The sequence below is a fragment of the Lycium barbarum genome, chromosome 5 (genome assembly GCF_019175385.1).
Source record: "Lycium barbarum isolate Lr01 chromosome 5, ASM1917538v2, whole genome shotgun sequence".
Lineage (NCBI taxonomy): Eukaryota > Viridiplantae > Streptophyta > Magnoliopsida > Solanales > Solanaceae > Lycium > Lycium barbarum.
In genome coordinates, this window is record NC_083341.1 from 7,068,434 (window position 1) to 7,140,522 (window position 72,089).

General features: G+C 33.9%; 4 protein-coding genes and 1 pseudogene across 5 annotated transcripts; 1 reads left to right on the forward strand and 4 right to left on the reverse strand.

Annotated features, from left to right (window-relative positions):
• Positions 1-10,835: 10,835 nt before the first annotated feature.
• LOC132640293 (uncharacterized) lies at positions 10,836-14,447 on the reverse strand. Its single transcript, XM_060356816.1, has 2 exons — positions 14,260-14,447; positions 10,836-11,241 (listed from the first exon to the last, which is right to left on the reverse strand). The coding sequence occupies exons 1-2, from the start codon at positions 14,396-14,398 to the stop codon at positions 11,048-11,050; spliced, it is 333 nt and encodes a 110-aa protein (XP_060212799.1). The 5' UTR covers positions 14,399-14,447; the 3' UTR covers positions 10,836-11,047.
• Positions 14,448-16,812: 2,365 nt separating this feature from the next.
• On the forward strand, positions 16,813-19,589 carry LOC132642247 (S-adenosyl-L-methionine:benzoic acid/salicylic acid carboxyl methyltransferase 2-like). Its single transcript, XM_060359498.1, has 4 exons — positions 16,813-16,986; positions 17,168-17,584; positions 18,275-18,529; positions 19,121-19,589. Exons 1-4 carry the CDS (start codon positions 16,867-16,869, stop codon positions 19,454-19,456), a joined length of 1,128 nt encoding a protein of 375 aa, XP_060215481.1. The 5' UTR covers positions 16,813-16,866; the 3' UTR covers positions 19,457-19,589.
• A 3,375-nt stretch (positions 19,590-22,964) lies between these two features.
• Positions 22,965-34,933, reverse strand: LOC132639145 (beta-amyrin 28-monooxygenase-like; annotated as a pseudogene).
• Positions 34,934-35,702: 769 nt separating this feature from the next.
• Positions 35,703-37,744, reverse strand: LOC132642248 (uncharacterized). 2 transcript variants are annotated; one of them, XM_060359500.1, is made up of 3 exons: positions 37,557-37,744; positions 36,863-36,943; positions 35,703-36,058 (listed from the first exon to the last, which is right to left on the reverse strand). In XM_060359500.1, exons 1-3 carry the CDS (start codon positions 37,671-37,673, stop codon positions 35,951-35,953), a joined length of 306 nt encoding a protein of 101 aa, XP_060215483.1. In that variant the 5' UTR covers positions 37,674-37,744; the 3' UTR covers positions 35,703-35,950. The 2 variants fall into 2 exon arrangements, with proteins under 2 accessions (XP_060215483.1, XP_060215482.1); XM_060359499.1 differs by having other exon boundaries at positions 36,818-36,943; positions 37,557-37,740.
• Positions 37,745-43,116: 5,372 nt separating this feature from the next.
• LOC132640294 (acetyltransferase At1g77540) lies at positions 43,117-46,598 on the reverse strand. The gene is made up of 3 exons (XM_060356817.1): positions 46,439-46,598; positions 45,682-45,921; positions 43,117-43,436 (listed from the first exon to the last, which is right to left on the reverse strand). The coding sequence occupies exons 2-3, from the start codon at positions 45,919-45,921 to the stop codon at positions 43,365-43,367; spliced, it is 312 nt and encodes a 103-aa protein (XP_060212800.1). The 5' UTR covers positions 46,439-46,598; the 3' UTR covers positions 43,117-43,364.
• Between the last annotated feature and the right edge of the window lie 25,491 nt (positions 46,599-72,089).

Consider the following 72,089-nt stretch of genomic DNA (forward strand, 5'->3'; position numbering starts at 1 on the left):
GCCATGGGCCTTCTCTTCTGCTTCATCGGGGGAAACTTCCTGTCTAAGCTGAGCTTGTGAGTTGCTACTTCCGGTGATATACCTGTCATATCTATATGGGACCATGCGAAGCAATCTGTGTTAGCTCGAAGAAATTCGATTAACTTGTTCCTGAGCTCCGAGGTTAACCCCGTGCCCAGGTATACCTTTTTGTCTGGTAGGTATTCGAACAGGATGATCTGTTCCAGCTCCTCTACTGTCGACTTGGTTGCATCCGAGTCATCCGGCATGACAAATGATCTGCGTACATCGAAATTATACTCTTCGCACCCCGGGTCCAACTCGATGTGCTTTGATTTCTATTTTGTGTCCTCTCCTCCGGTTAGATCTTCTTCCTGCTGAACCGATTCTTTGGGCTGAGGCATTGTTTCCTCGACCGCGAACATCTCCCTTGTAGCGGGTTGTTCACCTCAGATGGTTTTTATCCCTTCCGGGGTTGGGAATTTTAGCAGCTGATGCAATGTTGAGGGCACGACCCTCATGCTATGTATCCAAGGTCTACCCAGCAATGCATTATACTTCACGTCCCCTTCAATTACATAGAACACCGTTTGCTGGATAGTGCCACCGATGCTCACAGGCAATGAGATCTCCCCCTTTGTTGTTTCGCTCGCCATGTTGAACCCGCTGAGTACCCGGGCTACCGGTACGATCTGGTCGAGCAGCCCTAGCTGTTCGACCACTCTCCACAAGATGATGTTGGCCGAACTACTTGAGTCAATCAAAATACTTTTAACCCGAGTTTTGAAGATAAGTACAGAAATTACCAATGCATCATTGTGCGGTTGAATGATGCCCTCTGTGTCGGTCAGTTTTCGGCCTCCGGCTGCGCTTTTCGCGAACAACAGAAACCTTGGCCCGTTTCATCACCGGCCCTCGTGGGGCATCGGTACCCCCAACTATCATGTTAATTATATGCTGGGGTTCTATTGGCTCGGCCTTCGATGAGCCTCCCTTTCCTTGTAGTGACTTTTGGCTCGTTCACTCAACAGTTCTCGGAGATGACCATTCTTCAGTAACCGAGCTACCTCCTCTCTTAGCTAGCGACAATCCTCGGTCTTGTGACCATGGGTTCCGTGGTATTCGCACACCATGCTTGGGTCGGATCCAACTTTAGAGGTCTTTGCCATCATACATCCGGGACCCGACCAATAGCCGAGATGAGGCCCGGGGTACTGACGTTGAAGTTATACTCCGATATCTTTAGTACGTCCTTGTTTCCGGCAGAGCTTCCGGCATCGCTCCTGAATGAGAGACCCGACTGTTCGACGGGCGCTCGACCCGTTTATTACCCCGACCAGAGAAACGGCTTGGGCTAACCCTTGATTTCTCCGACCTAAAGCTTGGCTTCTCCGAATTGGAGTGTGTCCGACCTTCGTTTCGTAACCTTTCTTTGGTCTCTCAAAACTCTTATTCACATTTACTGGCCCTGGGGGAAGCTCGAATTGATCATCCTCCACCCGAATCTTCGACTCGTATCGGTTATGGACATCAACCCATGTCACAGCCTCATACTCCATCAAGATTTCCTTTAATTTGAACGAAGTTGTTGAGCTCTAAACATTGAGTCCCTTTGTGAAAGCTTGTGCAACCCATTCTTCTGGAACCGGGGGGAATTCCATCCGTTCCCTTTGGAATCGGTTGACGAATTCACGCAGTAACTCGTCATCTCTTTGGGTTATACGGAAAATATCAGCCTTACGAGCCTGCACCTTTTTGGCACCGGCATGAGCTTTGATGAAGACATCGGCGAGCATTTCGAAAGAGGTGATCGAATGGTCGGGTAGATGGTCGTACCATGTCAATGCTCTTTTTGACAAAGTTTTCCCAAACTTTTTCAGCAATACCGATTCAATTTCGTCCTCCTCCATATCATTGCCTTTTATGGCGCATGTGTATGAGGTCACGTATTCGTGTGGGTCCGTTGTGCCGTTATATTTCTGGTTATCCGGCATTTTAAACCTCTTCGGGATTAATTTCGAGGCTACACTCGAAGGAAAAGGCCTTTGGATGTACCTCTTCGAATCTGGCCCCTTCAGTAAAGGCGGAGCCCCCGGGATTTGATCCACCCGAGAGTTGTATGTTTCGACCCTCTTTTCGGTCAAGTCTAACCGCTTTGCCAAAGTTTCGAGCATTTTTAGAACCTCGGTGGAGGAGCCAGCTCCGGATCCATTGCTCTCAATAACCCGTGCCTCATCCCTTCTGGGTTCAGAAACACCGCTCGTCTTCTCCGGGGTCGTTATATCCCCTCGGGTTTGCAACTGGGCAATTGCGATCTTTTGCTCGGCAATTGCTGCTCTCTGCTTTTGCAACATTTCAAAGATTAAACGTAAGTCGATATTGTGATTAGGTGTACTCGGTTCTTTCTGGCCTTGTACCTGGGACAAAGTAACAGAATTGTAGGTATTTAGAGGATCAGTGGCCGGTAAGGTGGCATTCTCCTGGTCCACGGTGTTTTGACGGTTGAGGCTCTCCCTCGAATTAATGGGGTTTGGGTCAGCAGGGTTTGGCAATCCTCGTGGCCCGCTGCCTTCATTTTCGGCCACGATCTCGTTGTTGTTGATGTGACCAGATTGCCCATTGTCAGCCATTTACTCTGTTTTTTCAGAGACGAACAGAAGGTGTTTTTGATTTTGATGGGTAAGGTAGAGATCAAGATAAAAGACCACTATTATCCTAGCCCCACGGTGGGCGCCAAACTGTTTACCCCGGATTTGGATAATCAATTAAATTTGTTGATGAGGTATAGGATATGTGGTTATATCTTGAATTTATTTGATAGAGAAAAGAAATGTATGAGTATGCTATAAAGAAGCGACTGATAACCAATGGTTTGCTATAGACTCGTATATTTACTAATATATGAGCGTTATTTGATTTATGAAATGTGAGAGATGAACGCAGCAACTGAGGATCAAAACCAGCTATTGGAGAGAAATTTTATATAGTTTTTGCTATTACAAGAGTTCTTGAAAATGAAGAAGTCAACCTCCTAAAAGGAGGACAAGGCCCCCTATTTATAGTATTGCCCTATGGGCTTCATACAAAAAGGAAAATAAAATAATAAAGAAAAAGCTCTGAGTTGGGTTAGGTTGGGTTAGGTTGACCATACGACCCGACACCCGTACAATTAGCAGTTGAACATGGCAGGACGTTATCGACGTGTGGCAACCGCACAACAGATCTCCCGGACCACCGGCCACGATAAGACGGACTAACGGCCTCGACCAAACGGACCGATGGCAACGACCAACTCGGCCATGAAGAGAACCGGACCAAATGATGCCCTCCCCTGGCCTTGGTCAGAGCGTTCCTCCGGTTCAGAATGGAAGCCTTCGTGCACGTTCTGATTAATTGTTTCCTTCGGTCCTTGGTCTCACCGGTTTAACATACATCCGATTTTTACCGTATACAAGAAGCCCAGCTTGACTTGATTCCCTCGCATGCATCCAACAGCAACTTGAACAAATGTCTCCCTCCTCTTACAATTTAATGCACCATAATTTCAACAATATACATTGACATGTTAAAAAAACATGTAATCTTTACTGACTTCATCATAAATTGATTGATTTTATGTTGGACATACCTAAAGTAAATCTTCTTCTTCTTTTTTTTTTTCCTTCGCGTCTTGTATCAACATGTGAGCTCACATAGGAAATATTTTCTGATTAATTGGTTTATACAAAAAATTGATGTTCCGAGTTCAATTAAGCAACAACTTAATAGTCTAAGCTCTTTTGACAAATTCCAACAACTTAATATTACTTTCGTTATGCATTTGTTAGTTGACAATATATGCAACCAATCTTCTTAAGGAAAAATTACCTAAGAAAGTATCATATCACTTCTCATTATACATTCGTTAGTTGATGACAAGATGTGCACCTCTTAAGCCAAAATTACCGGAAATACAGTCCCATATTACTTTCATTTTATATTCATTAGTTGACAAGATGTGTAACCAATTTTCTTAATTAGGCAAAAAACCTAAGAGAGTGCCGTTATTACTTTAATTGTACACTTATTAGTTGATAAGATGTGCAACCAATCTTGTTCAGACAAAAATACCTAAACATTGCCATATCAATTTAATTTTTATGCATTTGTTAGTTAACTAGATTCTTAATGCAAAATTACTGAAGAGAGTGCAATCAAGGGCGGAGCTACCTGGTCCCGAGGGGTGTCAAGCGACACCCCTTCGCCGGAAAATTACGTTGTATAGGTATGTAAAATTCTGATTTTATACATATATGTATTACTATTGACACATCTTGTAACAAGTTGAGGGCTTAGCCGAGTGGTTGAGGGGTGTCAAAAGTTTAGGCTAACAAGGTTGCGTGTTCGATCGCTGTTGGCGACATGTTTATTTTTTTTGACTTCAGTCATTAGCCTTTTTTTAAAAAAAAAAAAAAATTGACACCCCTTAATAAAATTTCTGGCTCCGCCACTAAGTGCAATGTTACTTTCATTATACCTTCTTTAGTTGATAAAATATGTATAGCCAATATCTTAAGACAAAGTTACGTAAGAGAGTTTCATATTACTTTTATTCGGTATTTGACGAGATGTTTAACCAATTAAGGCAAATTACTTAGAAAATTGTCATATTACTTTCATTGTTCCTTTGCTAGTTGATAGTTAGTGTAACCAAGCTTAAGGCAAAATTACCTGAGAGAGTGCCATATTACTTTCATTGTACATTTGCTAGTTGACAAGATGGGTAACCAATCTAGGGCATATGAATATTCACAAATTTTCAGAATTATTATGCGTTCCATTTTCATTACACATGTATTATGTTAAACTTATATTATTACTTCATACGGAGGTAATATTCTAAAAATAGTCCAAATATAACTTTTTTCCTACATAAAGGGACCAAAATTTATCGAAAGTTAAATGTGTTGAGCCATGTAACACAAGCTAAAGGACAAATATCACAATTTAGTAATATAGCTTATTTTTTTCTTTTTCAGTAATATCTTATTCTAATTGCTAATTGGTCGCGTAAGATATTTAAACGAAAAACAGTTTCTTTGCATCCAACTATCTATAAAATGACATAAGAAAATATCATCTCCACCAATCCCTGTTCTTGTTTCAGTAATGTGTACCACCTGACATTGTGGTTGACATTTTGAGTGTTTTAGGTATCATTTCCTCATAGATGTCGGGTAAACCCATTTCACTTTTTCCTATTACATAGCAAAAGAGTGAATTTTCCCACCATAGTACTTCTAGTGTCCACTTCTTGTTTAATTTATTTGTTTATATACACCAATCTTTGGGCCGGTAGCTCTCTATTTGCTTATGACGAGATAACTCTTTTTAAACCTTTTATTTGGTGTTCGATTCCCACTTTAACACTTGACTGATTTAAAATCACTTTGTGTAAAATTTATTAAATACTAAAGCATTCTCTAAAAAGAAAAAAAATCATTACCAAAATTCGATCTCAAAACCTCTAATTACAACCTTTATTAGTATGACATGACAACTACAATTAAAGACGGTCGGCAATTAATTTGAATGGACAATAGTGTATTTGCCCAACATAGTACGTCTAGTGCCCAACATATACCTTTCTTTTGGCTGAGAGCTCTCTCCATTTGTTTGGACTAAGCATTTATGATTTGACAACTACGATTAAAGAGAGCCCACCTATTAATTGGAAGGGACAAGATTTTTATTCAATTTAATAATGATTATTGTACGTGTTAATTTTTAAAGGTCAGTTCCCCTTTTTTTTAATTTTTTTCTTTTTTTTTTTAGTTATTACTTTCTGTTGTCAACAAGCATTACTCCTTTTTAGGCAAGGATAGTCGTCCGTCCTTGCTACAACATTGGGTCTCACCTCAATGTCCTATGCAAGCTTTTTGAACTAACCAGTTTGCTTTTATAATATTGTGGGTCAGTTGAATTTATTTAAGTATTAATATGTCAGGATTTTACTTTTTTATTCAATTTATTATTAATAGTATTTATTTAATTGAGTGAGAAATTTGATAAAAAGAAGGATAAAGCATACAAATATAGTGACATATTTACAATTGCAAGTTCTAAAAATATTCAAAAATCACACACTCAAAATTTATACTTCTTACTAAATAAGAACTATTTATATTATCAATTCAAAATTAGTTAAAAACTTAATCATTGATTTATCAATATTATTACATGTGTTTGGGCCCGTGCATAACACGAGATTTTATTATAACTAGAAACATGAGTTTCAGAAGTGGATCGTCGACATGCTACTTGCACAGAGGGGCAATTTTGATAGTTCATATTATTTTTTTTAGAGATATTATACTCAATTGTTTTATGTATGTACTTTTTCTATCTTGGACAATTAAGTGCCTACTAGGTGACTTTAGTGAAAGTGTGGGTCCACCTTGGATTTCGAAGCCACACGCTTTATTTGCACACTTCTCAAATGACTCCTATGCACCATTTAAATATTTAATTGACAATCTGAATTTGCATCTTTTACTTCTTTCTTTCTGCGTAGCTTTTTCAGTGAGTATATATCCTACCTATAGTTAATATGTTAAATAGGTAGAAGAACACCGATTAGAATTATTTTATAAAATTAGTTTTTAGTTTGAAATAAATATTTTATTAACAGACTTAATTTTTAAAAGTTACAACTGGTTAAAAGTTGTGATGGATAAGGAATAATATCTGAAGAAACAAGTATAATTAGATAACAGGACTAACTGTAATATTGTAGTAAAACTAATTAAATATGTTTACGAAATAAATTACTCTGTTCTTATTGCAATGTTTAATATTCTGAAAATAAACTAATATAAGTAGGCATTTTCCAATGTATTAAGTTTCTAATTATAAAACTTCAAAATAGCCAATATAATTTATTAGTAAATACATAATTATGATAGTTCGTGTAAAAATAGAGATACAAAGAGTATCTTATACCACACATATAATTATATGTCCATGTTATATCATACAATAGAGACATATAATTACCATACATATATGTGAAGTTTTAAAGATTATACTACTCCAGAAACATTTTCGGAGTTCCTACATTCCAAGTACATAGATGTGAAGTTTTAAAGATTATCACGTTTTAGTCTAGGGGTACGGTCGTTAAAATGATGTTTACTGATTTTAAAAAGTAATTAAAATTCAATCAGTTTTGAAATGGTGGTTAAGGTTAAAATGACAGTTTAAAATGATTATTAGCACATATCTTCAAAAAAAAAAAAAATAAGGTCACATAACTTGAAACAAAGAAAATATACTATAACACAAATTATTGAACTCTTGCTCCTAAACCTTTTATTTTTCCACATATAACTTTCCAAAAACATCATAAAATATGTTAAAGAAGTCTTATTATGGCATAAAAATAAAAATAAAATAATTAACATATATCGCGCCCGTGCTTGCACGAGCTCCAGTATCTAGTACTATTATAAATGGTAGCATCTTGTGAAACAAAATCACAAATAATTTGTAATCAGACGATTAACATGGCAAAATTTAGGTGTATTTTTATCAAAAATGCATTTCAAAAAAGTATTTTATCATAGTAATTTTTGTTTGATTAATCAATCTGAAAAGTATTTTTACAAATAGTAGAGTTTCAATTTGTGCTTGACAAAGATTTTAAAGGTGCTTTTATAGAAAAGTTACCTTTTACAGTTGAAAAATAGCTTTTAGTATTACTAATATAAAGCATAATCTTTTCCCTAAATGTTTAGCCAACACCTCAATTTTTTAAAACAAGCACTTTTAATTTTTCAAAAGCTTAGCCAAATAGACTATTAAACTAACATTTGGTTAAAGTAGATGCTAATTAAGAAGGTTGACTTTCAAGTTGATTCAACCACAATGAAAAATAATATGCACCTTTATGATTCATGTTAATTATGATGGGCTCCAAAATAGGTGGGAGGCTGAATACCAGTAATCCTCAAAAGCTAAACAGATCTCAATAGTTGACTTCAAGAGAAGAAGAAGAAGAAAGAAGAAAAGGAGTCCACAGTTCATTTAGTGGCTTCACTCATTCAGTCACGCGATAAATTATCATTAATTTTCAGACTGGATAAACTTTGTTCTATATAAAGGTTGTGTCCCAGAGAAAATACTCAAAATACCCTCAACGTTTGTCTAAAATCCTAACTACACACCTAATTTTTGCGGGGGTCCTATTACCCCACTGGATAAATTTTTTCAGTATCAAAATGCCTTTTTTGCTGATGTGGCAGTTCAATCTGCCAGCCCCCAAATATTAAATGGCGGTTTTCCACAGGCGCCTGGCCCACGTGCCACGTGTTTAATTTTTCTCCATTTTTTTATTAATTTCCCCCCTTCCTCCATCCATATACTCTTCTTCTTCTTAAAAAAAATCTCTCAATTTTCCATACTCCATTTTTATTAAGGATTTGAAAACCCATACCCGATTTTCCTTCATCTTCATCAACATTATTATCATCATCATCATCATCATCATCATCATCTTCATTAGGAGTTAAAAAAAAAAAATCACACCAACTTCCTCAAATCTAATCCAAACAAACCCAAATGTGAAAGGAAGCTTCCTAACACCAAATAGAACAAATTTCATCCATTAATTTAATCAAACAATCAAGAATTTAAAGAAACCCATTTGGTGTTCTTCATAGCTTTCTCCAAATTCCTAGTAATGGAGTTTAATTTTCTCCCCAAATCAACTCAAAGAATTAGTGCTTAAACAACTCCAACCAAGCAGCAAGTAGCAACTCCAAACAAGCAACTTCCAATAAGATTTTCTTTAACAAGATTAGATTTTTCAACCTTGTTTTTTTTTCTTCAGATTTTTTGTTTTTTTTTCTTCAGATTTTTGTTTATGGTGGAAAGTTGTTCAGAATCATATGTGGATTTTCTTCAGTTCAGATTTTCGTTTATAATGGATATTATTTTGACAAAAAAAAATAGAGATGGATATTAAATAGGGTGAAAAAGCAGATCAAGTAGCCTAAAAATGGAGAGTTCAAATTTTATCTACATGGCATCATATGTGGCAGATTAGTTAGCGTTCAAAACACGTCAGATGCAGATCTTTGAAGGCTGTCACGCGTCACCGGGCGGTGTATTCACGCTCTCTGCCACATCAGAAAAAAGGGTCATTTTTGCTACTGAAAAAATTTATCCACGGGGGGGGGGGGGGGGGGGGGGGGGGGAGATAATAGGACACCCGCAAAGGTTAGGTGTGTAGTTGGGATCTCTTGTGTCCCACTTGAAGAGTGAAGCACTTTGAACGATTAAGCTTTGGAAGGCCATGTAATGTTTTGAGTGTTCTAACACCAAAGAACAATTGTAAACAAATGTATTTAAATAGAAGAGTTATACCTCAATTGGGCAATCTAAGCTTAGGTTACATCAGAACTGTTTCGTAATCTATAGAATGAAAGAGTGTACAACATAGCACCAGTAGGAAAAATATAATTTGTATTTAATGTTACTTAATGTCGGCTTTTTATAGTAATGAAGTTCGGACCAATTTGAGCATGTACCTTAGCTATTCCACCAGTTCCATGCTACCTTCCACCAACACGTATATCAACTAACTCTGTCCATCAAAACTTAAGTAGACGGAAAAAAAAGAATCTACTGTTTTGTGTGTCTCAAATTGGGATTTGAATCTTGGTCTCCAAAGCTTGCACCAACATCATTAACAATTGGGTTACACCCTTGGCTGCAATGTTACTTCAACATCTATAAAACATTATAGATATCTTTATACAATACAAGTCGTGCTGTGCTAAGTCAAGCCGTGAATATCCTTCATACAGATACAATCCACATACTTTTACAGGGTCCTTTTATGTAAAGTTCAATCAATTAGAGCCAATTTTTCACTTCCCCACCTTATGCATGAACAGGCTTAAAGACCACCCCTATAAGGCAAATTTCTCATAAATCTAAGAAACAAAATAAGCAAACAGTGTCATTTTAAGGGTAAAAGGTACACCTAAATTGGGATAAAGAGCACACTCAAATAAAATAAAATAAAAAGGTGCCGCTTCTTAGCAAGAAAAAAGAACGTCAAACACCAGACCCATCCTCAACCTTTCATCAAATGAGTTGATGAATTGTAAGACAATATGGAAGACCAAAGCACAATGTAGATTATATGAAACCTTTCTTTATAAGTTGCATAAATGGTTCAAGATTAATAATACAACCATTGCAGAGCAAAGCACAACCTAGAAGCCATGATACTTTTTGTTTACAAGTTGCATAAATGTGACATTCTACTTCTTAATACACAGTATCCCTTTTTCAACAAGATTCAAGCAACTTCCAACATTTTTTATGCTAAACTCTTTTTCTTCCGAAAGTATTGCATATACTCAGGCATGAATTGAATGGCTATGAAGCAAAACAGGTGTGTTTGGCAAAACAACCCCGCAAACCATCTAGTGCCATCCTGTAGCTAAAAGAAATCGATATCTATGTAGCATTGGATTAGCCAAAAATATCAACAATAGAACATAAGATCATAATGAGTGAGAAAAACAGCCAAGCATGTTATCTATATGAAATGGGAACATATTGGGTGACAAAAGGAGGTAATCGTGTTAAATGGGCCTTCAGAGACATTGTCATACTGCATTTTCTGAACTGCAAATACAATCCACACTTTGCCAAGCGTAGGAGAGCACTTCTTCAATGCGGGTAGAGTTGATTGTCTTTGTATTTCTACATCACTTAAGATGTAATTGTGGTATGCAAGAAAAATTATTTTTTGTTATGAACTTTGGAAAATACACAACTCAGATGAAAATATCTAATAATATGCATAAAAACTTTCAGCAGCAAATTCGTCAAACACAAGACAAAACAAACTTCAAAAAGACTTACATTAGGAATAGTAGTGAACTAAACATCTACCATACAGCTAGATGCTGTAACTTAATTACCTGGAACATGAACCACCCACCGGAAAGCTAAGTACTACAAGAGCTACTGGATGATAACCTAAACAAAGTTAAACACGTCCACCCCACAGGCATTCATTGCGAACCTTGCTAGACCTCAAGAGGGGCTCCACATCTCTAGGAGGGTTTAAACCAAGACTCTTAGCACGCTCCCATCTGTCAAGTCTGCTCAATCCAAGACATGGCCCATAAGCCATATTCAGGTCAAATTGCGTTAATATTTCCTCGTTCCCATCATAATCATCTGCAAAATTGCAAACCCTTGATATATTAAAAGGTATTTCAAGAAGAAAACTATAGAGTAGCACATATAACAATCAGAACCAAAGGTCGCTATGATCTTTTGCATACTCAGTTCTAGAAGAAGCGAAAAAGTTGTAAGTAAAGTCCAAAGATTGTAAGCATTCCCTTATTTTCTCTGTAAGTAAAATTACTAAGATACAAATAGCAACCAGTAAAACAAAAATATCCTCAAGCTATATTCTGATAACACCATACAAACTCACCAATTACACCAGTTATCCAAAGTTTTCTGAGGTTGCATTTTAGTGATCATTCACCAGTACAATCCAGAATTGTAGAGTAGCATTTTTACTTGGCTGCCAAAAACTTCATTCCTGCTATATTGAAGATTTTTGTTGAGAATTTGAGTTCTTTAATTTGAATAGCAACAATTTTGTCTATTATCATTCCATAAAGACAACTCATCGAAAAGCCAATTTCAGCAGCCTTGTTTGCAACTCATTTATATCATTAATCAGGAGGAGAAGAAAAAGTAAATACCGGGTTCTCTTACTCCATTCTCGCAATTTTTAACCCTTTATCTGATGTACTCCATTGTCTTTATTTGGATCTAAGTATCTTTTAATAGCCTAAAAAAATTTAAACGATTTTACTTGGAAGTTCTTATAATCAAAGCACTGAAATATTTATAAAATATGTATCACATAGGGTCCGCGACAATTTCACTATTCCAGTGGTAGCAATGGAATAAATCAATAAAACAACATTATCTCCACAAAAATGCGCATTTATCATTTATTAGACATTGCCAAATATGTAGATAGTCTTTTGGTGAATGTATGGTTCATTGGATTTAGCAGGATCCGAAAGTATTAGGATAAGTCATCTGCACAGCATGATGTGATCACAGTGATACCAAAAGGGTATGGTCTTATTACTTATCCATGAGTCCACTATGTTGAGAAATATCAATGAAGGAATTGGAATAAACACGGTCACAAAAAGAGAACTCCAATGGATAAGAATTAAAAACAATTGATCTTTTCATGATTTTTCCGGTCAGACTCACAAATAGACATTAAAACCTCTTTAATGTGTCTTCTGCTTTTTAATTTCAGAATGCTTCATCTAAAGTTGTTCAAATATAGTATAATACATGCTAGTAACTGTTATTTCCAAATCCAAAATCATAACTATATATGCATGTCGATTATTGTTTAATCGATGCTGTTTATAAATTGATCATGCCATATGCATTAGTATTAAGTTGAAAGTATCTTGTGCTTTACCGGCAGTGAAGACAAGATTGATGTTGTGCAAATTCTTGGTTGAGGATGAAAGTGTTTCTGAGTATACTAGGTAGTTAATCTTTCCATTGTAATAGTTGATACCTAGGTTGTTGCTATGTAAGGGGTGATCCCATCAGACTAAGCAAGCTGTGATAGCTTGGCTGCTTTGTAAATATTTACTTAGTAATTAACAAAAGTTAATAGTTACCAAAAAAAGAAAGTATCTTCTCTTAATCTCTTCTTAATGCAATATGGAATAACTTGATTAGAACTTTATGCAGTAATTCTGTCTATATTTGTTTTAGCATAAACAAAACTAACTCGCACATGTACAAAATTACACATCAAGTGCATCCATGGGCTAGTGACCTTTCAAGATTATGATTAACCAGTCTCTATTCCCCCCTTAAATTGAATGACACTCTAAATACTTTACTGCAATTGGAGAAAGGCTACCAACACAACACACAACACAACATACCCAGTGGAATCTCACAATGTGGGGTCTGGGGAGGGTAGAGTGTACGTAGACCTTACCCCCACCTTGAAAAGTAGGTAGGCTGTTTCCGAAAGACCCTCGGCTCAAGAGAAAACAAGACAACAAGGTCAGATAAGGACAAGCATATCAAAGCACTATGAAAATGAGAAACAACAAAAACGAGAAAGTCATGATAGAATAGTTTGGAAAGAAAGGAGCAGTAGCTACCATAGACAAATAAAATAGTCGAAGTACAAGGCCCAACAAATATAAGCAGATGTCAAAGGGCACTAAACGAATAAGTAGAACTATGACTACTAGTATGAAGGAAAAAGCGAGACGACCTACTAGCCTTCTATCCTAATCTGAGTCCTCCACAACCTCCTATCTGAGGTCATATCCTCGGTAAGCTGAAATAACGTCATGTCTTGCTGAAATAACAACCAGAGTACAAAATAGTAAAACTTCTCTTGAAATCAACAGTTGCTGACAGAATGCCATTACTAGCTAACGAATTGATAGTGCAGATAGCCAATCTTCATTGTGAACAAAACCATACTACACCAAGTCATTCAATGAATCACAAATTCAGCCATTTAACCTAGTAGTAAATTATTACTTAATTAGAGAACAAGGTAAAAGTTACTAGGATTTGCTTCATACTGTAAGACTGTAACTAATACTCCACCTTATCATTTCAAATGCCATCAACAATGAAATAATAAACCCCAAAACGACGTGTCAAAAGAAGAATGAATTATGTATAGACCAAACATAACCAATATCAGGTCTTCCAATCTTAACCATAAACAAACAGAGGAAAATAACCACTAAAGCAAAAAACATACAGTGTTTCTATCAAACACAATTTATCATTTTTTTTCTGAAAAAAAAAATATCCTCATACTCTATCTTACAGCTTGTATTGTATGATTATCATATGGAACTCACTTTACGCCCAATTCAAATCGGGAGAAATGGTACAAAATTTAATTTTATGACCCTTTCACAAGAGATGTTCATTTTTTACACATAAGAGATGTTAAACAAAAGATGAACTGAACCTTTCTACTGAAAACATATGTGACAAAAATTACAGCAGAGATGAAAATGATATAATCTGTTATTGACTCCAACCTATCCAAAAAATATAAAAACAAACAACACCTTGACCTGTTAAAAACTAAATGACAACAAAGAAAGCAGTATATGTATAATTTGTACTAAAAGAAACCTTATAGGAAATGCTTACCAGCTTGCAAATCGGGAGAGATGGGTTTTGGTGTTACGGATTTCTTAGTAGCAAATGGTGATTTTGAAAGTGTTGGCTTTGTGATACTATTATTCTTCATTTGCTTATAGAAACCCTTCATATCTGCTTTTGACCCCATTCTCAATTTCTGATTTCAAAATTCAAATTTTGAATTCTTCCCCAACAAGCTGCTTTGGTTTGCCTTTTATATTGCAAATTTGGGCTTTACTAAAGGGCTTTTTGAGCTGGGTTTGGCCCGTATTGTTTTGGGCTTTTAGCCTACTAAATAGAATTACCATGACATTGGATATTGCTCATTCCTAGTACTTATGTTAACTATAATTAAAAATATTGCTAACTTACAGAATATGGTATATGACCTATATCAATAATAGGTAAAAGTAATACCGATATTGTACATATCTCGAGTAAAAAAGGTGAAATCTAGATGCTAGTGATGAAACAAAGTTTCTTGTTATACAATTCACGAGGGTTGAACACTAATGTAGATGCAAGTGATGAAACAAAGTTTCTTGTTATACAATTCATGAGGGTTGAACACTAATGTAGATGCAAGTGATGAAACAAAGTTTCTTGTGTGTAGAATGTACTCCAATATATCTGCATAAATTTTTAGAGCACATCGATCAGCTTAAGTTGACCTACAAGTAGAAGTAACTTTTTATTTCAATTCAAATACGATAAATCTAATATCATAATTCAAGCTCATAACGCATATTATCAGCATTGAACTTAGGCCCCCAATAAGTTTATCTTTTGGGCGCTACGCCAGTATGTGATGCTCATGATGGAGGGCGGGTAAAAAAGAAGGACGATTGACAGGCTTTTAGTTAGGTTGACAACAGGGACGGCTCAACATAATTGGAGGCCTAAAGTGAAACTTTAATTAGAGGTCTAAAACCTAAATAAACTTCATATACTTATATTTCATTCAAAATTTATTTTTATAACTTTTTTAGATGCTAAATTATTATTTATAAGTAAATTTTTTATAGTCGGTTTCTTCGAATAATTTTCTTTTTCAATTATTAATTCTAGGTAAAATTTTATAAAGTTGAATGTTGAAAAACATCCTTCTACTGAGGCAATCATTACAGAAATTGTTAACATAATTCTATAAGAGTTGACAAATTTTAGACAAAAATAATAGAGACAGAACAATAGAATCTGATTCAAGAAATTGATAACTTCGTATACCCCCACTTTAATATGCTTGTTGCCATGCCTGAAAACCTAAGAAGAAACAAAAAAAAGAGTTTGCAATTCACTTTGTTCAACACTTTCGACTATTGACTCTTATTTTTGGCAGAGAATTATTCTAACTTGTTAGAGATTTTAAGAAAGAGAGTACAAAAGGAGTTACAGATATCATAAAATAATGTGAGTGTTAACTAACAAAATGTATGAAGGCAAAACAACGTTTTATTGATTTATGTATGAAGGCAAAACAACGTATTGTTGATTTCATCTATTTGAAAAAGATTAAAGCGAATAAATGGAGTATAAATTTTACCAAAAAAAGTTACTATTTTTTATCATAAATAATCAATTTTCTTTAAAGCAAAATTAACACATAATTTACTCTTGCTAAAATTAGGGGCCTATGGCATATGCTTTAGTTGCCTCGTTATAGAGCCGGACAAAACAAACTTTTGGGGTCTAGGTTCAGGATGTCATATTTTATTTCTTTCAAATTGATGAAGTTTTTCTTGCACAACAACGATCCTATCAATGCTAAGAAGAGCCTCTTTTATATTTTTAGGCTCAATTGTCGGCAGAAAAAGATAGACAAGTTTATCATCAATCTCAATCATATCTCCCTCACTGTAGCTTCAATATCCCTGGAATACACTGTGATCGAACAGTACTTTGCAAGATAACGTTAAAAGTTTCCCACAACTAAGTTGTCAATATGATCTTGCTCATCGTGGAAGCTTGAGATCCTTTTATTTTTTGGGAAGGTCTTTAATGTTAGCTGCGTCTTATCTTGGTTGGTAAACAAACGTCCTTTTGTTGTTTGTTGGTACACAAACAATATGATTTGTTTAAATCATTAATATGACAAATTTAGTAAGTTTGAGAAGGTCTTTATTGTTAGTTCCTCAGTGTCTCTAGTAAGTTTTTTAATTATAATATTTTACATGACAAAATTTACGACTACAAGATTTAAAGGACTACACATCTCTTAAATTTAAGATCACAAAAATTCAGAAGTCTCCTTTTATTTTTTAAATTCCGTGTCCAGCCAAACTACACTTAAATTAAGACGGAGAGAATAGAATGAAATTTAAATTGTTCAATTGCTTGCTCTTCATTTAATTGCTTATTTTAATTATGATAGTTCAGATAAAAAACGCAGACGCCTTACTCCCGCCTTTTAAACAAGGCAATATCCGCACTTGTCATATCGTCTTTTCTTGAATTTTCATAGAATTTTAAGCCTAGCCGGTAACATCGGAAACTCATCACTTTCTTTAATTTGAAGTAATCAAAATTATTGCTTTTACAACAAACAAATTCTTGTGGGACCATATCTTAACCACACTATAATCTGATAAGTAGGATATTGAATTCTACCTGCTATAAATGACTCATTACCTATGCACAGAAAGACTCACAAGATCTCAAAAGATGGAAGTGGCTAAAGTTCTTCACATGAATGGAGGTATTGGAGACACTAGCTATGCAAACAATTCTCTGCTTCAGGTATCATCACATACAGCATTTTTTATTCCCTTAGGGAGTTATAAACTTGCATGAATTATAAATTAAAGCTCCTTATGAATACTTCTCGTAAATAATATATTACTATTACAAACTTCAACTAAAATAAGAACACTAACTTTTTGCGTACTTGAATTACGTACGTATGTTGCATTATATACAGCAAAAGGCTATTCTCATGACAAAGCCAATAACAGATGAAGCCATATCAGCATTGTACCACAGCCTTTCCCCGAAAACTATATGCATTGCGGACTTAGGTTGTTCCACTGGACCCAACACTTTATTGGCAGTCTCCGAACTTATCAAAACAATTCATGATGAATGCAAAAGCAATGGCCAACAGTCACCGGAATTTCATGTTTTCTTGAATGATCTTCCCAGCAATGATTTCAATACCATTTTCCGATCGTTGTCGGCATTCCACGAAGATTTGAGGAATCAGAATATGGGAGGAGATGGATTTGGTCCTCCTAATTGCTTTGTCGCAGGAGTTGCTGGTTCATTCTATACTAGACTTTTTCCTTTCAAGAGTCTGCACTTTGTCCACTCCTCTTACAGTCTCCACTGGCTTTCTCAAGTACGTTTCCTATATATATATATATATATCATCAATGTCTATTACTATTAGTATAAATTTATTTCACTTGAAACCAGTGTTTTCAGAGGCGTTTTCTGGGGGAAGCGCACCAAAAACGCTCCGGGGCGCAAATGAAAGGCGTAGATCCATATGGCGTAAGCCCTAGAATTGGGGCGTAAGCCCCGGGTGCAAACGTGTAAGCCCCGGGCTTAAAGGCGTACGGCCCGGGCGTTAATTTAATTTTTATTGCTTTAAAAGTATTTTTGCTATAAATTATGATTTTTATTATTGTTGTAATGATATTTATACTTTATATTATCATGTTTTCATATTGTAGTGATATTTCTTAAAATATATTATAAAGAAAACAATTCTCATAGAAAATAACACTGTCATAAATAGTTTTTTTAGATGATTATGTCTGACATTGATATGATAGAGATTTCATAGCACAATGTTCCTGAAGATCCATGAGACTTATGCACCGTGTCTCGGGGCTTATGAGACTTATGCACCGTGTCTCGGGGCTTATGCCTCGCCCCGTGCTGCGTAAAACGCCTCGCCTTTTAAAATACTGTTTGGAACACTTGCTCATGTATTTTTTCAAATATTTTTCGGTTGACGGGAAGAGGTTTTACATGTAATATATTATATGTTCCAATGTTTATTAATTATTAATTAATTGTATAGGTGCCTGATGGAACAGAGAATAACAAGGGAAATATTTACTTGACAAGTACAAGCCCAGCAAGTGTTCTTAAAGGGTATTATAAGCAATATGAGAGAGATTTTGCAACATTTTTAAAGTACCGCTCGGAGGAATTGGTGAAAGGTGGGCGTATGGTATTGACCATGTTGGGAAGAAAGAATCAAGATAACTATAGCAAAGGGTGTTCCTACGAGTGGGAACTTCTTGCCACAACCCTCAAACTTCTAGTTACACAAGTAAACCTCCTCTTCTGAAAAAGAAAGATTTAATGGTCAAAAACACATCTGAATTATATTTTTTCTTCACAACCCAATTATCACTAGTTTTCTTTTTATACCTGAACAATCACAATATATGTATTAATATACACCTCGAAACTAACTAAGCCAACTATCGATTGTTCCCTTGTGATAGTTGAGGTGTGAAAACTCGCAAAAATAATGATAATTCAGGTATTTTATTTTGACCGTTATCTCAAAACCAAACTTTTACTTATGTATCGTAAGTCAGCGCCAATTATATGATATTATTATGTGTACATTCAAATGAAACGGGTCAATCTACCCATTAAAACATGAAAAGTATTGAAAGTGAAAAATAAAAGAAGAAAAGTTAAATACTAAGTAATTCTATTTATTATAGACGGTTATTATATTTTTAGGTGATCTATAGTGTAAATTTCTTTTACTTTATTAGTATATACATATAGAATTTAACATCACACCCCTCGGGGTGCGGCTCTTATCCAGACCTGCTGACACAGGATGCTTTGTGGCTGCTCTTTTTTTATATAGAATTTAAAATCGTAAATAAAATAATGGATGCAGGGATCAATAGAAGAAGAGAGAGTGAATTTGTTCAATATTCCCTTATACAACCCATCTCCTACAGAAGTGAAATATATAGTTGAGAAAGAGGGATCTTTTACCATTAATTGCTTGGAAACTTCAGAAGTCCAAAGGAATTCATTTGATGATGAGAAGTACAATATGGCACGAAGCTTTAGATCTGTGGCTGAACCTTTGCTTGTTAGCCATTTTGGTGATGAATTGAATATGGATCAATTGTTCCACAAATACAATGAAATTATTGCTAACGCTTGCATGGGTAAAGAGAAAATTATGTTCGTAAATGTCATTGTGTCCTTGACCAAAACAAACTAGCCGTGGCATGCAATTCATGCCAGGAACCCTTTGCTATTTCGCACTTTTTAAGTTACAGATCAGTTGCCATGTAATATTCTTATACTGTATCTTCTTAGATACCGATGATAATGTAATATTCTCATTGAGGATTGATTCTATTCTATTTTATGCTTTTCTTTTCAATTGAAAGAGTTTCTATAGTCGAAGCATTGAAAAGTGTGACAAATCTAACATTCAAAAACGGTTTTCACTTCTAATGGAATATTTTTTTATATCAATTTTCCATCCCTACACCCTACACCTTAGGGCATGGACATTTTATTGAATAAGAAAGAGGATTTACAAAAGTTGACTCCCAAATATAATCTTTCTAATCCTGCTGAGAATGGGAAAGAACCCATTCTTTACAAGAGTTAGATCAGCAATGTAAGCTTTCAAAAATAAATTTAAGGATGAGAGAGATATGTTCCATTAAGGAACTTTCTTCTATACAATTAATAAGCAGCAATGATGATTTTGAATTTGTTGGCTTTGTGATGGCCTACTGCTCGTCTTCATTTGCCTATAGAAACCATTCATATCTGACTAGCTAGTACTATTTTTGTGATGCAAATTTAACTATTTTGGTCTATTTTATGGTGTCTAGTATTATTTTTTGTGATTCAATTTTTAGGATTTGATGAGACTTTCCTAGTGTTTTTGATTAATTTTTTTTCCCACGGTTCGCGTCAGATCTAATAGATAAAGTTCATTACATATTTGATGGAAACCAAAAGTGATAATCTTCGACAAACTTAAAGGATCAAAATTGTTTAGAGCATACTTTATGGATTATTTTAAACCTACTCTCAAATATGAGGGACCATTTTTGTCATTTTCCCTCATTTATATCATCAACTTTGAGCCCAGAGGCTTTTGAGCTGAGGCTGGATTATGTAAATTTGGTGAGATGCAAATGGCACGTATCATATACATCATCAACTTTGGGCCAGAGGGGTTTAACCTGGATTTGGATTTTGTAAGATGGTATGATCTTTTAACCTATTGGACATTTTACAGTCTTGCTGCAAATGGCTAGTTTCTTTTTGGGGTTTTAGCCTCCTGAACAGAATTGTATCAAATTTGACGGGCAAAATTCACAAGTAGCCACTTTCCAGTACTTATAGCTGAAAAATAGTTATTATTATGGAATTTTAAATTTTAAATTTTACCGGTGAAACTCAACGAATTGTGTCGCTTTATGGTGATGTGGGCTTTAATAAAAAACCGAGTATTGGAATGATAAACTTGAAAGCTAATGGTGACATACTTCAAACCTATGATATATAGACCAATGCATTTTGTCTGAAAAGCCTGTATTAGCTGAAGCATCGGCAACTAAAAACCAATTCAAACAATAGTTGAAAAATACTGGTATCTTGTTAAATTCGTCACAATAGTTCAAATGCTTAATGGAAGAATAGATCCTTCGTGAGTTCTGAAGATGTTTTTAGTATCTCAAGCAGTATTTGAATGATGTGTATTTCACGTATATTAGTAGACATTTGAATACTTGTTATTGCCCAATGTTTGTTAATTAATCATGGTTAAGTAATGATTGTAAATTTATATAAATATATAAAAGCGGGACATAGGTCTGGCTGGTCTGCTGACGTGCATCCTAAACGCAGGAAATACATTTATCTTTTGCCACATTTTTTTGGCAATTTCCTCTGAAAAAAAGAAGTCCAGCAATCATGAAACACCACTTCGGCAACCCAGTAATCTTAAAACTCTCTATTCCCTACCTTTTCGCTCTCTTTGTAACGTTTCCGGTTTGCCTCCTCGATCATTGCCCTGCACTCTCTGTCTGTATTCTTCCTCCACTGAACTAAATTGTCCACAAATAAGAAATCCCCTACAACGAAGTTCAAGGATCGATCAGAACCACTCCCGTAAGATCTCACTTACTCTGGTATTAACACGGATGTATATAGTGTTCTTTAAATCATGATTTTTCATCTTTTACATATCGTTGATCCAAGATACAATTCTTCAATCTCTGTATTCCCTCTTTCAGGTTTCAATTTAAAGAACAAACTAAGTGATGGCTTCTTGACGGGAAGATTCGAACATCGATGGTACATAAAACTTAATTTACGCACTGAGTTCTTCAATTTTACAAAAGAAAGATTGATCCCTCGTAACATGGACCAGTTTGATTCTACTGCACATTCTCCCCCAGTGTCTTCATGTGGAAGTGGCTTCAAAGACTTAGTAGTCCTTGGAGGTGTATCTGAGGTTTGATGATTCTAAGTCCAGTTTCTTAGTAATTTATTGTTGTGTAGACAATGGCCTCTCTTTATCCATTTCCTATTTGCTATTTTGAGTTGTGTCATTGTACCTTCTTGTGTTTAATGTTATGCACCAAATCAGTAAAGATTGTTTTTTATACTCACAAGGAATTTACGGTTAGCATAAAGACTTTGATGAATGAAATGGTGCACTTTAGTCTTCCCTATATCTTTATCTTTCTTCATGAGCGTATTATCTTCAAATGAAAATCATGTTAATGCACAACAGTATCATAAGTCTATTCTGAGAAAAGAGCAAAACAATTGAACATGCTTATTTTGACACCCGTAAGTGTTCGGAAAAAAGGCAACCTTACCTCTTTTACATTGGCTAAAGCTTAAATGGAGTTAAACTCCTTAACTATCTAGTCAAAGACTTAAGGAAGTAGTACATGAAGTGCTAAGTAAAAGAAGAGAAACAACCCAAGAACAAAAAGACCAGCTCAAACCAGTAGCATCACAAAAAAGTTACCTGGCAGCCGGCCAAGAAAATTTTCAAGGTGGATTGTAGCACCAAGATGAGTGTTTTTTTGCTCTTCTCCTAAAGGAGGGGAGTTGCATTTTATCCATCCGTAGGTACCCAATTGCTTCTCGAGGAAGGTCATTTTCTTGAAGGAAAACTTTGTCTTCTTCGATGGTGGTAGCATATTTCGCAAGAGCATCCGCCACCCCATTACTTTCCCTGTAGCAGCGATTTATGTGGATGTTCCTATCATGAATTTTCTGTTGAATATCTTCAATATAGCTTTGTAGTCTCCAAGGAGGTCTATTGATACCTTTGATCATGTTGACTATGATTTGGGAATCCAGCTCCACTGTTAAGTCTTGATTCTTGAATATTATTGTCACAACACAATGATATACCAATTAAAGCAGCATGAGCTTCACTGAAGTTGTTAGTGAAAAACTGGATTGGATAGGCAAAAGCCATAACCATATCCCCATTTCTGTTCCTAACAATTCCTCCAGCCCCTGCCTTGTTTTGGCCTACCATGTAGCTGTCAGTGGCGGATCCAGGATTTTCATTTAGGGTGTTCGGAAAAAAAAAAACTAAATAACACTGTCATTTTTTACCGAGGGTGTTCAAAAGTTAATATATGCACATAAACACAGAACATTTATCATATATATACACTGTAATTTTTTGCCGAGGGTGTTCGGGTGAACACCCTGGCCTCCAAGTAGATCCGCCCCTAGTAGCTTCCATCAGTATTCAATTTCCATGTTCCTTCAGAAGGTTTTTGCCAGGTAACTATAATGCTAGTAATAGGGCATTTGTAACTTTCTGCAACATGACATACTTTCCTCCAATTCCAACTTGGATCCATCTTGCTAAACTTCTTCTCAATGCAAGTCTTGATCTGAAAGAGAGCTTGGTGACATATGCTACTGGTACTTATTTGCTTGTGGTCATACTTGATAGTGCATCTGGCCCTCCAAATTCCCAACATACCATACTGGGAGTAATGAGAAGAAGGAATTTGTGTACAATATTTTTCGGGGGAAAGGTCCACCACTGGTCAAGCAATCCTTTCACATTATTGGCAGTCAAATTTAGTCACACGGGACCTGTCATCTGATGCCTTACCCTCTTTGCAAGCTCACTGGCTATGAACACATGATTGACAGTCTCATCCATTGCTACCCTGCAACAACAATAGCTAAGACCCAAATCAATACGAAATCTAGAAACATGAGCATCAAGAGGTAATTTTTTTTTAAGAAGCTTCCACGTAAAAAAGATATTTTAAAAGGAATTTCATCTATCCAAATATTAATAGTAGAAAGGTTAGGAATACTTCTCTGTCTGAGAACTTCAAAGGCAGAAGAGCTTGTGAAATGACCATTAGGAGTGAGCCTCCATATAGCTTTATCTTCTTTATCTCTATTGCCAATGTGAATATCCTTCACAATATTCACTATGTCTCCTGGAAGAAAATTGCTCAAAATTTCAAGATCCCACTCCTGATCTTGAATGTAGTTGCTAATTTTATTGTTACCAGGCTTTGAAGGCTGACCAGTCAATGAGTATAAGGAGCCTTGGAAGGTCCAATCATCCCACCAAAGATAGCATTTTCCTGAGTGAATATTCCAACTAATATGTTCTTCAAAAAATTCCCTCATAGAGATCAATTCCTTCCAGTTTCTTGAATCCTTAGGGATGCTAGCTTTTGACACAGGATTACTTCTCTGACAGTATTTAGCTTTCAAGAAATCAACCCAGAGAGATTTTTCAGTTCTAAGTCTCCACCACCTTTTAGCTAAGGAGGAGAGACATGACCAAAAGAAACTAGCACTATATTTCCTTTTAAGTTGTTATTTCACAATTTTTAAGTTTGAATTTAGAGACAATAATTTTGTAATATTTGTTCGTTAGGCATTGATTTTTTTTTCTTTTCTACTTTATGTTTTTCTTTTGCTATGGAAAGAGTTTCTATCTTCAAAGCGACAAAAAAAGTATTGTGAATTTGATCAGAAATATCATTCAAAAATGAAAAATTTAATAAATCATAAATTATGAGTAATTTCTTTAAATTAAGATACCATTAGAATTCTATGTGCAAAAAGAACCATAAAATTTTCACTTAACTAACAACCCAAATCTATAGATATCGTCGAACAATTTAATTAACTAAGATAATGTAAGAATAGAAAGCATTTTTCTCATTTGATATGTTAAATTTTACTGTACTACATTGGTAATTGCTAAATGAAACGTTGACATGTCCTAAATGGATAATTTAGTGGCTGTTGTATCTTGATCTCCTATACACAATGAAATTGGACTATGCTTTTGCAATTGATCGTTCCTACTCATGTTAACTATATTAATTATGTATAATCTAAATTGGTAACCTACAAAATGTGAGCCTATATTATTATTGGCCACACTAAATGTGCCTTACATTAACAATAAGAAGATGTATACAAATCAAATAAATCAAGGGAACACAAGAAATAGAAGAAGAGAACAATAGTAAAGAAACATGAAGGGATAAGCAATATAATCATTAATATGGATAGTTACAAATTTATTTTTGGGTAATAAAGACTTATCTTTTATTAATAACAGAAGATTATTGCAATCTATGAATTGTCTGGGGTAATACGTGATACCTAGACTATCCTTTTCAAAAGCGAAAATTACATACATAGGTGACATTATAAAGCACAAAGCTTTCAGAAACATCAAGATTGCTTTCAAATTTAGCAAGGTCATCCGCCACTTTTCCCTTCCCAATAGATACGCTTTAAACGTTTCTGCTTCATGCATAAAAAACCTGCAATCATTAATAATATGGAAGAAAAGATTGTTATCGTTAATAAACTAGGAAATACTAATTTCTTTGCAATCAAGGTATGTTTGGAATTATACAATTTTCAGAAAATATTTTTCAAAGTTTTTCATGTTTGATTAGTCGATTTTTTGTTTTTTTAAAAAAAATCCTCTCGAGGAAAACAAGTTCCTTAAAAATGAGAAAATTCGACTTCCCAAGTGAAAGTAGGAAAATAAGTTTTATAAGTGACCCCCACCCTCCAACACACCCCATCTTCACTCCCACCACACCACACTGCCTCCCACCCTCACCTATTAGTGTTTGCCTCTATATTATCTAAATAAATGCTTTTGGAATAATATTTTCTAATTACTTACCAAGCCTTAACAATCTTCCTCATGCCTGCAAGTCGTGACGGTAGAGTCGGACGGGGAGTCCCTTCGCCGGAATCGGCATCGGATTGACAACAATTTTCTCATCTGGAATAATTTTCTCCCACTTGAACCTTTTAACAAGATGGTGCATGAATACAAGAATTTCTAAACGAGCATACTCTTTTCCTGGGCACATCCTAGGTCCTCCACCAAAAGGTACAAATGTGTTTGGAAGAGGTCCACTTCCTTCAAATCTTGAAGGGTCAAACTTTTCAGGCTCAGGGAAGAAGTCTGGACTCTTGTGTGTAGAATTTGTACTCCAGTATATCTGCATAAATTTTTATTAGTTCACATCGATCGGGTTAAGTTGACGACCTACAACCAGAAGTAACTTTTATTTGCAATTCATTGGATATGATAAATTTAATGTCACAATTATATCCAAGTCCATGGAACGTATTGTCTGTTTTGAGCCTAGGCTTAGCTTGCACAGGTTTGTTTTTTGGACTATATATGTCACATCGAGCCCCTAATGGGAGTGTATATGATATTGATGACAGAGGGCGAGCCGATGAGAGTAGGTCAAAGAGAAAGGACTAACAGTTTCTAACTAGGTTGACAAGATTCTGAAGAAGGGTGCACATGATATATATTTTAGGTGAATCCCACATCAGAATGAGATAGGAAAGTGAACAGCTTTATAAGACATAACTCAATTTCACATGGTACGTGCTCTTTAGGGCTCGATGCGGCGTCATCCGAAAGACAAATATGTACGGGTCTAGGCCCAAAGTAGATAATATGTGTCGTGAACTTGAATTGTGATACTTAAAAATAGAATAATTATCGGCTATATGCCCGGTTGTATCACATCGATTGATAGAATATAATTATTTACTTCTATATAAGTTTAATCCAATTTAGTTTTTTGAATAGTTTTTCGTGAATTTAACATTTTCAGGAGAAAGAATAAGATACAATTTATACCTTCCATCCTTTTGGAATGGAGAAACCATTGAAGATGAAATCAGAAAGGGCTTCCCTAAAAGCACCTTGGAGGGGTGGGGTAAGTCTTAAAACTTCACAGGCCACATTCCATGAATATTTCATCTTTTTAATGTCTTCCCAGTTCAGTAATTCGCCTGGAGCCTTTGATTTTGCAATCTCCATTTGCTCTATATATTTTTATAACAAAAAAACAAATTGTCAGAAGCAACAGATGAAAAAATAAAAGGAAAATTGATCCAAGTTAAATGCACTTTATATTCAAGTAGTATGGGTATTTGATCAAACAAATGATTAGATGGTTGTGCATCAAGAAAAGACCGGCCAGAACATGACGATATATATAGTATCGCGCAACTATATCTATGGAAAATGTCTGAGTTGATAACCTGAAAAATAAAAGAAATTTTATTGATTCACAAATACATAATGTCATAATCAGATGGTAAACTAAAAATTATATTGCACTGGGAGAAGATACAAATTCAACTGTTCAAACTAAAGTTTATAGGATTCTCCATTATGAGCTTTAATATTCGAGATGAAAATAAGGGTTATATGATGGTCTAGAGAATCTTTTGCATATCAAATTATTTAAAAGACAGTTATATTATTCAATCGTCTATAATAAACATTGGATGGCAACGGGTAACCAACTTGCTACAATTGGTTAAACTAAACACATGCTATAAATAATCCTTAAAGTGTGAGTGTACACAACTCAAATTCAAAAATGATAACTATTCTTAAACTACGGTATGAGGATACATTTGTGCAACCTAATGAGTTGAATCTTTTATACACATATAATGTAAATAATTTCTACACTTATAGTGTAAATAATTTCTACACTCTTAAATTATTAATGGAAGGGTATTATATACGACTTATTATAGGTTTGAATGTACCTATAAAAAATAATACGTTGCCATATATATACAGTCAGGGGCTAATTTATGCATAAATTTTGGGTCACGTGAACACATGCTCACTCGACTATACTCGACATATTATGTGTATAATTCTGAATATATATATGTAATATTAACTAAAGAAACACATGGTCAAAATAGGTTGAGTAGAGCACTGGGTAGAGGCTATGTTTACATCTTCTAGGTCATGGGTTCAATCCCCAGCTCCTGCACGTTTGTGCTATTATTTTCTAAAGCTACCTTTTGACCTTTCTTTTTATATTATTAACCAAGTGAAAAACGTGTTTTTATTTTATATTGCATCAGATGACTTTTCTTTCCTTTATTTCTAATGATACCAGGTCCCAAAAAGCAAAAAAAAACGAGAAGTCGATGTCACTATAAAATTTTATATCTTAAAGCAATGGTGAACCATCCTCATGAAATCCTAGATTCGCGTCTGTATACAATAAAACCTCCCTATAACAACGTTGTTTGTCAGAATGGTTTTTGGCTGCTATAGTGAAACGTTGTTATAGAAAATATATGATGTAACATAACATGAAAAATTGTTTCCAAAGAAAACTTGATCTTTATAATGCAATGTTATTATAGAGGATGACTATAATAGAGAGAGGCGTGACCGTAGGGGACAACATATTATAAAATAAATGAGTGTTGTGAGTGAAAGTAAGAACTAGGTTACCTTGGTAAACTCCTTCATAGATCTCAGGAAGCTCAGCAAGATACTTAACTATGAAAGCACAAGCAGAGCTAACAGTATCATGTCCACCAATCAACAACCCTAATATCTTATCAGCAATATCCAACTCATGCATGAATTTCCCATTTTCATCACAGGTCAAGAGCATGTATGACAATATATCTTGTGTTGGTGATGCTTTTCGCTCACCCAAATCAATCTTTCTTTGTTTAATAATTTCCACTAGCTCTTTCTGAAGGACATTTGAAGCATTTTAATATTATTTAATTGATATGTTAAAGTGTCTCTTTTTCTTCCTTTGACCATGTCATTCACGTTGGCAGCATTAAGAAGCATTGAATAGTACATTATGTTGCCGCATTCACTATTCAATCTTTTTTTGTTTGTGGCCATTAAGAAGCAGTGAATGGTCTGTTTCTTACCCTCACGTTATGGTGAAAGAATAAGGCCATAAGTTTATTTGTAACTCATTTCTCCATTATCACATTAACTTACCCACATTCTTCTTGTGTAACCTCTAAATAATAATTCTTCCATTTATCTACCTACTTTACTACCCTATTCATATCAAATTAATTCAAGGATGATTTTCCTAGCTATAAATAGTTAGTCATCCTTAACTTGTAGACATAGAAAAAATATATACTTTAGAGAGTTCTTGAATAGTGAGCAAACTAAAAGAGAGTTTATTAGTTGAAGGAAGGTGTTCTTCTTTTTGGTGGAGCTTTGGACTCAACATCTTGTCAAGAGTTTGTTGAGTTATACGACGTGATCGGGCTGTTGTATCCTGGAGGGGACAAGTCAGAAAGACTTACTGCTGGACCGGTAGATTTGCTGCGGTGGGCTTGAATCTCCTTAAAGAGAGCGAGATATTCGCGCCTCAGCCGAAGATATTTTTATTTCTTCATTTTATTTTTCAATTGTATTTATAATTTCATTGTATTATCACCAACAATTTTAAGGAGATTCATATGGCTACAATTGAAAAATCGGCGGATGTCAAAGTAGGAGATCTTAACAAGCCATTTCGGTTCAACAGTACTCATTTTAAGAGATGGAAGGGTAAAGTACTTTTCTACTTAAGTCTTCTCAAAGTTTCTTATGTGTTAACTGAGAAGAATCCAAATAAAGTAGACAATTCTTCCATGAATGATGAAGAACTTATTTCTCTTCAAGAAAAAACTGAAAAGTACGATGAAGACTCATACAAGTGTCGGTATTATTTACTTAATTGTCTATCAGATAATTTTTATGATTATTATGATAGAACTTACTCTACTGCAAAGAAAAATTGGAAAGCGTTGCAGAGTAAATATGATACCGAGGAGGCTGGAGCGAAAAAATATGCTGCTAGTAGATTTTTTCGTTTTCAAATGGTGGACAACAAATCAGTGGTAGATCAAGCTCAAGACTTTATAATGATTGTTGGAGAGCTTAGGTCCGAGGAGATCAAAATTGGAGATAACCTTGTTGTTTGTGGCATAATAGATAAACTTCCACCTTTATGGAAGGAATTTCAAAAAACTATGCGACACAAACAAAAGGAAACCTCTCTTGAGACGTTGATTATGCGAATCCGCATGGAGGAAGAGGCAAGGGGCCAGGATGCACTTTTGCAAACAGAAGAGAGCAACTTACAACCCGTCACAAACAAGGTAAATTTAATTACTTCAAATAATGCTGCTCCTAATGCTAACAAAAATACCTCTATGAAGCCTAAGAAGAAAATATTCAAGAAAAATAATGGTAGACCTCCCAAGAAAAATAATGGTGGTAACAACCAAGCACAAAATCAACAAGCACAAAATGGAGGACCATGCTTTGTCTGTGGCAAGAGTGGGCATATTGCTCGATTTGGCAAGTTTCGAAAACATGGTCTTACACCTCAGGCGAACGGTACCGAAGAGCCACTTGTGGCGGTGATAACAGACATAAATATGGTTGAAAATGTTGATGGATGGTGGGCTGATTCTGGTGCAAACCGTCATGTCTGCTATGACAAAGATTGGTTCAAAGTATATACTCCATTTGAAGAGCCCAAAACCATCATGCTTGGTGATTCTCACACTACTCAAGTGCTTGGAAAGGGAGATGTCGAGTTGAGCTTTACCTCAGGAAGGGTGTTAACATTAAAAGATGTACTTTTTACTCCTTCCATGAGAAAAAATTTGATATCTAGTTTTCTTCTTAATAAAGCAGGCTTCAAACAAATTATTGAGTCTGATCAATATGTAATAGTGAAAAAAGGTATTTTTGTGGGAAAGGGGTATGCTTGTGATGGGATGTTTAAGTTGAATGTTGAGATGAATAAAGTTACTAATTCTGTTTACATGCTTTCTTCCACTAATTTTTGGCATGCTCGTTTGTGTCATATTAATAATCGTTATGTGGGAATCATGAGTAGTTTAGGATTAATCCCAATGATTAAAAAGGATTTTGAAAAATGTGAGGCTTGTAGTAAAGCCAAAATCACAAAAAGGCCTCATTTCCAAGTTGAAAGAAAAACTGAATTATTAGAGTTAATTCATACTGATATTTGTGAACTTGGAGGAATTTTAACTCGTGGAGAAAATAGATATTTTATCACTTTTATTGATGACTTTTCTAAGTATACATATGTTTTCTTGATGAAAAATAAAAGTGATGCTTTTGAAAATTTTAAAATTTATCTCCATGAAGTTGAAAATCAGTTTGGAAGAAAAATAAAAAGAATTAGAAGTGATAGAGGCCGTGAATATGAGTTTAATTCTTTTGTTAGATCGTTGGGAATAATTCATGAAACTACTCCACCTTATTCTCCTGCATCTAATGGTGTAGCGGAGAGAAAAAATAGAACTTTAGTTGAGTTGACAAATGCCATGCTTATTGAGTCTAGTGCACCTCTAAATTTTTGGGGTGAAGCTATTTTAACTGCTTGTTATGTGTTGAATCGTGTGTCTCATAAAAAGACTAAATTAACACCATTTGAGTTGTGGAAAGGTCACAAAGCAAATTTGGGATATCTAAGAGTTTGGGATTGTCTAGCTTATGTAAGGCTAATGGATCCCAAAATAAGTAAATTGGATAAAAAAGTTACTACTTGTGCTTTTCTTGGTTATGCTTCAAATAGTACAGCTTATAGATTTTTTAGTCTTGAAGATAATATAATAATAGAATCAGGAGATGCTATTTTTCATGAAAATAAATTTCCATTTGATTCTAAAAATAGTGGGGGTCATAGGACTAGCGAAAATATTTTGTCACTACCTAGTTCTTCTACTTCTGTTTTGAAAAATAAAGAAAGTGATGATTTTGAGTTAAGAAGAAGTAAAACAGCTAGAGTAGAAAAAGATTTTGGTCCTGATTTTTATGTTTTTAATATTGGAGATGACCCTCTCAATTTACAAAAAGCTTTATCTTCACATGATGCTATTTTTTGGAAAAAAGCTGTAAATGATGAAATGGAATCACTTATTTCCAATAAAACTTGGAAGTTAGTTGATTTACCACCGGGTTGTAAAACAATTGGGTGTAAATGGGTCCTTAGAAAAAATTTAAAATCGGATGGCTCTGTTGATAAATATAAGGCTAGACTAGTTGCTAAAGGTTTTAAACAGCTAGAAGGCCTAGAATTTTTTAATACTTTTTCTCCGATAACTAGAATTACATCCATAAGGCTTTTAATAGCTATTGCTGCAATTTTTGATTTGCATATTCACCAAATGGATGTAAAAACTGTTTTTTTAAATGGGGACCTAAATGAGGAAATTTATATGGAACAACCCGAAGGTTTTATTGAAGCAGGCCAAGAAAGCAAAGTGTGTAAACTTATTAGATCCCTATATGGCTTGAAACAGACACCAAAGCAATGGCATGATAAATTTGATTCCTGCATGATTGAAAATGGTTTTAAAACAAACGAGTGTGATAAGTGTATCTATCATAAGTCTTGGAATAATTTACATGTTATTGTTTGCCTCTATGTTGATGATTTATTGATCTTTGGCTCAAACATGAATGTTATTGGTGAAACTAAAAATATTCTTAAAAGCCATTTTGACATGAAAGATCTTGGTGAGGCAAATTTAATTCTTGGAATAAAAATTTCTAAAACATGTGATGGAATTCCTTGACCAGTCACATTATGTTGAGAAAATTTTGAAAAAATATAATTTTCTTGATTGCAAGCATGTTGTAACTCCTTTTGATTCGAGTGTTCACTTGTTTCCTGTTCAAAGTGAAAATGATGTGATAAATCAAAAGGAATATGCTAGCTTAATTGGAAGTTTGAGATATGTGACTGATTGCACCAGGCCTGATATTGCGTATGCAGTTGGAGTACTTAGCAGGTTTACAAGCAAGCCAAGTTGTGAACATTGGCATGCCATAACGAGAGTTATGAAATATTTAGTTGGTACAAAAACCTATGGCTTGTTTTATAAAAAATATCCTGCTGTACTTGAAGGCTTTTCTGATGCAGATTGGAACACTTTATCGGGTGATTCTTGTTCTACCACTGGTTATATTACGTTGGCAGGTGGTGCTATTTGTTGGAAATCAAAAAAGCAAACTATTATTGTTAACTCTACCATGGAGGCTAAATTAATTGCTTTAGCTTCAGCTAGTGAAGAAGCGAATTGGTTAAGAGATTTATTATTTCAAATTCCTTATTTTGAAAAACCAATTCCTCCTATTTTAATTCATTGTGATAGCACCGCGACAATTGGTAGAGTTCAAAATCGTTATTATAATGGTAAATCCAGACTTATAAGGAGAAAACACAGTACTGTGAGATCATATTTGACAAGCGATACCATTAACGTTGATTATGTCAAATCTTGTGATAATCTTGCAGATCCACTAACCAAGGCCTTGGCAAGAGAAAAGGTCTGGATCACATCGAGGGGGATGGATTGATGCCCATAAATTCATGAGTCGTATATGAGGAAACCCAACCTGGGGACTAGAGATCCTATAACTCGGTTCAATGGGAAAAACGAATCGTATGATGACTTGTTGAGAAAAAAATGCACTATTTTATTTATTCCCTCCCTATGGTGTGAGTGCATTATTCTGTAATAGTTTGTGGAGGTTGAGTTTATAATCTCTTAATGAAATTCTGTAGCTCGTATGAGTGGGGTGTTAAGTTACAGAAGCACCCTTAACAGATTTCACCTATGTGAGTGTGGAAGTAGGCCGTTTCCTATGAGAATTAGGCTCGTTCTCAAAAGCACTCATGAAACCGGGATAGCACAAGGCCGTAATGTGTTGGCTATGAAAGCTCATGTCAACACCTTGATTATCATGTGTGAGCAATAATTCTTTATTTCCCTTAAGCAGTCATAGTTCAAGTCTGAGACTACTACGGCTCTGGAGTAAAGATTATTGTTTTACTAAGTGGAGGTTCAATGCAGAGCACACCTTCATTACGCATAATAATCTACCTTCAGCTGGTAAACTCTCTTATATTAATATTAAAATGAGTGGGGGATTGAAGGACATTTGAAGCATTTTAATATTATTTAATTGATATGTTAAAGTGTCTCTTTTTCTTCCTTTGACCATGTCATTCACGTTGGCAGCATTAAGAAGCATTGAATAGTACATTCATTCACTATTCAATCCTTTTTTGTTTGTGGCCATTAAGAAGCAGTGAATGGTCTGTTTCTTCCCCTCACGTTATGGTGAAAGAATAAGGCCATAAGTTTATTTGTAACTCATTTCTCCATTATCACATTAACTTACCCACATTCTTCTTGTGTAACCTCTAAATAATAATTCTTCCATTTATCTACCTACTTTACTACCCTATTCATATCAAATTAATTCAAGGATGATTTTCCTAGCTATAAATAGTTAGTCATCCTTAACTTGTAGACAGAGAAAAAATATATACTTTAGAGAGTTCTTGAATAGTGAGCAAACTAAAAGAGAGTTTATTAGTTGAAGGAAGGTGTTCTTCTTTTTGGTGTCAAGAGTTTGTTGAGTTATACGACGTGATCGGGTTGTTGTATCCTGGAGGGGACAAGTCAGAAAGACTTACTGCTGGACCGGTAGATTTGCTGCGGTGGGCTTGAATCTCCTTAAAGAGAGCGAGATATCCGCGCCTCAGCCGAAGATATTTTTATTTCTTCATTTTATTTTTCAATTGTATTTATAATTTCATTGTATTATCACCAACACTTTCCTAATAAAATTGGAAGCCTTAATCGCGCGATTAAATGGTGTTCCAGGCAAGTCTATAGGGATAGAAATCAAACCAGAAGCCAAAACATCAAAAGGATCGGCAAATTTTAGCCACATGGTTAGGATCTTCCACACTCACAAACAATCGACAGGCTAGCCTAAAAGTGTAACGTTTTGTTAATGGAAAAACAACAACTCGGTCATGATTTTCCCAATCTGAAGCAAAGTGACGTTGGGCCATGTCGTCCATGATCCCAACGTAACGTTGCAAGACTTCGTATTTGAGGAAATTTGGTAGCATTTTTCTCAATTTAACAGCTTCAGCTTCTTTGGTAGATATTTGTATTGTAGATGGGAAGACTTTGTTCACTGAATTCGGCCACCATACTTGTACCAACTTGTTTTCGTTCGAAAACAAAAATTTATTGCCCGTGGCACCACAAAAAACAGTGGCTTCTTCACCTAGAAGGTGAGTTTTGAAGACAATGGAGGAGTATTTAGCTATACGATCGAAAATGAATTTTTCAGGGTGGCCTTCCCAACCAGTGGAAAGAAACTCCAGGCTCTCTCCGAACACAGGCCACCCTATTTTTCCCGGAGGAAGGAGGCCGGAGAAGGCGGATTTCTTCTTGTCGAAGACGAAGTGAAGGGAGAGGGAAACCAAAAAACAAATAGGCAAAGAAGAGAGACATAGAAGAACTCCATATCTTTGTTTATAACAAAAGTTATCACACTTTCTTAATTAGAAGCAATGCTAGCTCTCTCTGAGTATCGATATATTGATTGTGGAAAATTTAGGGAGTATATATAGGCACGTATACTATGTAATGTAGATTTCGTTTCGGCCTTATTCGGTATTGGTGGTGTTGGTCTGTTGGAGGAGTCATTGAGTAAATATGCCAATTTTTTGGTAAAGGTAAACAAATATATAAGGTATAATCTAACGCCACTTTCTAAAATACTTTCCATCAACTTTTCAAAAATCTAATTCAATATTGAAGAAATAGATATGAAGGGAGGGGGAAGAAAATTTCCAATCAATGAAAATGAGGCAAGGTAACAAAGAGGGGGTGTGAAGAAACATCCCTCACGTAAAAAGACTACTTTTGCATCTACTCTCTCTCGTGTTAGGTAATATAAACGAGGCGAAATCAGCTTTTTCGAAAGTCAGTTTCCTTGCCATCTTGATGGAACGAATGTAATATAAAATGTGTACTCATATGGGCCAGTAGGTTGGATTTTAGGAGAATATATTGTCAATAGTGTATACTAGTATAGCTTAAATCCTAATTATTAGGAGAATAAAGAACAACATTATACCCAAAGGCATAGAGATAGAACTGATTATCGGGTTCCTCCTAATCCAGTAATTTTGACAATATAAGTGAAATATCAACAAATTTTTCAACAAAAAATAAATCCAAAGATTACATTCATCATATCTAAATTCCGAATCTCGTAAATGAGAAATAACTGAAAAGGCTAATTAAGGTTTATCTCACTGCAGCAATCGTGGTACAAAGTACAAACTACATTCAAATACTCCTATATGTTTGGAAATTCATGGAATTTACCATTCACAACACACAATATAGGAAAAAAGTTCCAACCTTGACCACACAAAATCTGATAAAATAAACAGGTAAAGGATTTTGATAAAATGGATCTCAAGACATTAATCAATCGTGAAAAACCAAGTGCTAATTATTTTGGCATATATAATCACTTGCCAGCGACTTTTTCCTTGATAGTTTCCCATGTACCCTTTTCTTCATCATCTTCATTCTCTGTTGCCTTGTCTAACACCTTTTTCGACATCTCTGATATTACCTAATCAAAATTAATTGAAAATCATAATAAGTTGTCATATAACAAGATGATAAAATGGTGGTATGAAAGATTTGCCTTAGCCACAAAAACAATGACCATCTAGTAGTACAAGACAATTTCAATCAAATCATGTCACAACTAGTCTAGTACGTGTACAATTTATTTATAAGGCATATAACTAAAAGAGTTTAAATTCAATACATTGACACTATATTATGTCATTCTTAAATATTTAAGATAAATCTCCTTAAAATTTAAAATTACAACTTTAAAAGTAAAACAAGTCAAGATATTATGACATCATACGTTATAATCTATTTATAAGGTATGTTTTGCAGAATTTAATGGATGCCTTTCCAGAAAATAAAGTGTTTTCTTTCAATTAAAATACAAAAGAGAACATCCTTGAAAAATATGTCACGTTAAACGGAAGAAGGGACATTTGAAGAAGTTCCTAACTTATGTTTTATGAGTAAGTATTTTAAAAACAATTTAGGTAGTATTGAATGGGAAGATAAGATTTCTCCCGAAAAACTTTTTCAAGAAAATATTTTCCTTCCGACCAAACACACCTATAGCTAAATTACATTCCTCTAAATACTTGTATATATAATAGATCAGAAACTCCAAGTGGAATCAATCAATTTTGCTTACTAGCATATTTTACTTGGATTATAAAATGAAGTTGTAAATTAAAAAAAAAAAGTTAATACTTAGAACAATAAAGACTCTCTTTTCCAGGAAGAAGAGAGAAATTACATTTCCAGCACTAGAAGAGACAGTATCTTTGACAGAATCACCCACACTTTTTACTTCTTGAGCACCTTCTTTCACTGCTACTGCTGCTTCTTTTATTTTTTGGGCAGTCTCTTTATCAACTTTTGCCTGTTAATTAAATTTATTTCCCAAATTAGAGAAAGGAAACAAGAACATGTTAGGAAAATAAAACATATTCAAGAAGAAAATTGAATTCTGAGCATCCAAGAGTGTGATCTATCGATCAATAAAATAGGTGAAGAAAATTCTAGACAAAAACACTAGATCTTATATTCTCTAACTAAACCTTGTAACTAAACCTTGTTGGATAGAGCTATTCGATGAAATTGAAGACATAACACTATATATCATTCCTTCTCTGTCCTATGATTTGGTGGACAAAGTAACTCGACAAAATTCAAGACAGAAATAGTAGACTTTTTCTTATTTGTTCTAAATTTTGGTGAACAGATTTATCGAATGAAATTTAGGACAAAACTCTAGGTTTTCTTGTCAATCTAATCTAAACCTTGGTGGAAAAAATTACGGAAAAAAAAATCTAAATCATAATATCAATTTTCTTCTCATCTAACATAAATAATAGAATTACTCGACATTCCTGATAAGAATACCGAAATAAATACTCACCAAAAACAATTTAAATGCTAAAAAACTGCTCCGAACACTACAGTTACTGGGAAAACAATTGAATTATAAGATAAAATTAGAAAATAGAACTTACTATTTCAGAAGGTTTAGTAGCACTAACAAAGCCTCTAGAAATACAAACACTAGAAGGCACCATAAGTTTAGCAGTAATAGAATTGGACATGGTGGCTGCAAATTTCAAGTTAGCCATTTTTTTCCACTTCTTAATTGTTTTCAATTTGGCTTTTCTTTGCTTTTGAGAGTGATTTTTTTCGTAGTGAATCCCCCCCCCCCCCCCCCCCTCCCCTTTTGGTGATGTGTTGTTGCATGAACTTCTGTGTGGAAGCCAAATAGATTGACACGTGTCTGGTTTTTGCTAGTTTATTGCTAAATGAAGAAAAATTCTCTTATGGCTATTAATTTGTCTGGACTTTTTCAAGTCGGTTTGAGGACATGGCCAAGTCACTTTATTTACTCCGTTTTATTTCTTATTTTCTTGGTTACTGTCAAAATTAATTTGTTTTAAAAAATGCTCTGTATGACAAGTATTATTTTGCAAAGGTATTTAGGTACAATACCAATTTGTATTTGGATAAATCTATTAAAAAATTGCATTTGATTTTTTCTTTCGGCGAATATGTTTAAAAAGTACTAGTTTTAATGTGTCAAATTGCAAAAAGTAAAAGTATAACTAATTCTAATTTGAAAACATGGACTTTTGATATTGGTAATTTGTCCCAAAAAGAACCTAAAAATATTTATTCACAAAAAGTTTGGTCAAATACCTTTTTTTTCCCCCTATATTGAGTCTTTTTTTATCAAGCATTTTTTATCTTTTAAATGCTTGGCCAAACGAGCTATAAAACAAGCCAATGTATTTAGGGAAAATTTCAGTAATGTACAATTTAGCACACAAAATTACATTTGGGTAGCCATATTTTTAAATTACAAACCTATGACCCAACAAATTATGGCTGCAACTTGTATATACAGCATTATACAACAATGTACAACTTTATACAACAATGTACAACTTTATACACCTACTGTAGACAATGTATATGCCTTGTATAAAAATGTATAATAACGTATAAGAGGTGTATATACACACTTCTACAGTGTTATGCAGTGTTATACAATGTTTATACAGTGTTATATAGTGTTTATACAGTGTTAAAAGTGTAATATAGTGTATGTGTTTTATACACACTTTACCCTTAAAAAAACACCAACATTAGAAAGAGATTTGGAAGGAAAAAATAGCATTTTGGAGTTTGATATGGGGGGAAGGGGGGGTGGCTATCTCGGGTAATAACTTTTTTTAAAAAATGGGATGAAGGCTTAAAAATGTAAGAAAAAAAATTATGGCCATTTGGGATAAATACTTTACCCAAAATGCCATAGAGCGTTATTTTCTCATGTATTATGTGGTTATAAGTCATTCTGTCAAAAAAAAAAAAAAAAAAAAATATATATATATATATCATTCTTTATAAGACAAACTATAAAAGAAATGAATCACACAAAAAAGTGTTTGACTAAAAACGTTGCATAATTTTGAATTCCAAAGGATTCTTGTAATAAACTTCTAAATTTATAGATGTCAGGTTCTTAGAATTTTTAACTCTATCATGTCCAAATATTAAAGTAGAGTTATCAACTTTTTATCAAGGGATGATTGCACTTTTGATCTATTAACTATTGGTAATTTTTATTTTTTGTTATTGGGAAAGATATCCAATAATTAGTCATATCTTTCCCATTAAAATGATATTCTTGAATGGTACATATAAATAGACATCAAATTAACTTAACTTTCTACAACAACAGACATCATTTGCAAAATAGCAATATTCAATGGCTTTTGGCTGCTTTGTCCTTCACTTTTTGCTCTCTTCTTCTTATAACTTTGAATTCAGTTTTTGTCACCTCTTTGTGTCATATAATGTTCGTATTCAAAATCGAGCAAATCAACCTTTGATTATCAAATGTTTATCAGATGAAAATTTGTATGGCCAGCAAACAATTAATCCATCAGCTATTTGGCCATTCAGTGTTACAATAAGTGAAGAAACTGAGGGTGGTGATTTTTGTCAAATGGCTTTAGGAAAGAAAACATGGTTTATTTCAAGTGTTCTAATATTCAAGAGATGATAAAGCTTTTTGCAATGGATAAACTTGCTCTTGGTATGCAACACAAGATGGACTTTATTTTGATTTTGGAAATAAGTGTGTTATATTCTTTAAACTAGTGAACTTTTTCGCGCTTCACGCGAGTGTTCATTTTATAAATTTATTATTATATAAAAAGTCAAACATAATTAATTATTTTAAGCATTCTTTAACTATTTTAAACTATAAAGTATATTGCTACCTATTTTATTTTTCATGCATCTCCTAAATATACGTAAATATATTTTTTTTTTAAAAAGAGATCAATGATGAAACTTTAATATGCTAGATTATACATAAATTGCGGCTTGCAATGATCTGGTATTGAAAAAAGCTGTAGGTATTTGGATGAGTTAAGAACATAAAGAAATGTGGATAATAGAGATTTATGAAGCCTTCCCTTTAATTCATATGTTAAATCTTTTCAAATGCTTTATGCTCTTCAAGTTCACTATCTTCCTCCCTCTAAAGTAGGGTAACTATAATATAATATAAAAAAAATAAACAAAGTAATAACATGCTCGCATCTCTTTTTTTTTTTCTGGTTAACCATCAGAAATTGGGTAAAAAAAGAAAAATAAAATAGAAAACATATATATATACACACATATATATATAGAGAGAGAGACATATATTTATATATATGCACATTTTGGCTGCTACTCTTTCTTCAACTTGTTTTTATTTTTCCTTTTTATTTCTATAGTTAACACACTAAATTATTAATATCAATTCTTATTGAAAATCACTACAATGTAGACGTGTTATAACATCACAAAAGTTTTTTTTTTTTTTTTTGGATTTTTTAAATTCATTATCGAAAGTGCTAAAATTGCATCCACGTTGTTATTTTTGAATCAAATGATTATATCAAAGTAATATTTGTATTAGCATACTATGTGCAAAAATTAAAATATATCTTGATTAGCATGAAGTTTCTATGCACTTACAGTTTTTAAATTATTTATTACTATAAAACTAAATTATCAAAAGTGAATTACCTTTCAGCGAAGAAACAAATTAAACTTGGATAAGGGAGAAAGGACTTGTCCGAGCCTCAATACATGGTATTGCCTTTTCCTTTTTTTTTTTGGGTCTCGAACAACATACAAACTATTGCTAAAGTACCAGATTAAGGGATTGTGATCCATAAAAATATAGCTAAACAATGTCAAAATATTAATCTGAATCTCAAAAAACAAAAAACAAAAATTTACCCAAAAAAATCAAAAAAGTGCCAATAATGAACTCATCTTTATCCTGCAAATTCTTATGCAATTTAAGCAATATCTCACAAGAAAATGAAAACAAAAAGAAAATAAAACCAAAAAAGAGCAAGAAAAGAAGCAAAAGAGGTATGAAATTGATCATCTACCTGTCTTCATTGTCACATAGGCATCCAAAAAAGCAAAGCTTGTTCCGAAGTGGGAATTGGACGTGTGAGTGATGCTATCTTTAAAGGTTGTTAAATACTTTAGCAAAATAATAATAATAATAATGAGATAAACAAAATTAACAAAGAATATATTGACACAAAATAAGTCCCAGCAGCCTGTGATTTTGAGCTACATTCCATTCCAGCAACAGGGAAATATGTGAATGAGAGACTCTCATCTTACCGACTTCATCCCAAGCAAGTATTTAACCCCAAATAAGTTAGCACTATAGGTGCATAATCCACTTCAAAATTCCGTACAATAAACATAAAAGAAAGATTAATTTAGGTGGAAGAAAATGTATACAGTATAAAAATAAAAATAAAAAGGTATAGCAACTCAAGAGACCAACCTTCAAGCAGCAATTCTCATACCTCAAATTTCTCGTAAGACGGTTTAATTCTTCACTAATTGATTGGTATCTGCTTGTTTAATTTTTGTACCATTTATTCAATCTAGTCCAAAAAATGAAACCAACAACAACAAGAAGCCCAAGCCCAGTATAATCCCACCATGTGGGGTCTGGGGAGGGTAGAGTGTACGCAGACCTAACCCCCACCTTGAAAGGTAGGGCGGCTATTTCCGAAAGACCCTCGGCTCAAGAGAGGAGAACAAGAGAGGAAAAACAAGACAAAAGGTTAGATAGGATCAAGCATATCGGAAACCAATATGAAATCAAGGAATAACAAAAGCGAAAAAATCATGTTAGAACAGTCCGAAAGAAAGAAGCATTACTACTATAGATAACTAAGGCCACCAAAGTACAACGGCCCAACAAATATAAGCAGCAATCAAATGCAAAAATCAAATGGCAATAATCAAATGAGCAAAACTATCCAAAAAATAAAACCGGATTTGAAAACCAAACTCTTCCTTTTTCGAAAATCAAATCTTCAATTACTACCCTGAAACGTTTCACCATCCTCTACTGCCAATTAACCCCATAACAACCACAAAATTGGAGGGAAAAAAATTAGAAGAAGAAGAAGAAGAAATATGAACAGAACCAAAAAAAAGCACAAAAAGAAGAAGAAAAAAAGGTGAAGAGAAAAGATAAGATCCGGTAAAAATCGAAAAAAGAGCTGTAAAAGTGAACGGAAGAAGATGAAGGAATAACTCCAAGTTCTAGATCAGAGAATCAAACAGCAAGAGTATTTTGGCCACGAACAAAATCACAGTTGATAGCAAGAGCACAGAGAGAGAAACCTGTAAAAGCCGAAGAAACACAGAGATATACAGACGCTATGTATGCTATGTTTTGGAGCCAGATGGAAACCCATATGAATACATAGCTGTTCACTTTCAACGATACAGACACGTAGCATAAGTACTTAAATTACTTAAATGCCCTTGAATTCAACTTTTTTGACGTTAAAGCAATCATGTCGAAACAAGGATCTTCTAATATATATAGAGAAAAGATACTTTAAAATTTAGAATCTCCTTATTATGGCAGAATCATCTACATTATGCTAACAGTTCATACATAGAAGGAGCAGAATAGAATAGCAAACCTGAGCATGGCCGTTCCATGGATTACTCAGAAATCAGTCACACTTTTTGTTACACTACCCCTTTTTGTTTGTGCAGCACTTGATAACGGTCAAGCAGGTACCTATTTTATCAAACATGCAACTGTCCTACCTAGTTCTGCAGCACCCTCCCTTTTGTACTTCCCCTCCGTTAGGTTGTTCAAACCTTTTCTTTTTGCAATGACACAACTACAGGTCGCACTGCTAGCTTTAGGGATCCTGGTAACTCCCTCAGTTTAGACTTAGATCAATGTACAAGCCAGTCCAGCGCTGTATCTACCAATGCTGCTCCTTGTTTGTACACGACTTAAAATAGTAGTACAGTAATAGCTTTTCTTCTGGACCAAAAAGAAATAATTTCTCTCCAAAGCAAACCCAGATGCCTAGATTGATGTGGCGAGGAGCCTATTTACCACACAGAAACATACTTGGAAGTCAAATGAGAATCGAAGGATTAAAAATCTATCAATTCTAAGAGTGGAAAATAGAGTTGTTGTACTTAAAAAGAAGGGAAGACAGTAAAATCTTTGCCATTGCTTCATCGAAAACGGAAATAGATCCAATTTCTAGGAAACTTGTCATATTACAGATAGCAATACACTCTCCACTTTACATATACGAAAAGGAAACAGATTAGAACAGAATCCAGAGTGAGTTTGCTTGACTGGACTTCTTGCTCCTAACATCAACCATTTCGCACATACTAGGACACCCCATAAGGCAAAGCAAGAGGTAATAGTTCATAAAGAACCACATGCTGCTTCAAATGTGAGATTTCAGGTCTTCTTTGTGCAAAATGGAATTCCAAGATGGGTTCCGTGGAAGGAATGTATCCTGCATGATGAACAATATGATAGTTCAGCACTACAGCAAATGACACACCAGGGGGAGACCCCTTGATTTTGTTTATACTAATCTAATCTATGATAAAACCCTGAAGGTAGGATCGGAAAAGATAAATATAACTGGGAAAACCGAAAAACCATTGTTAAGAGCAACTTGGATCACTAACATGGAGCAATGCCCATATATATAAGGTTTGAACTTGAAAGGATGCCATATTTTCTAGTTAATCAAAAATCATACATGAGATAAGTAATCCTAGTTACTTAGGATATTACAGTGATGACTATAATAATAATATTGCCATCTATAGTAAGAGCAAGTCCATATCATGCAACTGGTCCTTAACTTGGAACTGAAGAGAATTAAGCCCAAAAAGGTTACAACTAGGATGCAACATAAAGAGATCATAGCAGAGTTCACGTTTGAAATATATATATATATATTATAACCAAGAAACTCCGAGGGCCAGCTGGCGTACTCCACAAGGTTCGATTCAAAACTTGGCGCATAATGTGTCAGCTTAAGTGCTAGGCTTTCTTATAAAGCAGGGTTCGAACTCAATGTGTGCCTTACCCAAAACATCACATTGCGTTCTTACCGCTAGAACAAAGCCCTGGGGGCAAATCTAGGATTGACATCTGATAGCTATAAATGATCAATCTGTCCCTATTGCACCTATAGAATGGAAACGAACGGACAACTAATTCTTCAAGCTTGTACTCTATTGTGGTGAGTCATCCTTTATTTTGTCCATGAAAAGAGGGAAGGAAGTGGCGAGCTGCACAATTTCTTAGACAATTTACTCACTGCAATTCGTTGGTATTTGTTAGTGGATAAGAAAAAGGAAGAAGTTTAATGAAATCAAAAGCAGGTTGGAGCTCAGATGCTGCTTCGTTGCAGATCTTTTCACCAGGAGGGACAAGAGATAAGCTTGTAAATAAGTTCACAATGCCAAATTCAGATGCGCCTGAAAAGAGTTGCAAGCATGTATGTTAGTTCTTTCCCTCAGGAACATGCTGACGAAAAACCTTCATGATTCGAGATAGACCGTCCATCTAGAGCTCTTAGTTTTTTGTGTTAGTTGTATGCTAAATAGTTGATAACTTTGCAGGATATGACATAAAATAGAATCAGTTTTAGCTCGAATGTTGACTAGCACAAGAAGATGAGAGGACTCTCATGACTTTTTACCAGGATAATAGGACTATCTTTTTACTATAGGTTCCCCCCCAATTAATACACAATCTTCTGTATCTTTAATTCATAAGGACATAAGGTCATCGAGACAACCATTAAAAAAGATCCTGTCCCGCCTTTTATTGTGCAAGTGCAGTAAAGTTGTCAGTCACGTGTAGTTGTATCGCAAACTAATATCAGCTGGTGCATATAACTATAGAAGGAGGAAATTTACTTGAAATATTGCGGGTGGTCTTTGTTAGATACTTAGAAGCTAGAAGAAGAGTGAGAAACAAAGTTATTTGGTTGCTTTTGACTAGAACTAACAGTCTATGTTGCTCGGCCCTCCACTTTTGCTGCCGTACCCGTGTCCGACACGACACGGACACCGACACCGAATTCGTGTCGGATCTGGTCAAACGACATTGGATACTTTGACCAAATCCATGGACCAATCTGAGAAAAAATTTGAGGCTAAATTGAAAGAAACGGAGAGCTCTTGAAGAGTGGACACTTATTGTATCTAGAAGAGTTTCAAGTTAATTAAAAATTAAAATTTAATTATAAATGAAACATAACTATAAAAAATTATTTTTGTTTTTTATTTCTAGGCATAGATTTAGTTATTTTTCTTTAATTTTGGATTATTTTAGCCGAATCCCCGCACCCGTATCCGCACCTAGATCCGTACCTCCGAATCTTAAAATTTAGATTATGCCGAATCCGACCTCTAGATCCGTACCGGTATCCGACACTCGACACCGAGTCCAAGCAACATAGCTAACAGTCAAAAGCAATATTATGGATATAAGGAACTCCTCAAGTAAAAAGCTAGAACAAAACTGCAAGACATAATATTGGACATTAAATCAAAGAACAATTGAAGAAAGAATATATAAGGGCTACAGTTTAAAGAGAAATAAGGGAACACGACACTGCCCCCTGCCAACATTAATTTGTACCTAGCAATATGCTATTAGCTCCCCTTTCCCCCTCGTCTCCTTATGAATACAACAACAACATAACTTTAGCAAATTCGGGAGAGAGAGAGACGTACAGAGACGTAAGAGCAGGTAGGAATGACATAAAGGGGATGGGATTGGGCGTGTGAAAAGGCAGCAATACAGAGATGAGAAGCGAGCCCTAATCCACGCTTGGAAGGAGGGACATATGTGTGGAGAATGTCCATTACTCTTCCTCCATGTCGCATCTCATACTCCAAATACGCTTCCTTGTCCTCTGTTTCGAACCTTAATACTCTCTCACTCCATACTATTTTCGGTGCCTCCCTTCTCATCTGCAAACAACAAAATTGAATCCCATTCCCAAGTTTTAACTCAAACAAACAAAATTTGGGGAATAAATTCTTAAAAAGAGAAAAAGGACAGTAAAAAGGCAATATACCCGTCAACTTTACCCATATTTGCTCTAAAATGCCCACGAACTAGCTTAAAAGCACCCTTCTTACTAATTATTGCTCCAAAACAACAAGAAAAAGACCAAACTTGCAGTTACACTATTCGAAATGAGATAATTTTACACTCTTTAAGATTCAGGATATGTAGCTCTTTATTGTAAAGATTTGAGCAACAACTTATATTGGAGATTACAAGACTACTTTGCCAATTTTTGAATTACAACTTTTATACATGTTGACACCTAAGTTTTGCCATCCAATAATTTTATTTAATTATTCGGAGTTGTTGAGTCACAAACGGAGTAAAATAAATCAAAATGATTTTACGAAATTATTTCGGTGACATTTTCTTGAGATGCAAAAAGGAAGTTGTATTCAATCGCAAAAGAAAGGGTACCTGCAAGATTCAAGCTTTGGTTATACCCTACAATGGCGTGTGGACGAGAAGCAGATGATCACCAAACCCGACCCAACTTCTCTCTCAACAATTGGTTTCCAAATTAGGGGTTTTGGCCCTAGAGCCCGTTTGGTTTAAGCCCAAAAAGAGTGACTTTCAACCACTCTGGGATGATGCTTCATTTTGTACCGTGTTTGATATGAGTTGTGATAAATTTATACCTCCTATGAAATATGATATAAAAAATTAGTGTTGAGATATTTCAGCCTATATCATGCACCAAACGACAGTGCCTAGAATAATTTTTAAGTGCTGAAAGTTATTTTATAAATAAACAGTTATGTATTTGGATAAAAGTACTTGAACGATTTTTAGAGGTAAGAAGTAAGGGTAGTAGTGAAATTGACAGAAAATATAAAGGATAAAAGGGTAAAGTTGTTGGTCAAACTAAAATGGCTTTTAAGGCAAAAAAAAATAAGTTGGGTTGATTAATTTCTTGGTTTTGACTTATTTTAAGCATTTTATAACTTAATTTAAACTGTTTTCCATTTTACCAAACACCTAAATAAATTAAAAAATGGCTTATAAGCTAGTTTGACCAACTTATAAGTCAATCCAAACGGACTCCTAATTGAGTTAATTCCTTGGATGGTCACTCAAGTTTAGAAAATTTCTTATAAAAATTATTATTTTAATATTTTAATTTTAATTTTGAAACTTATCTATAGAGTTAAAAAAAATTCATCTTTTAATTCTACTTCATTTAGATTACATGATAGTTTGTTCCTTTGTCACTTTTTAACCGGGTCATATTTAATTGGATATAAAATATGAATTTGATGAGTTAAATAAGTCTATTATTTCAAAAATATGGGGCTCTAATGATGTGGCATGCCAACTAGGAGAGAAGGAGACTTTTGAGGTGCTCAGGTACTTTTTAAAGAAAATAGTGATATACTTGAGTGACTTTATTATCTTAAATGAAACAAAAGTTACTTTTGTAGGAAATTTTCTAAACTTAGGTGACCATCTAGAGAATTAACTCCTCCTAATTTGGTGCGGACACAAATATGAGCAGCCATTTTTTTTCACCTTTATTGCATTTACTTTATTATGTGAAGACTTTAAGTTATTATTAAATGAATAAAAGGGAGCTGCTATGTGTTCACCTAGTAGTGGGCTTAAAAAAATGTAGTGGAAACAATTATTAAATTAGTTTTTTTAATTATTAGTGGGCTGATAAATATGTTACTCCGTTAAATCAAGAAAATTGATTAATTGAATGAATAATCAAATACACCTCAATTTTACATATTGTTTAATTTTAATTGCGATTACTTTAAAAAACTATTAAAATTGAAATTGTCAAACTATTTATTTGGTCACTTTTGAAACTAGTATTTAATTGTTACATTTTAAATATGGCTACAATTGAAATGTTTATCTTGTAAGTTGAAACTGCAATTATAACCATCTTTGCACAATTAACCCATTTTTCTTTAATTTTCGTTGAAGCAACACGATTCGGGCTACAAGCCTACTTCAAAACATCAGCGACCCAGCCCATATTGGTTATATCTTATGTGCTCGTTTGGTTGGGAAACAACTTATCCTGGGATAACTAATCTTGGGATAAGTTATTCCGAGATTAGTTATTCCACCCTCAAGGTGGGATAAAATAAGGCTACAATTCCGGGAAAACTAATCCCGAGATTAGTTATCCCGGATTTTTATTTCAACCAAACATGAGATAAGGAGGCACTAAAATTTTATTTCAGGACTATTTTTGCTTATCCTTCACACCAAACGACTCCTAACAGATATACCAAACGCCTCTTTATTTTGTATGTTATAAGGTTTCCAAGGACACCCTAGAGCCGCCCCTTCATTCATTCTCTCTTTATGCGTCATGGTGCCGAAAATGGCAAAGTTTCAAAGATTCAGCCTTGTACTAGGCCTTGACCGTCCGAAATGGGTAAGAGCATTAATTGCTCTTACCCTCTCTCTGTAACACCTAATGTATTCAGGCTAGAGTTCGACTCATAAGGCGGGGGTATAATGAAACCAATATGAGGAGTATAGGAAGGGTTTTGAAAACTAATCAAGTCATAAGAAAAGTCTTTGGACAAAGCAAAGTTGGAAGCCACTCTACGGAGCATGTTTTAAAGCGAGTTTGCATAAGGTCTTACTTCAAGCGAGTATAACCCCTTTATAAATTGGGAATTTGGGAAAACTTCCTAGATGAAAGTTGTAGCCCTTTGAAATACCTTTCAACGGTATATTATGGAGGTCAAACGCACATCTGTACAAAAAGTTATGGTCGTTTTACTGAAGGATAGCAGAACTATCTAATGAAATATGGCCTGTAAATGCGGTCCGTATTTTGAGATACGGTCCGTATTTTGTGAAAAAATTAACCTTGACATTCTATTTTGACGATGGGATTTCTGTTATTATAGCACAAAATGTGGGCATTCTAATAAACATCAACTGATGTTTCCAAAAATCTTACGTTTTTTATTTTTGTAAATGGTAAGATATTCACAGTGTTTAGGCATGTAGCATTTTGTGTTCTCGATGTGAAGTGGAAACGAGATTATATTACTAAGCTTAGATTTTTTATTGGTTAGATTGAAGTGTTTGATACAACTTATTTAGGCTTTATAATATATTTTTTTGTTTAGACAATATAAAATATGCTAATCTCTTTTGATTGGCAGTATTGTCACACCCTAACAATGGTAGGGCATAACGGGCACCCTATTCTCATCAGAGTCGAGCGAACCCTTAGACATTCACTCTATCAAAACCTGTCATTTCAAAAACTTTTAAAAATAAGAAACTTTTCCAAATAGAAATCATTATCGTTATAACAATTATGAAAACTTTCAATCAAATAAGTACTTTAAACCAATTGAAATCATCTAAAATACATACTGTTTTAAAATCCACAAATGACTCAACTGACATCACTTTGTCGACATCTCGACATATATACCACAGGACACTGTCTGCAGAAGTCTCTAACAAGTAAACTGAACATTATGAGTCAGGACAGGGCTCTGACATACCCGTAATCATACATATCTATACATGACTCAGCACAGCTCCAGAATGAGGTGGAACTTGCCAATCCCAGCTGACGTCCAAGCATTCTAGCTATACACTTAACCTGTCAAACAATCTGGGGCTGCGGGCATGAACGCAGCGTCCCCAGGCAAAAGGACGTCAGTACGGACAATGTACTGAGTATGTAAGGTTGTAACAAATCATAATCATAATTCGACTCAGGAGAGAAGAAAGCATAATCTAACTCAATACCTGCAGTCTTCGCTGGAAGAAACATAAATGTGCACACAAAGTCTCAAAATAATCTTTAAGTAAATAATGCAATCCAACACACATGTCGCTTCCGACATGTTAAAAGAATGGTCCCTTCGGACAACCGCTTCCGGCTAGTATCACATTAGTCCCTTCGGACGGCTCTTCCGACATAATAATGATGGCCCCTTCCGGCAGTCGCTTCCGACTTAATAACGATGGCCCCTTCGGGCAGCCGCTTCCGGCTTAATATCACCATCATATCAACACAAACTCAATCCACAAATATCAATTTCAATTCATATCATAAGTCACTAATCAAGTCATCACAATCCAGTTATTAGCCTTAGTCTTTCACAATAAGTTATCAAATTTGTATCTCGCTAGACTTAGGAGGACATACTTCCATGTTTGAGGGTAGAATTGTTATGAAATTCTTACTACTTATTCTACTCAATTTCATCTTATTGACCTACCCAAAGAATAAATGATCATATCAATACAAAGGGATGATACTATGGAATGTAAACATAAATTGTAAATGAAATGAAGTAGTAAAATCTCGCACCCCCTTCTGAGTGGTTTTGAAAATCAAACTTTATGTTTCCTTTATTATAAAACTAATTTCCTCGAAATCATTAGTAAAACCATATGCACAACTCAACTTGACACCTTATGGGTGTTCCCTTTGGAACAGAATAGGAGTACAATATCAATAAACCATCACGAGGAACATATAAACCTTACTCGTCTAAGAATGGAGTCATATGGAGTACATATAGAATGAATAACAGCGAGAATCATGCCAAAGGAAGAAAGTTTTGCCTTACATACCATTGCCGCTTTCTAGCTAACCACAGTCCACCTTCGGGTCACGCTAATCTATCAACAGTATCAATTTACCAACAATCAATCCAATATATAGCCTTATAATCAATCCCTTAAACTTATCTCTATTTCTAACGGAATTTCGACAGCATTTCAACTGGACAAACCTGAAAATCCAATTCAGCTAAATTATCAGCAACAACATCAAACAACAATATCGACAATCAATATACATCATAACTCAGATATTTCTATCCATTTAACTCCACTGAAACAACCCCACCTTCATAAACTCCCCAAAAATGCCAAACGAGCTTTTAACATTATTTCCTCGTTCCAATCCATTAAAACTCTAAATAAACACTTTCATAGCATAAAAGGAATCTTATACATACCTTAGCAGGAGCTCAACCACGAAAATATCATCCCCCAAGATCAATATTTAGCTTAAAACGACGACGACAACTCGTACTACACTTTATCCTTCACGAGCCTCGGGATTTGAGGCCTCGAACTTGATCGATTCTTCACTTTCTCTCTCTAACTCTCCTCTCTCTCTCTCTCTAAAAGGTTCAGCTCTTTTTGGGGTTAAATTTCAACAAATTGCACGAATTTCGCCCTTATATAGGGGTCTTGGGTCGGTTCCCACCGACCTTGAGTCGGGTTGGGCCGAGCCCACTGCCCAACTTGACCTTTCTGCCTTAAAATATCCATAACTTTTTATCCTTATGTCGTGTGAAGGCCCACGACCTATGGTGGAAATTCTAATTCAATTATCTACAACTTTGATATTTAGAGTTTTCCTAAATTCCCAAATAATGATGGGGTTATGGCCTCCCGAAGTCAGATCACCTGAAAACGTAACTTAAAAACACCTTTTTGGAGGGCTTACACTTGGATTTGGCTCAAGGGTCCTTCTTGAGTTGTGTCTAACTTCACATATATTGTCCATATAACTTGTCATATGTCCTTTATAAAAACCCCATCATGTGGGCCCCACCTCAGCTTACGGTTACGAGGGCTATATATCTTTTAACGTATCATTCCAAATATCATACTCATGTTGTCCTCATGTTAATACAGTAGAATTTCATCCTTTATACTTGTAATATTTGCTCCTCCTTGAGCTCATATCAAGCCATCTGCAGCCTTAGTAACGCGAAATTTTCTGGGGTGTAACAAGTATAAAGTATTGAAACTTTTGTAGTAATATGTATGAGAAATATGTATACTAAGGATATCAACTGAATCAAAGAGCCTTCAAATATTGTGAGACTTTTTGTAACTAAATCATTCTCTTTCTGGACTAATCTTCTTCAATATTTCTTTTCAGGTCATGAAAGAGTTTCATCCGGCAACAACTCACTTTTGCTATCAACTACAACTACCAAAATTCAGATTCCATGCCATTGTAACATATACATATGTTGGTCCACCTATAATTCACTATTTCTGTCTTTCTGGTAAGCTCATTGTATAACTTTGTTCCCCAAACGATTATAATATACTACAAAGCATAATATGTTAATATTAGTTTAATCATGTTTTCTTTATTTGCATCTCATTAGTGTAACGCAAAATGATTGTGCCTTGCATGGGCACGGGCCATCTAGTTACACAATGAGAGCCGATTAGCACGGGAGTAAAAGATTATTGCTTATGAAATTGATAATCGTACGCTGTATACATTCACCAAAGTTATAAGTGTGTGGTTATTGCATGAATTTGATAACGAGATTTGACATGCTTTACTTGTAAACTAAACAAGTTTGTTTGAAAATGTTATTTAATGAAACGGAATTTGATAGAAGTCCAATTCTCCCTCTGTCCATAAAGAGTGCTATTCTAATATTTACAGTTTGTTTAAATAAGCTATTTTGAAGAAAATAAAAGTATCAATTAACTTTTTAAGATTTACCCTTATGTGATAAATGATTTGAAAAAATTTCTAAACTGTCTTCTAATATTTCATAAATAATGTTACGGATAAATAAAGGATAATTAAGTCAAATTAATTTATTAATTAATATGATTAAATAATTGTAACTACTCGTATGCTCGTTTTGAGTTCTAGAGGTACGAATTGGATTTTGAGATTTTTGATAGCTCCGTATTATGAATTTGGACTTGTCCGTAAAGTTTCGTTGAAACTCGATATAGTTTGGTTGGGTTTTGTAACCGTTACCGATTCGTTGGTTTTCAAGCATCACTTGTCCCATCTCGGGCGTATTAGATCTAAATGGGAATCCAATTGTTGGAACAAGTACGCAATGATGTTTACATGTGATTTGCACTTTTTGGTATCACCTGATGAGTTAGAACGGATTTTGATCGTGTTGCGATCGTATCTGGTGTTTGGGCGTTATTTTGAGAACAAATGCTGTCAGATCTGAGCAAATGAGCTTCAAATTCGTGAATTGATTGAACCCTTAGATCTGTCTCGTGATTTCAGACTTAGCAATTGGAATCGTCAAATTTTGAGGTCGTTTGGGGTGTTTCATATAATTAAAAGTGAAGTTGGAAGTTGCAGATCATAGCTGACTGCTGGTATATCCGTAGCTATATCTACTGGGATTTATATAAGTAGCCATTGTGGAATAGTAACAATTTTTGGGAGTTCTTTTGGGCGATTTTTTTGCCAAGATCTTCATAAAAAACACTGGATTTTGAGGAGGCTTCACAAGATTGAGATAACCTGGGGGCTCGAGGGCGCAGTTTTGATCATTGTGAGATTGCTTGGACTGCGTTACCAGATAACTTTTAAGATCTTAACTTTTGAGTGTTGTTCTTCTAAGCTTGGTTATTCGTTGCACACTTTCTTTATGTACGTTAGTTCATGTGCGGAGCAACCATGCTTTCTACAGACTTGGAGGTCATAGACTTCCCATATTCTTTCACTCTTCAGAGTTGCGACTCGGCACTCGCTATCTTCGAGATACGCTGTGCAATATTTTAGATTATAATCTTATGACTGATTGTGACATGATTGGTCAAAGTAATTGTGATATTGTTGTGATTTGAGCGTAAGAAGTTGGGATAGAGTCTCTTTCACCCTCGTGAGTATAAGACGTCGGGCTAAAGCCCCCTTCCCATCCCCGAGGAGACTTCTTGTAAGATATTGGGCCAAAGTCCCCTTTTCCATCGATATAAGACGTTAATCCAGAGTCATCTTCGAATCCCCGAGGAGACAGGAAAGATGTTTGGCAAGATTCCCCTTCATAGCTGGGATAGTAAGGCGGATAGGCCAAAGTCCCCACCGCAGTCCTGATGTTATGTGATGTTATATCATGGAATATATTTACAGCTTGCATTTGTTATGGATTACTTATTCTAGACATGATTCGTATCCTCTTTTTCTATCGTTATATATACTACAAACTAATTCAATATCATCAAATACTTTGTGTATTATTTTGTTTCACTTGTTCCAGGTACGATATGCAAAGCAAATCTAGACCTTCCTTAGTTTTTGTGACTAACCCTTCTCTACACTTATAGGCAGGGGTGTACATGGTATGGTATATACCGATTACCATACCGAAATCAAATTTTTTTATACTGTGGTTTTGGTATTATGGTATTTGGTATGCATTTTTAAAAAGTTTGGTATTCGGTATTTATAAATAATATATCGAAATACCGAATATCATACCGAAGTATATAGTTACATATACAAGTCGTATATATTAGTATTTTAATACTAACATATATATAAACAAGTATTAGTATGAAATTGATTGTTTAAACGTTGGAATATTGATTAATCTATGTTAATTGAAACGCCCTTTTGTGTAATTGATTTACGAAGGGGATTAATTGTGTTTCTTTTGAATATATTTACATGTGTAAGGTATTGGTACAATATAATTGAGACGTTACTTGAATAGCCAAACTATGGTTACCGATTTACCGTACCAAAAAATACCGAAAGTGAACTTAAAAATACCGAACCATACCGAATTAATTTGGTATGGTAATGGTATAGTATTTTTAAAAACCAAAAACCAAAATTATCGTACCGTACCGTATGATGCCCACCCTTACTTGTAGGTCCATCGGGGATGAGCCTATCGACATATAATGTTTTCGCCGGACGCAGTTCCTATTTGCTTTGGAGGTGATTCTAACCACTTGATCTGTGGTAGCCTTCGCACTATTCCTTATTTCTTTTACCTATGTTCATAGGAGTTGTTTACCTGACATTTCTATACATGTAACGAGTCAGTAGATGCTCCTGGACTTAGAGTATTTCTTTATGTTGGGTCCTTGAGATGATTCATATGTATCGACATTGTTGCTATCTTTTCATTTATGTTATGAAGCTTATTACGGATATTTGTTTCATGCTTTGTGGTTTGGTTCATCGTTGTGGTTATTTTTTGTTCTCTCGGCGGAATAAATGCTCCTTGGGTGCCAGTTACGGCTGGGGGTATTTTAGATCGTGGCAAAGTTGGTATCAGAGTCTAAGCTTTAGAACTATCTTTGTAACGACCTGGTTGATCGTTATAGTCTTTTCAGTACTTTTTGACCTTTTCCTGAGCTTGTTAGCTCACTTTTGACCCCAGGGACCATTGACATGCTTCCTAAGGTGTTTGGATTTGATTTGGGTGACTTTTTGGGAAAATTGAGATTTAAGCAAAAAAGAGTTGACTCAAAGTTGACTTTTGGGTAAACGGACATTTTTCGAAAATTCGTCGATTCCGAGTGGTTCGGTGGTTTTTTAGAACTTGTGAGTATATTCGGTTCAGTTCTCAATGCACTCGGGTGCATTTTAGGACTTGGGTTAGGAAGTTAATGTTGAGGAATCGGGGGTTAACTCGGTCAACGAGATGTATGAGACGAAAGTGCGTCCTGCACTTCGAAGTGCGTCCCGCATAATTTGCCCATACCTCGATGGCAATTTTCAGAAACTCCAACTTTTCCCAAGGCAAAGTGCGGCTTGAAAGTACGGCCCGCACAATTTGACGTAGCCTGCACTTTTACCGTCGAAAGCGAGTTTTCAATTTCCAACATTTTCGTCTTGGTTTCTAAGTCCTGAACCATGAACGTAACTTAGTAATAAGGCACTAGGTGTTACACATCTTGTGGCCCGTGCACATGAGATCTAGTCATACGCATGACGGAGTGTTAGTCTATTTCTCCAGCTAATAATGGAATAGCCCAGATGAGTGTGTGGCAGTTGATCATGTCCCTCGTGGCACTCACGCAAAGGGAGCTCCGCTAGCTCTCCCATCTGGGTCAGGATGTAATCATGCCAGTAAGTGAATTTGAATTGAACTGAACTGAAATATGGCAATCCATGCACATAACATGTAATGATTCACGTATAACGTTCTGAAATCTAAGTAAACTAATCATAAAAAATCATGAAAGACAGCTAATAATGCATGTACGACTCATACTTTCTAACTTAGGACTGTATTTAGTGAGAATGGGATGGACCGAGAGTCAAGTTAAAAGAATTCCACCTACAAAGTTTTATCCAATACGTGGAGTACATAATTTTCACAATGATTCTCTTTTAGTAAGTAAATAAGCCTTAACTTTCCTTGAGCTACGAGCTTAAACTCAACTTCTCGTGTTATTCAAGTGATTCCAAACTTAATTCGTGATTCACCTTTTTAAGAAACCCTAGGTTCGCGACTTTGAGTTCTTGTATTAGATAGAAAATTTATAGTTTCTCACGTCACTCCTTGATTGTTCTAGTATTAATTGACTCAAAACCACGTAGTTATGATTGGGTTCTTACCTTGGGTGGATTGGTGAAGCCCTAGGTCGCTTTTTTCCTTCAAAGCTCTCATAAACGTTGAAGAAAATAAAATATTTTCTCTTTTCCCCAAGTGCTTTTTATATTTTGAGACTTTCTTGACCCTGGAGACACCCTGTGCGTCACAGGCATCACACCAGGAAAACCTGAATTCCCCTAGATGTTGTGCGTCAATGTACAACTGTAGTGCCAGGTTAAATTGGGATTTTCTTCAGTTGATGTGTGATGCACAATCACAGTGCTGCAACACTAGAAGTATTTTGTTTTCGTACATGCGATGGTTGTGTGATGCATAAATCCTATCTAGGTCTTGGAACGTTTTATTTTGACTGTACTAAGTATTTTTAAGCCACCTTATTACTTTTTCAATGTCCTATATCGTGTGGTACGTTCGTTAACACATTTTAAGCACTTTGATACACTCAACTAAATCCCAATTTAGTTTATACCATATTACAAGCCTTGCAATATGTTCAAGAATTAGTCGATTCAACCCTTTCTTGCTACCTCAGTCTTTGATATCAAAATGAGGTCTACGTTTGGTCAAAAAAGAAACTGTTGAACAAGACATGTACCAGAGTTTCATGTCAAATTTTTAATCAAAAAGTTGAAGAAAAAAGTAAAAGCATAATTGGAGTCTTTGTCCAGTTGGGAAATTGCTGGTTTACCTAAATCCACTGCACATAATGCGTTAGGACTGTCCATTACTTCCCCATTATTTAGAGAGGAAAAACACACACCCTCTTTAAGGTATGGAAGTCGTTGACATAGTTTTCAAGGTGGAAGTAACGTCTTACGTCTAATCAAAATAATCGGTCCTTAAATGAAACACATTAATTATTATTTATATATATAATATGTGTGTGTTGCCCCTGCATTCAAAACTTATAATCCATAAATAATTGCTCTCCTGGGTGACTTCTTACTTACTTGGAAATTCTTATTAAGTTATTCTCTAACTCAATATTTATGAAAGAGCCACTTAATTAACACATAAGTTATATCCTGTCTTGCTCAAGTTATAAAAAAAACTTTAAAAGTGTTAAACAAATAATTAAAAAAAAATCAAGAAAAACATCTTGAATTATTAAAGGGGAAGGAGAGATTAAGTAGGCGTTTGGCCATCAATTTTCAAACCATGGTTTCAAACCAGCGTTTGGTCATCAATTTTTAGTCATCGTTTGAAACCTGATTTGAAACCATGGTTTGAACCCAAATCATCCAAAAAGCATGGTTTGGGGTTTGAAACCATGATTTCAACTTTTTTAAGTACAAAGTTTAACCCATAAGTTGGTAAATATTTTTAACAATTACCCCCATTAATCATTTACCAATCTCATTAACTTCCACCAACCATTATTTATGTCCACCAACCTTTAATTTATGTGGGAAGATTATATTAAATAGTAGTTACATTACTATTCATGTTAAATTTTTAATTTTATTGAAGTAAAGTTTGATTAATTGATGTTGCATTTTTTAGAAAAGCCTTCTAGTAGTGTACTAATTTTGTTATAAACTATGATTTGCTCATTTGGTAAAATTATATAAGAATTGAGAATGTTTTGATAGTTTTCACAATTTGTGGGGTTTTTATGTCTATAAGAGAAAATACAACTTAAAATATCTAAATTGTATGTCTAACCATGGTTTCAAACCATGTCCAAACGGGAGCTAAAATTAAAACAAAGAGAAAAGACATCATTTGACCCTTGAACTTGGCACGAAAACTCAGTTTGACAACTAAACTTAACTTGTATTTATTTACCCCCTTTAACAACTTTCATTTCAATTATTTACCACCCTGAAAAAATAATACCACTCTCACAATGGGAGGTGTATTACACTCGCACCACGTCATTGCCACATCGTTGCCACGACATTGTCATGTCAAAAATTACTATCCCTTCATTTTTTATTTTTCTTTTATTATTTTTTCTCTTTCTTCTTCTTTCCCCCTTTTCTCTTTCTTCTTCTTTCTCCATTTATGCATTTATTATCTAAATTGTCAGTGTCACCATTTATACGTGTGTTCCAAGTTCAAATGTTCTGTTCTTCTTTGTCAACACACTTGCAGTTGCAGGGAATGTTATTCAGAAAGATCTTAGCAAATATGACCTCCATTTCCATGAAGTAATATCATAATCATCAATTGGATTTTAACATATACCCAAAAAAAATTGATCAAAAGAAAATATCATTTCTCTGTCACTTTCTTAGGTCGGAGATCTGTAAATTCAACTTCATCATTTTAACACAAATCGTACCAGTTTACAAATAGGTTAATTCTTCTACAATTGTGACAACAAAAACATACGCGCAAATACAATAATAACAAAAATGGTCCTCTTCCCTCACACAGGAAGGTTCATAGTACAAAATTACACTTCTACGTAAATAATTGCCAAATATCTCTTTCTCCGCTGCCGCAGCGGCCGCCGCCGCCTACGCGTCATCCTTACCACGTCATTGTCATGTCAAAAATTACCAACCCTTCATTTTTTATTTTTCTCTTTCTTCTTCTTTCTCCTCATCCTACCATAACCACCCACATAAGAACACCCACATCTTTAACCCACACCCACCACCACCACCATCATCACCCCACCAAATGTCATCCCATTCCTTCTCAAATTCGTTCAAATTGATTATTTTGATTGTTATTGTTGGCTATTATTATTATTATTATTAGCAATCCCATTTTTAAAAAAAAAACAAAAATCAAAATCAAGAAATCAAAAAATGGTGAAAATGGTAAGAAAAGAATGATGAGAATATAGAGAGAAAGAGGAATTTGTGAAGAAGAAGAAGGAGGAGGAAGGTGGTGGGGGCGGGGCTGTGGCGTGGCGTGGGGTTTGTGAAGAAGACGAAGGTGATATGGGAGGGGCTGTGGCGTGGGGTGGGGGGCTGTGAAGAAGAAGAAGGTCGTGGGAGCGGGGCGGTGGGGTGAAGAAGAAGAAGGAGGAGGAAGGTGGTGGGGGCGGGTGGGGGTTGGGAAAAAGAAGATGGTGGTGGGGGATTTTATTTTTTAATTATATATTATTTTTATTTTATTTTTTAATTATATAATACTATATAATATATATATATATATATATATCAGCGGACTCACCTTTTTATATTTTTCACTCTCTTAATTTTTTTTTTTTGGCCACGTCAGCATTTGAGGTTGTATTTAATTAAGATGAAAGTTGTTAAGGGGGATAAATAAATACAAGTTAAGTAGTTACCAAACTGAATTTTCGTGTGAAGTTCAAGGGTCAAATGATGTCTTTTCTCTAAAAACAAAAAAACGAGGTGATGGGACATGAAGTTGGCAGCACATGGGCACTATAAAGAAAAGAATGGGTTGGGTTGGGCGCGTATATTCTGAATCTGTAAAACAATTCAAAAAGTAGCATAAGAGATAAGACTCAGGTCCCATTCCCAAATGTCAAATTCCATATCTAAGGCCCCGTTTTTTACATGGTTTGAAATTAAAGTTTGGAACCTAAATGACCCGAAAAAAGATGGAATGAACCAAAATATCCCAAGAAAAAAATGTGATACCAAAATACCTTTAACGCAATAATTTAATGCGTTATATAAAAGTCACTTAACGTCCCACGTTAAAATCTGTCACCTGAGTTTTGATTTTTTTTTTTAAACAAATTACATAGCGGAGCTTTTTCATGGGCTATGCAAACCCACGTTTCCCGCCCCTTCCCGGCCCCACCCCTTATACTCCCATTGTCCCCACTCGTTGTACTATTTCATCTTTATTTTTAACAATGTGACTATTTCTATAAAAACATACTGTATGCCAAATACAATGTAGTAATATTTTTGCAATTATTAGTTTGTTCACAATGATAGATTATATTAATAGTATCACGATAATACTTTAAATTTTTAAAAAGACAAACTCTCCAATAAAAAGGTAGAAGGGTATTTAAGTTATGCTAATAACTTAATTAAAGTGGATAAAAAATTAGAGACTTCTACATAAGAATAGAGGAAAAGGAGGAATTAATTGAGATCTGGAAGGCACTGATGGAGTATAAATCTTTTAAAAAAATAATAAAAATGTTAATTTTTATGCCTTAGCCCGAGCAAGAAAGTGATTTCATTTTAAACAAAGATCGGAGAGCAACATTAAGAAGATAAAGTGACAAAATAATTAGAGGACATAAAATTAAACTATGATTTTTTTAAAAATGAATTATTATCATATTAAAAATATAAAACAAAAATTAGATTGTTTAACCCTCATATTATGCTGCTACAACTTAATGTTGGATCTTAGTACATTTTATTATATACCCCATTTTCCTCAAGCGTTATATTCATTCTAATCTTAACTCATAATAACAACATAAACTATTTCAAAAAAGAAAGTAAAAAATATATAAAATAACAATCCTAATAATACCCTTTTTTTTCTTCTTAAGAATGAAATTTAAAAGTGATGTTGACAAACTGTAGGGTTTCTCTATTATATTTTTATAAATAAAAGTTACATGCTTATGTAATTTGTAACCTTTGCAAATTTTATGCATTACACAAAAAAATCAAGTTATTAGATTTAGTCATGATCTTTATACATTACTCAAAAATTAAAATATACAAACTTATTCAATTGCTCTCTAAATTTTAATTGTATAAGTTATTAAAATATACGTTATAAGAAATACATGCTTGATTTTTTTCTTGTTTGAAATAGTTTATGTTATTATAATGAGTTAAGATTAGAATGAATATAACGCTCGATGAAAATGGGGTATATAATAAAAGTGAAACTTACACAAATAACTACCTTTTAACAGCTTCTAACAAGTTATAGCTATAAGTTGAAGATTTACAATTCGTAGCTGCTTTTGGCTGTATTTCAGTTGTATCTCGCGTTTTTGAAATACAGTGAAATATAGCGAAATACAGTGTGACTGTTGAATTAAAAAAAGGCTATATTTATGGCAATAAAAATCTTTTTCAAATATATATGGTAATTTGAATTAATGGTTTCATGATTCACGCAAACCTCATGAGGTTCCATTACAGCTAACATCTCTCTATCAAAATCAGTCCACTCAAATGTTTTTTGCTGGTTTTATTGTATTCGATTGTATTTCGCGTTTTTGAAATACACGAAAATACAAAATTTGGCAGAGTAAAAATAGGTTGTATTTATGGAACATATTCTCTTCTTTCATTTTAAATGGTAAATCAAATTAAATCAATCATGTATCACGCAAACGGCTCAAGTTCCATAACAACCCATGTTTCTCTCTCGAAATTACTCCATTCCAAACTTTTAGAAATACTTTCAAATACAGAAAAATATACACTGGAATACAATGAAATATGGTTGATTGTTTAAGAAATATAAAATTGTAGTATGCGTATATACAATGGAATACAATGAAATGTATCAGAAACTGTTTCGTAAATTAGAAATACATTGAAATATAGCGAAATATACTGAAACAGTACACTGAAATATATAGAAATATACTGAAACAGTACATTGAAATATAACGAAATATACTTAAAATATACAGAAATATACTGAAACACCACAACCACAAACCCTGCAGAACCACCACAACAACTGGAAAAACCCTCTTCCTTCCTCCGCCGCCTTTCTTCCGATCCACCATCCTGCTTTTCGAGATCTGATAAAACGTAAACATAGTTCTACACAGAAAATTGTTTGTAACATAGTTTGAAATCGGATTTATAGCAACATTAACAGTGAGGAAGTGTTGTTGCCTCTAGAACTAAATCGAGAATTGATGCCGAAATCGGTTTTCGTTTTTCCAACGAATTTCACCTTTAGGAAGACCTTTAAGAAATATTTAAATACACTTCCTATGTTGGTTTTCTTCAGATCTAATGGGTGATTAATGGGCATTCAAATGCCCCACAATTACTCCAACTGGGGGTTTTAAGTTCAAATGATTCTATGAGTACCGTATTTTCTTTCAAAGGAGCAATTTCACAAACACCTGGTGTGCGTTTCTTGGGAAAATGGGGAAATCAAACAGTATTGAAAGTGGATTTTTTTCGGATCTAATGGGTAATGAAAATGACCCACAATTATCTCCAGCTTAATCCAACTGGGGGTTTTAAGTTCAAATGATTCTATGATTATTGTGTTTTCTTTCAAAGGGACAATTACACAAACAGTTGGTGTGCGTTTTTTGGGAAAATGGGGGAGATCGGATAGTATTGGAAAAGGGGTATTTTGTTGTACAGATCTAATGATATGGTGGATGATTATTTAGAGAGTTAAAGAAGAAGAAGAGACCATTGTAATGGGGTAAAGAGGAAGAAGAAGAAGAAGATGATGTCGTGTGGTGAGTTGTGAGGAGAGATAATTTTTTTTAGGGTTTGGAGAAGATGATAAATCTTAAATGTGTAGTGAGAGAGAATAGAGAGGTACATGTATTTCAAAAATTACTGGATCAGTTATAAAATGTAATTTTTGAAAAATAAAGCTACAAAAATTAAATAAAAAATAAGGTAGTTATTATTCATAAATAAGTCTTAGAGGTAGCTATGACAAGTAAATTTTACATAATTAAATATACTAAGATCCAACATTAAGTTGTAGCAGCATAATATGAGGGTTAAACAATCTAATTTTTGTTTTATATTTTTAATATGATAATAATTTATTTTTAAAAAAATCATAGTTTAATTTTATGTCCTCTAATTATTTTGTCACTTTATCTTCTTAATGTTGCTCTCTGATCTTTGTTTAAAATGAAATCATTTTCTTACTCGTGCTAAGGCATAAAAATTAACATTTTTATTGTTTTCTTAAAACCTTTATACTCCATCAGTGCCTTCCAGATCTCAATTAATTCCTCATTTTCCTCTATTCTTATGTAGAAGTTTCTAATTTTTGCTCCACTTTAATTAAGTTATTAGCATAACTTAAATACCCTTCTACCTTTTTATTGGAGAGTTTGTCTTTTTAAAAAATTTAAAGTATTATCGTGATACTATTAATATAATCTATCATTGTGAACAAAATAATAATTGCAAAAATATTACTACATTGTATTTGGCATATATTATGTTTTTATAGAAATAGTCACATTGTTAAAAATAAAGATAAGATAGTACAAGGAGTGGGGATAGTGGGAGTACGCATGAAAAAGATGCGCTATGTAATTTGTTTTTGTTTTTTTTTTTGTTTTTTTAAAAAAAAAAAACTCAAAACTCGGGTGACGGACTTTAATGTGGGACGCTAAGTGACTTTTATATAAGGGTATTTTGGTACCACATTTTGTTCTTGGGGTAGTTTGGTTCATTCCATTTTTTTTGGGTCATTTTGGTTCCGGAGTCTTGAAATCATGGTTTGAAAACATGATTTTAAATCATGGTTTCAAATCATGTTTGGACGTGCAATTTGGATATTTTAAGTTATATTTTCTCTTATAAACATAAAAACCCCACAAATTGTGAAAACTATCAAAACATTCTCGATTCTTATACAATCTTACCAAATGAGCAAGTCATAGTTCATAACAAAATTAGTACACTACTAGAAGACCTTTCTAAAAAATACAATATCAATTAATCAAATTTTAGTTCAATAAAATCGAAAATTTAACATGAATAGTAATGTAACTACTCTTTAATATAATCTTTCCACATAAATTAAAGGTTGGTAGACATAAATAAAGGTTGGTCGAAATTAATGAGATTGGTAAATGATTGATGGAGGTAATTGTTAAAAATATCTATCAACTTATGGGTCTTTTTTTTTTTATAAAATATAAGCTTATGAGTTAAAATTTATATTTAAAAAAGTCAAAACCATGATTTGAAACCATGAGTGAAAACACATGTCCAAACGCTTTTGGGGTCATGATTTCGATCCATGATTTGAAAACACATGGTCAAACGCCTACTAAGTTTATAAAAAACGACTTCCAACCACATCTATCATCTTAGTCAATTTCTGCCAAAAAGGTTATGTACGAGCCACCTGCTCTACTGTTTCTTTTGACTCAATGAGATGACAAAATAAAGGGAAAAAATAAAACGGAAAAGGACACTGTGTGTCCAGTCAGCCAAATTAATCTCATAATTAATTAATATTTGGGCTTAATACCACAGGCTGTCCGGGCGGCCTAAATTAATGCCAAAAAATAGCTGACCGGCACAAAATAATGCCAAGGTAGACAGGCCAAACAGCCCAGGTGCTTTAAAAAAAAAGACTTTTTGTGCAACTCTAAGTCGCCACAAAAACATCGCCACTAAGGGCTGCTACAGAAAAATCAGGCTTTTTAGTGGCAATTAAAAAAGTCTCTACTAAAGGTTAAATATCCCAAAACATGTATAATATGTGTATATTTAGTAATAAATATCTCAAAATATGTATAATATGTGTATATTTAGTAAGTATATACAAAAGTGATACATTTTTATATACATATGTTGGAATTATATATACATTTTATATACAAGAATGATACAATTTGTTTATAATACATATGCTGGAATTAATTATACACTTTATATATGTTTATCAACATATGTATATAAACTGTATCATTCTTGTATATAAAGTGTATAATTAATTCCAGCATATGTATATAAACTGCATCATTCTTGTATATAAAGTGTATAATTAATTCCAGCATATGTATATAAACAAACTGTATCATTCTTGTATATATAATTTTAACATATGTATATAAAAATGTATCATTCTTGTATATACTTACTAAATATACACATATTATACATATTTTGGGATATTTTTTACTAAATATACACATATTATACATGTTTTGGGATGTTTAACCTTTAGTGGCGACTTTTTTAATTGCCACTAAAAGACCTCCGTAGCAACTACAAAAAGTCTTTTTTTTTTAAAGCGCCTGGGCTTTTAGTGACGACTTTTTAAATCTTTTGTGGCCACTTTTAGTCGCCACAAAAGACTTGCTATAGATTTTGGCTAGCTGATGGAAATAGTTTATGGGTTAATTTTTGAGTTTGGGAATAGATGGGCCAACGTATGGGATTATTTATGGCCCAATGGCCATTTGTGTCCTTTCCCCAAAATAAAATAACATTCTAAACAAAAGAAGAAACTTCATGGGCTTTTTTATTACATAGTAATGGGGAAGTTACATAAATACTAGCAAATGTATAAAATATTTCATATATGATTTTATACTGTAAATCAAGAATGTTGCTATGAAATAAAAATAATCTTATACCATTAATTATCTTTCTAAAAATCTCTAACATAGTTAGCTAGCATTCTAATCCAAAACCAAGTATATTATTGTTTATATGATACTATACTACAATTCTTTGAACAAGTATATATATTATTGTACCTCTATATTACGTATATTGTGCTATTATATACTATATATATAATATTTTTTGTTATGTATATTAACTATTATATACCATATTAGTATTATTTCTTATGTATATTATATTTGAGCATATAGATTATTGTATTCATGTACTAGATGTATTGAAGAAGCACAATACAATATTCATATATAAGGTATATACTGTATACTATATAAAATATACAAATTTAAATTTACGTTGAGTTAATTTTTCTATTTCAATGGAAAAAAGAGAAAAAATTTGAAAAATAAATAAATGTGTGATGACAGAAAGGCAGCCAAGTTTTATGGGTGGTGTGTCAGTTATTAATTAAAATTCCTATTTTAGTGAGATTCCATAAGTCATTAAAATTTTAGGGAAGCCAAGTTTTCCATTTTAATGCATTTCATAGAGGTATTTAAGGAACATTAAAAAGTTGTACAAAATATAATAAAAAAAGTTAAAATTAGAATAAATTGTATTTATGTAATTTTTAAAGTAGTTGTAAATTTTTTAAATACCTATTTAAAAAGTTGTATTTGTGTGAGTTTTCCTAGTAATAGGTTGCAGTTCAGATTTATCCGCTTTTGAGGCCACCATTTAAGTTATGCAGTAGCGCACAAACTTTTATAAATTTACTCATTTTAAAACATACTTCAGATATACACAATTGAAGTTCCTAAATTTTGCGGCCGAAGTTAGAAATTTCGAATAGTGTAAACTTCAAAAAATCAAGTATCAAACTTCAGACAATCGCGTCTGAAGTTCTTTCGTCACCGTGCCAACTTCAGACAATTGTGACTGAAGTTTGTATACTTCAGACGGTTATGACTTAAGTTCTCTTTAAAAGGTCCTAACTTCAGACAATATTGTTACTGGAGTTATCTTGTGGCAGTGCATACTTCAGACGATTATGATTGATGTTCTCCCGTGGCATTACATACTTTTGACAGTTATGGCTTAAGTTCTCCCCAGGACTGTGCAAACTTCAGACAATCGCATCTGAAGTTCACTTGAAGCAGTCCTAACTTCAGATATCGATTATCTACTGGGGGAGCTTTCAGACAGTAAGACTGTTTAATTTCAAGCTATTAGTTCCTTGAATATGTTGAATCTAATGACTTTCCATTACTATGAGATGAAGAAGGCGGAGATGAAGAAATAAAGACGGAAGAACCGAACTTTTAAATATCTCTATATTGGACAGCAATTAAATATTTTAGAAAAATGGGCATAAATTAAATTTGGGTGATCAAATAAGACGTCCCGCGGAATTTTTTCTACACTTTGAAAAGTATAATGCACCATTTATTAATTAACAGGGACGGACCCACATGTGCTCTTACGAGTGCTTAAGCACCCACTGTCTTCAGGTGAAACTCCAATAATTATGTAGAAAATCCTTGAACTATGAACATAAGGGATACATTAGCACCCACTGGAAGATACAAGCGTTGGGTGCTTTGGTCTGGAGCTAGTTTTTTACCTTTTTAAGGTCAAGGGTTCGATCCCACTTCGAGGCTTGGGGTAACATCATTTTGGATTTTTCCACTTACTTTTAGTCCATGTGATCTGACAAGTGGGGCGATAATATTCAATCTTTTCAACCATTGAACTTTTCCTCAATTTTCCATTTTCTATAGAATATAAATTTTACCATCTTCCACATTACTCCTTCTTTTCCCTTTTCATCCCCATTTTTGCTCTTCTACTTTTGCCTAGTTTAGGTTGAATTTGGCCAAATTAGATTATCTTTCTCTCTCTTTTTTTCGCTCCTTTACAAGTTACTTTTACCCAAGAATAAGAACAAAATCAATTTGTATCATCAAACTTATTATATAATTGCTGTGGAAGTAGGTTGTAGTTTAGTACCTCAAGATTCTTTCATCCATAATAGTTATGCCAATTTTGTTCTTAAGATAATTTTCAAACCTTTATTTTTTTAATTGATTAATATACTCGAACTACTTTACTACTATTTAATAAAAATATTGTTAGTCATATTTTGAAATAAGAGCCAGTCTAGTTTAAACTTACCTAGAAATGAAACAGAAGAGGGGAAAAGTTATTGAATAAAATAGACCAAATTAATCCAAAATATAACTCTCTACTATGATTTTGTGACTCGTACTAGATATGCGCATAACGCAGATGAGCAACCATTAACTTTTAATTCTGGATCCGCCACTGGCACCATAGTAGTCTAAATATTACAGTGTAACATTTGGGACGATTGATTCACAAGAAAATAATTTACTCCAAAATAGTAATAAGAATAACTCTTGGGTGACAAGTTTCTTATCTTCGATTTTTTTTAGGAGAACACAATCAAACATGTCGACATTTTTCTTTTGGCTGTCTAATGTTCGAAATTTATTGATTTAAGTGATCTAGTTATATATAGATTTGTTGGTTAGTTTGAAAAAGTAGTACTTTAATTATCTTGACGTTAGAAGTGGATTTGACTAATAATTTGTTTGTTACTGCAATCTGTATGAAGTAAATGCTTGTGCAATGCATGTCGTATTATAATTTTTCGATCGGTTACAATTATAATATACTATGCCTTCTCATTATGTTGAAAATTGATGTTGACATAGACGTTTATAAAACTTCCCTCTGTATATGTTGAGTAAAAATTCTTCTCTCACTACAACCTCCAATACGACGATTATGTCCATAAATTACGTCATTCAAATTTTAGGACAACATAACGACATCATATAAGGATACACTATATGTCATTATTTATTTTGAAAAAAAGAAACATAGATTAATAGAAATTGAAACCACACTTATTAGACGAGATACTTTTTACCAATAACATTCGATATATTTAATCCACTTTTCACCAACAATTCTGTGAAGCTTTCTTTGTAATACAATTTAAAGCAGAAAAGTTGTTGAAGTCTCTCTCTCTTCTTCTTTATTTTTTTTATTTTACAGTTATTGAAGTCCATAATACATAAAATTCTACTTAATCCTTTGAGTTAAGAGATGATATACCCATATCTCTTGGAGTATGAAAGAGGAGAAGAATCTCCAAACCATATTAAAGAAACCGCCCATCTCTTAAAGGATTGATGTGGGACTCTTCACACCTCTCACGCTTTGGGTACCATGAAAGAAGAGAAGGAATTTGAAAGATTTTCCTTGTACTATATATTTCATTCTATATAACTATATAAGTAATAAAACTATGTAGTTCTAATATTTACATATCATACTATATTAAAAGTGAAAAGCCTCCTAAGTTAAAAGGCGGTTTACGAAAATATTTATCAAAAGTTAGAACGACCAATTTACCCTTCACTTGAAAACTATTCATTTAATATGTTTGTACTAAAAGGTAAATTTATATCTATGAAATGTGATCCGATTGTTTGATTGGCAAATTTTTCAAATATTATTCCAAAGTTAATGCCGTTTAGTGTAATCGATTAAATTTAGAATTAATTTCATCTTTCACTCTCTATTGTAAACGTAGAGTTAGGGTATGTTTGGAAAGCACCTGGTAACTGGCATTCCCTAGTAATTACACAACCTAGTAATTATACAGTATTATAATTACGACGACCCGTTTGTTTGTCGTAAAGTAATTACAAGCGTACTGTTTGATTGTTGACTTTGAATATAGTAATTCCTTTCGTTACTATTGATGTGGGTCTGTATTAACATGATTGTGGTTGCCCATGAATTGACACGTGATGAACTTGCTTAAAAGAATGCGAAACGACTTCATGATTTCAAATGATTATTTCTTCATCATTGATTTCAAATGAAAGAGCTTAAAGGAATAAGAAACAACTAATGATTCAAAGTTATTATTTCTTCATCATTGACTTACACTAGATTTTATGATATTCTAATTATTCTTTATATTAATGGTGATTTCTACCTTACAAAACCTTTCAATTCTTCAATCCATAAACATATTCAAGTGTGAGAGGAATATCATACCTTTTGGTATCCAAATCTTGAATTTCGGGTTAAAAAATGATGATGCAAGCAATAATATAAAATTGAAAGTTTTAATCTTGTTAATATGAGTATTAGGGAGTTAGAATCAACTTAGAAATTACTAGAAACTCACCTTCAAATCTAGACAATAGGTCATTAGTGCAAAAACGTATCTTAATTTAGTGTAGGGATCTAGTAGCTCAGTTGGTTGACTGCTTGAACTTTCACCTTATTGGTGAGATTCGAATCCCCACATTGTAATCCCCTTCCCCATTTCCCCTTCCCCTACCCCCATGTAATAAAACAACTTTTTTTCGAAAATAATAATAATAATATAAAGTATCTTAATTTATTATTAATAATATAAAGTATCTTAATTTAGTGATTAATTAAAAATCAGACATTAAATTTGAATTTTGATGGAAAATAAAAACAAGGATGGAAATATGATAATGAGAACTTATGAAACTACCATGTTCGAAAAATGCTTACATCTTCTTAAGAATTTCCTCCTTTAAAAACTCATTATTATGATAAACTAACTATATACAGATATACCAACTTACTAATTTGCTTAGTTTTTGAAGGAAAAATCTTTATCACATTGCCATTATATATAGAAAGAAAATCAAATTTTAAAGTTTGTCTTGAATCAAATGTATCAAACATTAGAAAATCCAAACTATATAAAGGACAAAGCAAAATAATTATTATAACAAACCTTCACACAACAAAATAATGTCTTTCAATACCAATTCTTTCTTGATTTTCAACCTTGTTGTTCTTTTAACTTTGTCTCAATTCTCATTTTCTTTTGGAGATGACCCCACACCAATTGTTCACCTCATTCTTAACACCCCTCCTGATCATATACCAATAGTGACAGTTACATGTAAAATACAAACTGGACTTCCTTTGCTTAGTGTAAATCTTACAATAGGCCAAGATTTTCCATTTGATGCTGGTATTACTAATGATGTATATGTATGTTATGCTAGATGGGGTATACTTTATGCCTTCTTTAATGCATATGATCCAATTAAAGATGATAAAGGCCAATCTATTGTTTATTGGTCCATTAGAGATCGCGGTTTCTATAAGAGTTATGATAAAGCTACTTGGACAGGAATTACAGATTGGGTTAATTAACAAGCTTTGGTCCGGATTTATCATGTCAAGACGGAATTTTAGTATCTTTTTTGAAGTAATAAAAAGCAGGATTTGACCAAGAAAGAAGGATTAATTTGGCTAGGGTCTTTGGATTGTTATTTTTGTTGTCTCTTTAATTCACATTATATTGGTTGTATGACGGATAAGTTCTTCAATCACATGAAGCATTGATACTAATATTGTCATCTTGATTTTTATTATCTTTTTTGTTTTGTCCTGATTTATGGTGACTAGCTAGTCACCCAATTGAATAACTGAAATAAAATGTGTTAACTGTATCTGGATGGTAAAATTATATCTTCAACCGGTGTCTATATGGATTTGACGAATGTATGACAATAAGTATGTTCATATACACTATTATCACTTAAGTCTAGTTAAATAACACACTTTTTGTTACCTTATTTTGATACCTAATCAGAATAAATTGATGCGATTGGAATTGGACATAAACACGTAATGTGAGAGAGACCTTTTTCCTGTTAGAATCCACAATTTAAATAAAACCTAAATAAATTTTCCTCTCGTGAGTCTTTTTAGATATGATAAAGCAGGACAAAATAGTTGAAAAATTAAATTCAAAAAAGTTTCTTTAGAGTATCTTGTCGACCTGGATGAGTTAGATGAAAAGATCCAGCTAACCATTCTCATTGATTGAAAGGAGAAGGCCTAGATTTCTTTTGAATTTATTAATTGATCAAATCAAATACTTCCTATGCATACTAACACATTATTTTCAATTTTTTCTAACTTCATCGGATACTCTACTTGAGTGTGAGGATAAATATCTCTTTTTCTAACATATGATTATGGTGGTGCTAGTACTAATTTGTACACGCCTCAATTAACTCACTGACTCTGCTCATTTTCACCAACACAAGTATCAATTAACGTTGCCAACTCAGACGAATGATAAATGCCAAAAGATTTTTAAGCCTAAAATTATGTATTTCTTTTATAATTGTACAATAGGATTATTCATCGTCAAACTCAACTACATCCGCCTATGAGACAAGCAAAAAGTTAAATCGCCGATTTTCTAGAATGAACGATCAGCAGTCAACATGTATTCAAATAAATTTAGTCAAAGAAAAGATCTGCAACTAAGGTAAAGAATTATTATTATAGATATACAATCAACCTCTAACAATCAATAATTTTGAGACAAAACCTATTACTAAATATTTAGGGCTATTGATGTCGACATAATATATAGGTCTAATGGTGCTACCATGAGAAATTTAACCTACTATTGCTTGG

What these genes read in the sequence shown, in the direction of transcription:
- LOC132642247 (XM_060359498.1), top strand. Translation starts at nt 16,867, where the DNA reads ATGACTCATTACCTATGCACAGAAAGACTCACAAGATCTCAAAAGATG. An exon ending in CAAACAATTCTCTGCTTCAG is followed by an intron (nt 16,987 to 17,167) that starts GTATCATCACAT and finishes CATTATATACAG; the next exon opens with CAAAAGGCTATTCTCATGAC. An exon ending in GTCTCCACTGGCTTTCTCAA is followed by an intron (nt 17,585 to 18,274) that starts GTACGTTTCCTA and finishes TTAATTGTATAG; the next exon opens with GTGCCTGATGGAACAGAGAA.
- LOC132640293 (XM_060356816.1), bottom strand. Translation starts at nt 14,398, where the DNA reads ATGGGGTCAAAAGCAGATATGAAGGGTTTCTATAAGCAAATGAAGAAT. An exon ending in CTCTCCCGATTTGCAAGCTG is followed by an intron (nt 11,242 to 14,259) that starts GTAAGCATTTCC and finishes GCAATTTTGCAG; the next exon opens with ATGATTATGATGGGAACGAG.
- LOC132640294 (XM_060356817.1), bottom strand. Translation starts at nt 45,921, where the DNA reads ATGAGAAGGGAGGCACCGAAAATAGTATGGAGTGAGAGAGTATTAAGG. An exon ending in CTACCTGCTCTTACGTCTCT is followed by an intron (nt 43,437 to 45,681) that starts GTACGTCTCTCT and finishes TTCATCATGCAG; the next exon opens with GATACATTCCTTCCACGGAA.
- LOC132642248 (XM_060359499.1), bottom strand. Translation starts at nt 37,673, where the DNA reads ATGGCTAACTTGAAATTTGCAGCCACCATGTCCAATTCTATTACTGCT. An exon ending in CTACTAAACCTTCTGAAATA is followed by an intron (nt 36,944 to 37,556) that starts GTAAGTTCTATT and finishes TTTAATTAACAG; the next exon opens with GCAAAAGTTGATAAAGAGAC. An exon ending in TCTCTTCTAGTGCTGGAAAT is followed by an intron (nt 36,059 to 36,817) that starts GTAATTTCTCTC and finishes AATTTTGATTAG; the next exon opens with GTAATATCAGAGATGTCGAA.